Source organism: Ovis canadensis, chromosome 13 (genome assembly GCF_042477335.2).
Source record: "Ovis canadensis isolate MfBH-ARS-UI-01 breed Bighorn chromosome 13, ARS-UI_OviCan_v2, whole genome shotgun sequence".
NCBI lineage: Eukaryota > Metazoa > Chordata > Mammalia > Artiodactyla > Bovidae > Ovis > Ovis canadensis.
Window position 1 is genome coordinate 66,103,483 of NC_091257.1, and position 72,089 is coordinate 66,175,571.

The 72,089-nt window shown below is 42.0% G+C and overlaps 1 non-coding gene across 1 annotated transcript; it reads right to left on the minus strand.

Moving 5' to 3' along the window:
• Positions 1-31,832: 31,832 nt before the first annotated feature.
• TRNAS-GGA (transfer RNA serine (anticodon GGA)) lies at positions 31,833-31,904 on the minus strand. The gene has a single exon. It is a non-coding gene; the product is annotated as a tRNA-Ser (tRNA).
• Positions 31,905-72,089: the final 40,185 nt, after the last annotated feature.

Sequence of the window (72,089 nt, forward strand, 5' to 3'; positions counted from 1 at the left end):
GGATGGATTTAGAAAAGGCAGAGGAACCAGAGATCAAATTGCCAATATCTGTTGGATCATAGAATATGACCCACTTAGATAGCATATTGAAAAGTAAAGATATTACTTTACCAACAAAGGTCCGTCTAATCAAGGCTATGGATTTTCCAGTGGTCATGTATGGATGTGAGAGTTGGACTGTGAAGAAGGCTGAGTGCTGAAGAATTGATGCTTTTGAACTGTGGTGTTGGAGAAGACTCTTGAGAGTCCCTTGGACTGCAAGGAGAGCCAACCAGTCCATTCTAAAGGAGATCAGTCCTGGGTGTTCTTTGGAAAGAATGATGCTGAAGCTGAAACTCCAATACTTTGGCCAACTCATGCGAAGAGTTGACTCATTGGAAAAGACCCTGATGCAGGGAGGGATTGGGGGCAGGAGGAGAAGGGGATGACAGAGGATGAGATGGCTGGATGGCATCACTGACTCAATGGGCATGAGTCTGAGTGAACTCCGGGAGATGATGATGGACAGGGAGGCCTGGCATGCTGTGATTCATGGGGTCACAGTCAGACACAACTGAGCGACTGAACTGAACTGAACTGAGTACAGCACTTTCACAGCATCATCTTTTAGGATTTGAAATAAGTCAGCTGGAGTTCCATCACTTCCACTAGCTTCATTTACAGTAATGCTTCCTAAGGCCCACTTGACATCACCCACTCCAGGTGTCTGGCCCTATGTGACTCATCACACCATCGTGTTTATTCAGGTCATTAAGGCCATTTTTGTATAGTTCTTCTGTGTATTCTTGCCACCTCTTCTTAATATCTTCTGCTTCTGTTAGGTCCATACCATTTCTGTTCTTTATTGTGCCCATCTTTGCATGAGATGCTCCCTTGGTATCTCCAGTTTTCTTCAAGAGATCTCTAGTCTTTCCCAGCCTATTATTTCCTCTATTTCTTTGCATTGTTCACTTAAGAAGGCTTGCTTATCCCTCCTTGCTGTTCTTTGAAACTCTGCATTCAGATGGATATATCTTTCCTTTTCTCATTTGCCTTTTGCTTCTCTTCTTTCTCAACTATTTGTAAGGCCTCTTCAGACAACCATTTTCCTTTCTGAAATTCTTTTTCTTGGGAGTGGTTTTGATCACCACCTTCTGTACAACATTACAGACCTCCCTCAATAGTTCTTGGGGTACTCTGTCTATCAGATCTAATCCCTTGAATCTATTTGTCACTTCTACTGTATAATCACAAGGGATTTGATTTAGGGAATACCTGAACAGCCTCTGCCTTTTCTAAAACCAGCTTGAACATCAGGAAGTTCACGGTTCACGTATTGCTGAAGCCTGGCTTGGAGAATTTTGAGCATTACTTTACTAGCATGTGAGATGAGTGCAATTGTGCAGTAGTTTGAGCATTCTTTGGCATTGCCTTTCTTCGGAATTGGAATGAAAACTGACCTTTTCCAGTCCTGTGGCCACTGCTGAGTTTTCCAAATTTGCTGGCATATTGAGTGCAGCACTTTCAGTATTTGAAATAGCTCAACTGGAATTCCATCAACTCCACTAGCTTTGTTCATAGTGATGCTTTCTAAGGCCCACTTGACTTCACATTCCAGGATGTCTGGCTCTAGATGAGTGATCACACCATCGTGATTATCTGGGTTGTGAAGATCTTTTTTGTACAATTGCTCTGTGTTTTCTTGCCACCTCTTCTTAATATCTTCTGCTTCTGTTAGAAATACCATTTCTGTCCTTTATCGAGCCCATCTTTGCATGAAATGTTCCCTTGGTACCTCTAATTTTCTTGAAGAGATCTCTAGTCTTTCCCAATCTGTTGTTTTCCTCTATTTCTTTGCATTGATGGCTGAAGAAGGCTTTCTTAGCTCTTCTTGCTATCTCTTCATGAAAGTGAAAGTGGAGAGTGAAAAAGTTGGCTTAAAGCTCAACATTCAGAAAACGAAGATCATGGCATCCGGTCCCATCACTTCATGGGAAATAGATGGGGAAACAGTGGAAACAGTGTCAGACTTTATTTTTTTGGGCTCCAAAATCACTGCAGATGGTGATTGCCACCATGAAATTAAAAGACATTTACTCCTTGGAAGAAAAGTTATGACCAACCTAGATAGTATATTCAAAAGCAGAGACATTGGTCCGTCTAGTCAAGGCTATGGCTTTTCCAGTAGTCATGCATGGATGTGAGAATTGGACTGTGAAGAAGGCTGAGCACCGAAGGACTGATGCTTTTGAACTGTGGTGTTGGAGAAGACTCTTGAGAGTCCCTTGGACTGCAAGGAGATCCAACCAGTCCATTCGAAAGGAGATCAGTCCTGGGATTTCTTTGGGAAAAATGATGCTAAAGCTGAAACTCCAGTACTTTGTCCACCTCATGTGAAGAGTTGACTCACTGGAAAAGACTCTGATGCTGGGAGGGATTGAGGGCAGGAGGAAAAGGGGACAACAGAGGATGAGATGGCTGGATGGCATCACTGACTCGATGGACGTGAGTCTGAGTGAACTCTGGGTGTTGGTGAGGGACAGGGAGGCCTGGCGTGCTGTGATTCATGGGGTCGCAAAGAGTCAGACACGACTGAGTGGCTGAACTGAACTGATGCACTGGTCATAGCAAACACCTTTTTCCAACAGCACAAGAGATGACTCTAACCATGTACATCACCAGATGGTCAATACTGAAATCAGATTGATTATATTCCTTGCAGCCTAAGATGAAGAAGCTCTATACATTCAGCAAACCAATGGTAGCTCTGTGGCTCAGATCTTTTGGTTTGCAGCAGCTACACAAATCACAGCGATTTGCTATTTTGGTACATTAATTTCTTTAGTGCTTTTAAAATTGACAGTAAAGGGAGGAGGGAGGGGGGTTCAGGATAGGGAACACGTGTATACCTGTGGCAGATTCATGTTGATATATGGCAAAACCGATACAATATTGTAAAGTAATTAACATCCAATTAAAATAAATAAATTTATATATTTTTAAAAAAAGAATGGCAAAAAAAATAAAATTAAATTAACAGTACAGTTTTGAGGTATTTAAAGAATGTGCAATCTTTGTCATCATTCTCTATTTGCCTAAATTCATAGTTTCATTTTTCCCCCATTGAATCACATAACAGGAAATTAAACAGCTCTGTTCAAAGCAGAAAGTCCTTGGGAAACAGATTTTCAAAGCTTCAGCAATAAATACCACATGACACCTCAGTCATACCAGCTTCTCACTGTTTGGAAACCTCTTTGATTCAGTTTGAGGGGTTTGGGAATTTCTCCTGACTTTCATGGCATTGCTTGGTGAGTGACAAGCAAACTTTTTAGTTATAACAAAGCTTCATCTGCCTATGGATATCTTCATTTTATTTCATAAAATCCCTGGTTGCTGTTTTGAAAAAAAAGAATTATAATTGTTTCATTCAACATCATTTAGGTGCTTTTGCCCTGCTGCTCTCTTTTTGTACATAGAATGTACACAACTTTTTATTTCATTGCTGAGTTAATATAATATTGTTGGCAATGTAAAATGGTCATTAAATTCCACACATGATGTACCAACAGGCCCATTATTCAAATGAAATGATGGCAATAAGAATAACTATGCCCAAGTTGATCCATGCTCAGGCAATGACAACTTCATTATGACCTCCACCTGGCCAAAAGCAGTAACAAGGTACCTTCAGTTGTGAAATGTATCCCAATAACAAAAATGTTAAAATGTGGGGGGAAATGTGCATCTTAGAATTGATGAACTATGATAGGAAAAATTCCTTAGCATTATAAGAAGAAATTGATAAATCAATGATCTTAGAGTAAATTTTTAACAAATTTCTTTTAATAATTGAGAAAAATATATTAAACATTCTTAGAAATATACAGTAGTTGAGCCACGGTATTAGTAAGCTTGATATAAAAGGCATATGTAGAACCTAGCACCCAATAAGAGGTAAAAAAAAAAAAAGACACCATTCCTCTCAAGCACACCTATAAGTTTACAAAATGGAGCATTTCACAACCAACAGCAAAAAATGAGTATCATAAATATTCAATTAATATAAAACAGTTAATTTATAAATCGAACAAAGAGATAACTTTAAAAACTGCATTTATAAATTATTTCAACTCATTTATAAATCAGTTATAGATAAAATAAATTTAGTATAAAATCATATAGTAGTACAAATATGAAATAATAAAAATGCAACCTATATATTATTGGATGTAGTAGCTGCTATTTGTGCCCCTTCAACAGATCAGTGTGCCTGTCTCCAGCATCTGTGAGTGTTTCTCCTAGAAATTCATGTCTGCCCCTTATCCAGTGAATTAACCTCACTAAATTCATGGGGAGAAGTTCCCTGGTGGCTCAGACAGTAAAGTGTCTGCCTACAATGCAGGAGACCTGGGTTCGATCCCTGGGTCTGGAAGATCTCCTGGAGAGGGAAATGGCAACCCACTCCAGTACTCTTGCTTGGAAAATCCCATGGACAAAGGAGCCTGATAGGCTACAGTCTGTGGGGTCTCAAAGAGTCGGACACTACTGAGTCATGGGAGCCATCTCACCCAGGAGATTATGCCCCCCATCTATCACTCCCACCAGCAGTCTGTAACCAATCATTAACCCAAGTAGGAATGCAAATGTCCAACCTGCTTGCCTCCAGATAGGAACAATTCTATGACCAGTCATGTTCCAGAGCTCCCCATGCATCAGGCCCAGGCAGACTTTAACTGAGCCCATGCCCTTGATTAACTCATTCCTCTATTTTTTTCAGCTTCCCTCAGCTCCCTTATTCTGAGAGCCCTCTCTCAACAAACTATATTATACACAAGAGTTCTTATCTTAGACCCTTAGGCTCTACTTCTACGAAATATGGCATAAAATTGATATAAAATCATAAATAATAACTGTAGAAAAGAAGGAAGACTAAAAACTGGTTTTTTTAGTTGAAGTACAGTTGATGTACAATATTATATGTTATAGATGTACAGTTCAGTCAGTTCAGTTGCTCAGTCGTGTCTGACTCTTTGTGACCCCATGAATTGCAGCACACCAGGCCTCCATGTCCATCACCAACTCCCAGAGCTCACTCAAACTCACGTCCATCAAGTTGGTGATGCCATCCAGCCATCTCATCCTCTGTCGTCCCCTTCTCCTCTTGCCCCCAATCCCTCCCAGCATCAGAGTCTTTTCCAATGAGTCAACTCTTCACATGAGGTGGCCAAAGTACTGGAGTATCAGCTTCAGCATCATTCCTTCCAAAAAACACCCAGGACTGATCTCCTTTAGGATGGACTGGTTGGATCTCCTTGCAGTCCAAGGGACTCTCAAGAGTCTTCTCCAACACCACAGTTCAAAAGCATCAATTCTTCAGTGCTCAACTTTCTTCACAGTCCAACTCTCACATCCATACATGACCACTGGAAAAACCATAGCCTTGACTAGGTGTACAGTTCAGCGACTTACAATTTTAAATGTTATGCTCCATTCATGGTTAAAAGGTATAAAATATTGGCTATATTCTCTGTGTTGTACAATATATCCTTATATCTATTTATTGTACATAATAGTTTGTAACTTTTAATCCTCTCCCCCTCCTCCCTTTCTTCTCCCCACTAGTAACCAATTATTTGTTCTCTATATCTGTAAGTCTGTTTCTTCTTTGTTATATTCACTAGTTTGTTGTATTTTCTAGATTCTACACATAGAAAGGTGGAAAATTGTTGAGTTAATCAGTCAACATTAGACAGGAAGAAAAGAATAATAGAATAAGTCTGAAGAAAGCAGATGGAATAACATAACAAAAGTAAGAATAAATTACATTAAAAACAGAAATTTAAACCATAAATAACTACAAACTATGAAAAATTTTTGCTACCAGACACGAAAACTTAGATGAAATGGGTAGTGTACTCATTTTGTATCTATCCCAAACTGACTCAAGAAGAAATAGAAATGCTAAATAATTTGAAAAACATTTGAGAAATATAATCAAAACTTTAAAAAATCTACCCATTAATAGTCTCTGATGGTTTTATAGGCAGTTTCTTCAAAACATTCAAGGGCTTCCCTGGTGGCTCAGAGGTTAAAGCATCTGCCTCCAATGCAGTAGACCTGGGTTCGATTCCTGGGTTGGGAAGATCCCCTGGAGAAAGAAATGGCAACCCACTCCAGTACTCTTGCCCTGGGAATCCCATGGACGGAGGAGCCTGGTAAGCTACAATCCATGGAGTCACAAAGAGTAAGACACGACTGAGCAACTTCACTTTCACTTTCAAAACATTCAAGGAACAGATCATTCCAATCTCATGAAAACTGTTCCAGAAAATAAGAGAACACACCCCAATTTATTTGTGTCCTGAATGTCCAAATCAAACAAGAATAAAATCAGAAAGAAATATAACAGACCAATATCTCTCACAAACATAGATATGAGAATTCAATACAAAATTCTAAAAATATATATATCCAGCTAGGTAGTTAAAGCAACAATACATCATACTCTAGTTATATTTACTTCCAGAATTCAGAAATGTTTAAACATTAAATGTATAAAATATTCAGATTGGTTCAAGAGGGCAGAGTAGAAGGATATACATTCATCTCCTGCAAGACCACCAAAATCACAACTACTTTTTGAATAGCTGTTGACAGGAGGATGTTGGAACCCACCAAAAAAAGATAACCCACATCCAAGGACAAAGGAAAAGTCACAATAAGACAGTAGGAGGGGTGCAATCACAATAAGATCAAACCCCATACCTACCAGTGGCCAACCCACAAACTAGAGAATAATAATACCAAAGAAATTCTTGTGCTGTTGTAAAAGTTCAGGGCCCCACGTCAGACTTCCCAGCTTAGTGATTCAGCAAAGAGACTAGGAATACCCAGGAAATCTGACTTCAAAGGCTAGCAGGATTGGACTGTGGGATTTGCACAGGGCTGGGGAAAACAGACTTCACTCTTGGAGGGCACAAACAAAATTTTGTGTGCACCAGCATCCAGGGAAAAGGAGCAGTGACTCCACAGCAGACTGAGCAAGACCCACCTATGAGTGTTGTAAGGTCTCCTGCAGAGGCATGGGTCTACAGTGGGTCACTGCAGGGATGGGGGCACTGGCAGCAGCAGTCTTGAGGTGCCCTTTGATAAGTCATCTTGGAGGTCACCACTCACACTACCATTAGCTCTACCTAGAGCCTGTAGACTCCAGGGCTGAGTGGCCTCAGACTAAACAAATAACAAGGAGAGAACTCAGCCCCACCCATCAGCAGATAATAGGATTAAACTTTTACTGAGCAGAACCTGCCCACCACAGCAAGACCCAGATTTCCCCACAACCAGTCCCTCCTGTAGAAAAATCAGCCAATAACTTTATGGGAGTTCCCTTGTACGTTATTGGCCTTTTGTCTCTTGTTGTTTTTCATATTTTATCTTTGTCTTTGATAATCCCTCCTATGGCAACCCACTCCAGTACTCTTGCCTGGAAAATCCCATGGCCAGAGGAGCCTGGTAGGCTGCAGTCCATGGGATCGCTAAGAGTCAAACACGACTGAGCGTCTTCACTTTCACTTTTCACTTTCATGCATTGGAGAAGGAAATGGCAACCCACTCCAGTGTTCTTGCCTGGAGAATCCCAGGGACAGGGAGGCCTTGTGGGCTGCCGTCTACGGAGCTGCACAGAGTCAGATACAACTGAAGCGACTTGGCAGCAGAAGCAGGTTCAATCCCTGGGTTGGGAAGATCGCCTGGAGAAGGAAAAGGCTGCCCACTCCAGTATTCTGGCCTGGAGAATTCCATGGAATGTAAAGTCCATGGCGTCGCAAAGAGTCAGTCAGGACTGAGCAACTTTCACTTCACTTCACCTCACTTCACTTCACTGTACTTCCTATCAGGAAGCTTGGACAAGCCTCTTAGCCTCATCCACCAAAGGGCAGACAGAAGAAGTAAGAAGAACTACAATCCCACAGAACTCCAGTCCCACAATCACAGAAAGGCAATCAAAACGAAAAGGCATAAGTTTATGCCCCAGATGAAGAAACAAGATAAATTCCAAAAAAAAAAAAACTAAATGAAGTTGAGATAGGCAATCTTCCAGAAAAAGAATTCAGAATAACGATAGTAAAGATGATCCAGGATCTCAGAAAAAGAATGTAGGAGATACAAGAAAAGTTTACCAAAGACCTAGAACTAAAGAACAAACAAATAGAGATGAACATTACACTAGAAGGAATCAATAGTAGAATAACTGAGGCAGAAGAATGAATAAGTGACCTGGAAGACAGAATGGTGGAAATCACTGCTGCAAAACAGAAATGAAGACAGCCTAAGAGACCTCTGGGGCAACATTAAATGCATCAACATTTGCATTATAGGGGCCCCAGAAGAAGAAGAAGAGAGAGAGTGGGCCCAAGAAAATATTTGAAGAGATAATAGGTGCAAAAATTTCCCACTGTGGGAAAGCAGATAGTCAATCAAGTCCAGGAAGGACCAGGCAAAATAAACCTAAGGAGGAACACACTGAGATACAGAGTAATCAAACTGACAAAAATTAAAGACAAAGATAAAATATTAAAAGCAACAAGGAGGAAAAGACAAATAACATACAACGGAACTCCCATAAGGTTATCAGCTGATTTCTCAACAGAAACTCTACAAGCCAGAAGAAAATGACAGGATATATTCAAAGTGATGAAAGGGAAGAACCTATAACCAAGAATACGCTACCCAGCAAGACTCTCATACAGATTAAATGGAGAAGTCAAAAGCATTAAAGAAAAGCAAAAGTTAAGAGAATTCAGCACCACTAAACCACTTTACAACAAATGCAAAGGAACGTCTATAGACAGGAAACACAAGAGAAGGAAAAGACCTACCAAAAATAAACCCAAAACAATTAAGAAAATGGTAATAGGATCACATATGTTGATAATTACCTTAAATGTAAATGGATTCAATGCACCAACTAAAAGACACAGACTGCCCAGGTGGATACAAAAATAAGACCTGTATATATGCTGTCTATGAGGGACCCACCTCAGACCTCACACTTAGAGACTGAAAGTAAGGGGATGGGAGAAGGTATTCCATGTAAATGGTAAAAATAAATTGTAAGAAAGCTGGCATAGTAATAATCATACCAGACAAAATAGACCTTAAAACAAAGACTGTTATAAGAGACAAAGAAAGACACTACATGGTGATCAAGTGTTCAACCCAAGAAGAAGATATAACAATTACATATATATATATGCACCCAACATAGGAGCACCTCAATACATATGGAAAATACTTTTGCTAAGTCATGTCAGTTGTGTCCGACTCTGTGCGACTCCATAGATGGCAGCCAACCAGGCTCCCCCATCCCTGGGATTCTCCAGGCAAGAACACTGGAGTGGGTTGCCATTTCCTTCTCCAATTAATGAAAGTAAAAAGTGAAAGTGAAGTCACTCAGTCATGTCTGACTCTTCGCGACCCCATGGACTGTAGCCCGCCAGGCCCCTCTGTCCATGGGATTTCCCAGGCAAGAGTACTGGAGTGGATTGCCACTGCCTTCTCCAATTATCCTTTAATGGGTTCAATTAGCATAAACTATCTAATTCTGTGATACCTATGTTTAATCAAGTACAACATATAATCAACACTGTATCACCTAGAATTGTCAAGCTGTTTGTGAAAACTTAAAAAAAATCTTCAAAAGAATAAGCTATTTTGTTTATTTCACATGTAATAGCTGTCATAAAGCAAAGTTTAAGAATTTACTTTTCTGATACTCTAATATATTTCCAAAAGTCTTTTAGCCTGCAATTTTATAGACAGTTTTCCACCAGGGAGGCCAGATAATATATATAATTTATTTTTATAACTAATAAAAGATTCTAAGAGGGCACAGACTGTAAATTAGGTACAATTCAGTCATACAAAGACTTTATGAATAATTAGGAAAGAGATGTTTAACACTACTGTTTAGTCTTATAAAATGGTGAGTTTTAATCAAATTGATACCTTTTAATTCTTATTTACGATGTTTCCTATACTCTCAGATCATACTGCTTGGCAAGTATACAGGTACTGATGTAATTTTTAATCCAATTAGTTGTAAATGAATTTTGATTTGTTAATCAATGTTTGTATTTCCTTGCTACTACTTATGTACTACACTACCATGAGTTAATCCCCCTACAAAATGTTATTGTTGAGTGGAAAAGCAATGCAGAGCTTCATCTCTTCCTTAAAGATTTTCAAGTATCATAGGAACACAAATTCATGAAAAAGCTAATTAAAATTTGACATTTCCAATACATAAGGAAAATACTAACAACCATAAAAGGAGAAATTGATGATAACACATTACTAATATTATAATAATAACTTTAATACTCCACTTTCATGAATGGACAGATTATATGGACAGAAAATTAATGACACTTTAGACAAATTGGACTTAATTGATACATAGAACATTCCATCCAAAAGCAGTAGACTACACATTCTTCTCAAGTGCACAAAGAACATTTTCCAGGACTGACCACATGCTGGAAGACAAGGCACACCTTGATAAATTAAGAAAATTGAAATAGTATCAAGCATCTTTTCTAATCACAACACTTATGAGATTAGGAATAAACTACGATTTTTTAAAAATCTAAAAAACACAAACACATGATGGATAAACAATATGCTACTAAACAACCACGGAAGAAATCAAAGAGGAAATTTTTAAAAATACCTAGAGATGAATGAAAACGAAAGCGCAACAGTCAAAAACTTGTGGGATGCAACAAAAGCATCCCATAAGAGGGAAGGTTCAGTTCGGTTTGGTTCAGTTGCTCAGTCGTGTCCGACTCTTTGCGACCCCATGAATTGCAGCACACCAGGCCTCCCTGTCCGTCACCAACTCCCGGAGTTCACTCAGACTCACGTCCATTGAGTCGGTGATGCCATCCAGCCATCTCATCCTCTGTCATCGCCTTCTCCTCCTGCCCCTAATCCCTCCCATCATCAGAGTCTTTTCCAATGAGTCAACTCTTCGCATGAGGTGGCCAAAGTATTGGAGTTTCAGTTCCAGCGTCAGTCCTTCCAATGAATACCCAGGACTGATCTCCTTTAGGATGGACTGGTTGGATCTCCTTGCAGTCCAAGGGACTCTCAAGAGTCTTCTCCAACACCACAGTTCAAAAGCTGTGGAAGGTAGGAAGCAAAAGGTGGCTTCCCTGGTGACTCAGATGGTAAAGCATCTGCCTGCAATGTGGGAGACCTGGGTTTGATCCCTGGGTAGGGAAGATACCCTGGAGAAGGAAATGGCAACCCACTCCAGTACTCTTGCCTGGAAAACTCCATGGATGGAGCAGCCTGGTAGGTTACAGTCCATGGGGTCACAAAGAGTCAGACACAACTGAGCAACTTCACTTTCACCTATAGCAATATAATCTTTCCTCAAGAAACAAGAAAAATCTCAAATAAAAAATCTAACCTTACAATTAAACCAACTACAGAAAGAAGAACAAATAAAACCTAAAGTTAGTAAAAGGGAAAAAATCATAAAGATCGGAGCAGAAATAAATTAAATAAAAACAAAGAAAACAATTGAAAAATCAATGGAAGTAAAAGCTGGTTCTTTAAAAAAATAAACAAAATTGATAAACCTTTAGCCAAACTGATCAAGAAAAATGAAGAGGATTCAAACCAATAAAATTAGAAATGAAAAAGAAGTTACAGCTGACTCTACAGAAATACAAAGTCTTATAAGAGAATATGAGCAACCATATGCCAATAATTTGGACAACCTGGAAGAACTGAACAAATTCTTAGAAAGGCACAGTCTCCCTAGACTGAACCAGGAAAAAAAGAGAAAATATGAACAGACCAATCACAAGCACTCAGATTGAAACTGTGATGAAAAACTTCCCAACAAATACAAGTCCAGGACCTGATGGCTTCATGGGAGGATTTCATCAAGAATTCAGAAAACAGTTAACACTTACATATCTGAAACTGTTCCAAAAACTTGCAGAGGAAGGAAAACCTCCAAACTCATTCTATGAGGTCACCACCACCGAGGTACCAAAACCTGACAAAGATACCAGAGTAGAAGAAAATTACAAGCCAATATCACTGATAAACCTAGACATAAAAAAAGAAAAAATCCTCAACAAAATGCTAGCAATCCATATCCAACAATACATTAAAAAGATCATACACCATGATCAAATGGGATTCATCCCAAGGATGCAAGGATTTTTCAACATCCACAAATCATTCAATGTGATGCACCACATAAACAAATTGAAGAATAAAAACTATATGATCATCTCAATAGATGCAGACAAAGCTTTTTGTTAAAATTCAACATCCACTTATGATTGTTTTTTTAAAACTCTCCAAAAACTGAGCATAGAGGGTACATACTTCAACATCATAAAAGCTCTATATGACAAACCTACAGCTAACATCATACTCAGTGGTGAAAAGTTGAAAGAATTCCCTCAAAGATCAGGAACAAGACAAGGATGTCCACTCTCACCACTTTTATTCAATATAGTTTTGGAAGTCCTAGTTACAGCAATCAGAGAAAAAGAAGTAAAGTGAATGAAAATTGGAAAAGAAGTTAAACAGTCACTACTTGCAAATGACATGATACTATATATAGAAGATCCTAAAGATGTTACCAGAAAACTACTGGAACTCATCAATGAATTTGGTAAAGTTGCATGTTACAAAATTAATACACAGAAATCTGTTGCATTTCTATACTCTAAAACAAAAGATCAGAAAGAGAAATCAAGAAGCAATTCTATTAACCATCTCATCAAAAAGAATAAAATACCTAGGAATAAACTTACCTAAGGAATCAAAAGGCCTGTATTCCAAAAACTATAAGATGTTGATGAAAGAAATTGAAGAGGACAGAAACAAATGGAAAGATATACCATGTTCATGGATTGAAAGAATCAATATTGTCAAAATGGCTATACTATCCAAGGCAATCTACAGATTCAATGCCACCACTATTAAGTCACCAATGACATTTTTCACATAACTAGAACAAAAATCTCAAAATCTGTATGGAGACACAAAAGACTCCAAATAGTCAAAGCAATCTTGAGAAAGGAAAACTGAGCTGGAGGAAACAGGCTCCCTGACTTCAGACTACTAAAGTTGCAGTCATCAAAACAGTAAGGTACTGGCACAAAAATAGAAATATAGATTAATGAAACAGGATAGAAAACTAGAGATAAACCCATGCACCTATGGTCAATTAGTTTATGACAAAGGAGGCAAGACTATGCAATGTTGGAAACAGTCTCATCAACAAATGATGCTAAGAAAGCTGGACAGCTACATGTAAAAATTGAAATTAGATCATTCTTTAACTCCAGACACAAAAATAAGCTCAAAATGAATTAAAGACCTAAATATGAGACCAGACACTATAAAACCCCTAGAGGAAAACATAGGCAGAACACTCTCTGACATAAATTGCAGCAATATTTTTTTCATGTTTCCCAGAATAATGGAAATGAAAACAAAAATAAACAAATGGGGCCTACTTAAACTCAAAAGGTTTTGCACAACAAAGGAAACAATAAACAAAACAGACAACCCACAAACTGGGAGAAAATATTTGCAAATGATGTGGCCAATAAGGGGTTAGTTTCCAAAATTTGCAAACAGCTCATGATGGTTAATAGCATCAAGACAAACAACCCACTCAAAAAATGAGCAGTAGAGTTACATAGACATTTCTTCAAAGACTTACAGATGGCCAGTAGGCACATGAGAAGATGTTCAACATTGCTAATTGTTAGAGAAATCAAGTCAAAACTACAATCAGATATCACCTCACACCAGCTAGAATTGCTAGCATCAAAAAAAAAAAAATCCACAAAGAGTATATGCTGGAGAGGATGTGAAGTGAAGGGAACCCTCCTACACTGTTGGTAGGAATGCAAATTGGTACAGCCACTATGGAGAACAGTGTGGAGGTTCCTTCAAGAACTAAAAATAGAGCTACCATATGACCCTGTATTCCCTCTCTTGGGCATATATCTGGAGAAGAACATGCTCAGAAATGATACATGCACCCCAGTGTTCATTGCAGCATTGTTTACAATAGCCAAGACATGGAAGCAACCTAAATGTCCAACAGAGGAATGGATAAAGATGTGGTACATTTATACTATGTACTATTACTCAACCATTATAAAGAATGAAATAATGTCATTTGCAGCAACATGGATGGACCTAGAATGTCATACTGAGTGAAGTAAGTCAGACAGAGAAGGAGAAATATCATATGACATCCTTTATATGTGGAATCTAAAGGGAAATGATACAAATGAACTTACTTACAAAACAGAAAGAGAGTCACAGACTTAGAGAATAAATTTATGGTTGCCGGGGGAAGGGATAGTTAGGGAGTTTGGGACGGACATGTACACACTGCTATATTTTAAATGGATAACCAGTAAGACCTATTGTATAACACATAGAACTCTGCTCAATGTTATGTGGCAGGCTAGAGGGCAGAAAGGTTTTGGGGAGAATGGATCCATTCTCCCCAGTATATGGATGGCTGAGTCTCTTCACAGTTCACCTGAAATTATCATAGCATTGTTAATTGACTATACCCTAACACAAAATAAAAACTTCAAGATTTGTTAAAATTTTTAAAATTAAAAAACAAAACACTTGATTTTCACTTATTAACTGTAAACAATGCTCTGTTTCAATATGCAACTATATTCCAAAACTTTTCAAATAAATTTTTTTGTTTAAAAATTGTATATCTATTTTTTTCCTTCACAATTCTCTCAGTAATCCTCACAGGCATGCAATTGTTAAGTGAAGAAAGAACTGATATTTAAATACAATTGTTACCAAATTTGTATTGAAGTCTACACAGCACATCAATATAATTCATTTTCAACTTACCTTCAGGTAATTTAGCTCAAGATAATATAATCACTTTGCTAAATTCCTTTTTTGAATGTTGAAGATAGTCAAGAATGTTTGTTGTGCTAAAAAGAAATTTGAATTTACAGATATTATGGTTAATTTTATTCTGTTAAATCTTCTGTAAACTATTGAATAAATAAATGGTGTAGGCAAAGAATTCTTTCAAAATATAAAAAATGTATTAAATATTCACCTCATTATTTTTAAAATATACAAGATGATCTCAAATTTTTAAAATTTAATTCATACCCATTAAAATAAAAATTCTTAGTTATCTAAAAACAGAATGGAACTTCCTGAACCTGGACAAAGGTATTTATCTAAATCCTCTTTTAAAAACAATGCTTAAGGAGAAACATTACATTTTTACCCTTAAAAATCTAGAATAAGACAGAAAAATCCAGTCACTGCTTCTATTCACCTTGTACAGGAAGTCCTGGTCAACATCCTTCTAAAAGTTCAAGAAAACTAACTTCACATTCAAATAAGCAATAGAAAATCTGTTTTTGATGTTCAGTTGCTCAGTCGTGTCCATCTCTTTGTGACCTCATGGCTGCAGCACACCAGGCTTCCCTATTCTTCGCCATCTCCCAGACCTTGCTCAAACTCCAGTCCACTGAGTTAGTGATACCATCCAACAATCTCATCCTCTGTTGTCCCTTTCTTCTGCCTTCAATCTTTCCCAGCATCAGGGTCTTTTCCAGTGAGTCAGCTCTTCACATCAGGTGGCCAAAGTATTGGAGCTTCAGTTTCAGCATCAGTCCTTTCAGTGAACATTCAGGGTTGATTCCTTAGTTATCAAGGCCTAATCACAAACCATGTTATTACTTTAAAAGACACTGAGGAATCTAGGAAGTTGGGTCAGAGAGGAGCAATCTAGTGCCTATCATAAAGTTCTACTTCTACTACCATAGAATACAAGGAAAATAGAGAATATAGGGTACAATTTAGTAATCTAACAGTCCACCATTTTGGCCATGGAAACTCTTCTGCTCATATATAGAAAAACCTTTGCCTCTCCTCAAGGAAGATGACCCCAAAGTGCTGTCCAATGAATGATTCGATTCTAGCTCAATGTCCAGGTTTAGGGAAGGTGTGCTACTTTCCCCATCAGATCTGGAAGAAGTTATCTCCGTTCAGTGACCTATAAAATAAAAGACAAATTATCTGGCCTTACCACTCATGGCAATGTGTGAAATGCAGGAGTAGAAACAGGATAATTGCAAAGAATACTCTCATTTGAAAAATGGGAGAATGGGAAACTTTCCCAGCAGCCAGTGGTCTAAGCTGTGATCAAACAATTGGTGGGCAGGAATATCTCTGCCCTGAGTTCCCAGGTTGACTCACTTGCTTCTGTACTTTTCTTCTTTGGCCTTAGAATTGTCACTTGGAGATTAAGTATTTTCCATTTTAAAATGGGCTTTGGGACTTCCCTAGTGGTCTAATGGTTAGGACTCCATGCTTTCAAGGCAGGGGTTATTCATAGGAACCTGATTCCACAGGTTAAGGGCTCATTCCCACAACATGCCCCCCTCCCACTTCAGACACTAACTGCTGTAAGTCCAGGTTGTCACCTATGCTTCTGACTGACTGGCTATAGGTCAGAGGTTCCCACAACTCCTTCCTTGGGTTTGATCAAGTTCTGGCTCACAGAATGCACAAAAATATTTTATTTACTATATTACTTTTTTGTTATAATAAGATATAATTTCAGAACAGTCAGACAGAAGGATGCATACTGCAAGGTATGGGGAAAGGGTGAGGAGCTTCTGTGCTCTATCCAGGCACATCACTCTCCTCTTATATGCATGATTGAACAACTCATTAGCTATTAGTGATTAAATTCAGTCTCTAGCCCCTCTCCCCTCTCTGGATGTCAGAGGGGATGGGATTGAAAGCTGGTTGCCCTGGCAACCAGCTCCTCCATCCTTAGAGGCTTTCCAAAAGTCACCCCTTAACATAAACTCAGGTGAGGTTGAAGGGGGCTTGTTATTAATATCAAGACACCTTTATTGTTCTTATCACTTAGGAAATCCCAAGGGTTTTCAGAGTTTTATAACAGAAGTCAGGGGGTAAGACCAAATATATACTTTCCGTAATAAATCACAATGTCACAAATGTAAAAGAAACAGCTGCATTCTGATCTTTGCTGCTGGACAGATGCCTACTGTACAGCCAAGAACCTTTTCCATAAATGCTTGAGAAAGCCTTGGGGTCCCAGTATTAACACTTGCTTAGAATGTCTTTTCAAAGCCACCTCCTTTAAAAAACCACGTATCTGGGATGGTTTACCTCCAGGTTCCTTATGTTGGGATCACCCCCTTATGCCAGGTAGCCTTTGGGGAAGGTTCTAAGTAATCTTGCCTCTTGTATGTGGTACAAAAAGACTAGTTCCTTTGATCCATCACCTCACAGGCTGCAGTACTTCCCAAACATATTCAGTTTGAGACACAGTCTTTCACAAATCAAGTTTCTTTGGTGAATCAGATATGAGTCTGCTGTGTCCTGTAAGCTTCAGGGGCACATATTAAGCTTTCTGAGTGGTGCCTCTCATTTGACTCTAGATAAAGGCTGTATACTGTCATCCTGTGCCAGGGTCCAGCCCCGGTGGATCCAGGGTGATTCGAAGGTGGGGACAGAGTCGGCATCTTTGGAAATAACTTATTTAATTACAGATAGAGAGGGATTAGAAAATTAGCAGAGAAAAAGAGGCTGAATAACTTGGTTTACATGGAATACCAATCACCACCTACGTAGGCCGCAGGCGTCTTCCCATTCTCCTGAAGGAGAGGAGGAACTGAGGCACCCCCGGTCCGATCTTAGAAGCCCAGGCAAAATTAGCAGGCTTGGTGGGTACCCATGCACCAAATGGGAATTCAGCCAGAAAAACAGAGAGCAAGAAAGAAGCTACATGGGGGTATCAGTCTTTCTGGAAACTGATCCGATTTCTTTATTTTGGGGTTTGCTTATATACCTTTTGTTACACACAGGGATGAATACAGAGTCACGCGGAGGTCAGCAGTCCTGACCTTTATCAAAATCAGGTGCTTCACATAAATGTATAAAAAAAGGCTTAGGGGTTTTACATCATCTTCTGGCTATGAGACCTGCTGACATTTTATGATCCTTTCTTTCTGATAACCAAAACACTTATTTTTTCCAAGGGTGTTTTTTCTTAAACCAGGCACCACCCTCAAAATAAAATTGCATTCCTATTGGGTGAGAGTGTAGCGAGTTACAATCAAGAAAGGAATTTAGTTAACCCAAGGTTAACATGATTAATCTTAAAGGTTAATACTTATTTCTCCTATATGCTTAAAGGTTAATACTTAGTTCTCCTATATGTTAGTTATATTCATTATAAGGGCAGGAAATATGGAGATTTAGCAGCAAACATCAGCCGAACAAATGAAAATCCTTTCACCAATGTTCCCCTTAAGATCTATTTAGTCTTAAGATAGTGATAAAGTTACATTTTTACATAGCAAGGACACAGTGATTTATAACAAAGTACAGTGATCTATTACAAAAGAGAAAATTCATTAACTCAAAAAGTCTGGTATTGCTAACCTTAAAAACTACTATATTTCCTTTTCTATATTCCAAATACATTGATTAATATATTCCCAGGTACCTAAGGATATGGAGGCCTGGCGGCAATCATTGTCTCAACAATGAGAAAAGCCCTATGCTAATTAAGACTCTCAAAATACTCCAAAACTCTCTGTGCTATTTATGGTTGAGAAGTAGTAAACAATCATGTGCATAGTGGCAGGAGTATGGATAATCCTGTTACACAAGCTAGTCTGTCAGCAGAGAGGTTTGACCTGAGACATCCTTGTCACACCCAGGGCAAGGAATTAGCAGTAATTATTGGCACAACAAATGAAAAACCCTTCACCAATTTAATTCCTAACCAACCCACTATACTGACAATTTCCCGAAAGAATTTGCCTTTCAGTTCAGTTCAGTTCATTTCAGTCACTCAGTCGTGTCCAACTCTTTGCGACCCCATGAATCGCAGCACACCAGGCCTCCCTGTCCATCACCATCTCCCGGAGTTCACTCAGACTCACGTCCATCGAGTCCATGATGCCATCCAGCCATCTCATCCTCGGTCGTCCCCTTCTCCTCCTGCCCTCAATCCCTCCCAGCATCAAAGTCTTTTCCAATTAGTCAACTCTTCTCATGAGGTGGCCAAAGTACTGGAGTTTCAGCTTTAGCATCGTTCCCTCCAAAGAAATCCCAGGGTTGATCTCCTTCAGAATGGACTGGTTGGATCTCCTTGCAGTCCAAGGGACTCTCAAGAGTCTTCTCCAACACCACAGTTCAAAAGCATCAATTCTTTGGCGCTCAGCCTCCACAGTCCAACTCTCACATCCATACATGACCACAGGAAAAACCATAGCCTTGACTAGACGGACCTTAGTCGGCAAAATAATGTCTCTGCTTTTGAATATGCTATCTAGGTTGATCATAACTTTTCTTCCAAGGAGTAAGCGCCTTTTAATTTCATGGCTGCAGTCACCTTCTGCAAGAATTTGCCTTTAATAAATCTAAAACTTCTCATGCCTCTCAGGTTGGGAGGCTGTAAACAATCACATGTGGCCGGACGAACCTATACAGGCGGGCTAGATAACCTTCAGAGGAGTCCGTAGCTGAAACACTCTTGTCATGCCCAGGAATTTTTATTGACTTGGAGCTGCAAGTTAACTCCTTCTCTGAGAGAAATGGTGATGGGGGAGAGCCCCCCGTAAAGTCAGAGGTGTAGGTGAGAGCATAAAACAGTAAAGCAGATAGACTCTGGTTTTGGGGGTAGATGCTCGGAAATATGGGGTTTCCTGAGGCTTGATCACGCCTTTGCGTATGCCAAGCCTCCTTCCTCATGACCTTTGCCATGGGCAGAGTTCCTCACTCTGGCCCCCGGCAACTCTGCTTATTTAACTTATATGCAGATTACATCATGAGAAATGCTGGGCTGGAAGAAGCACAAGCTGGAATCAAGATTGCTGGGAGAAATATCAATAACCTCAGATATGCAGATGACACCACCCTTATGGCAGAAAGTGAAGAGGAACTAAAAAGCCTCTTGATGAAAGTGAAAGAGGAGAGTGAAAAAGTTGGCTTAAAGCTCAACATTCAGAAAATGAAGATCATGGCATCTGGTCCCATCACTTCACGACAAATGGGACGGGGAAACAGTGGAAACAGTGTCAGACTTTATTTTTTTTGGCTCCAAAATCACTGCAGATGGTGACTACAGCCATGACATTAAAGGACACTTACTCCTTGGAAGGAAAGTTATGACCAACCTAGATAGCATATTCAAAAGCAGAGACATTACTTTGCCAACAAAGGTCCATCTAGTCTAGGCTATGGTTTTTCCAGTGGTCATGTATGGATGTGAGAGCTGGACTGTGAAGAAAGCTGAGCGCCAAAGAATTGATGCTTTTGAACTGTGGTGCTGGAGAAGACTCTTGAGAGTCCCTTGGACTGCAAGGAGATCCAACCATTCAATTCTAAAGGAGATCAGTCCTGGGTGTTCTTTGGAAAGAATGATGCTAAAGCTGAAACTCCAGTACTTTGGCCACCTCATGCAAAGAGTTGACTCATTGGAAAAGACTCTGATGCCGGGAGGGATTGGGGGCAGGAGGAGAAGGGGATGACAGAGGATGAGATGGATGGATGGCATCACCGATTCGATGGACGTGAGTCTGAGTGAACTCCGGGAGTTGGTGATGGACAGGGAGGCCTGGCGTGCTGTGATTCATGGAGTCGCAAAGAGTCGGGCACGACTGAGCAACTGTACTGAACTGAAAGGAAAGCACCTCTTATCTCACCCCAATGGAGAAAGACCCATAGCACTCTTCCTCTGCCTTGCCAACCTCTTTTATGGGCCAGAGAGGGGAGGATCATCTAAGGTTCATAAAGCTGGCTTTAGAGATACTCTTTCCACATCTTGCATAGATAGTCTAACAGGATGGGTGGTTGGGATGGTGCTACTTATTCTCTCAGGACTGCTGCTGAAATCAAGACACAAAGAGTCCATTTCCAAATACATGGGATTTTTAAACTATCTTTGATATTAATTTCTCATTTAAATGCTTTCTTCTCTGAAATCATTCTCTAAGTTTTTTCAATCTTCAAATTTTATTGACACCTTCAATGGCTAAATCAAAGATGTGTCTTAGTAAATATTGCATTGCACTTGAAAACACATGGATTATTTTCAAGTATCTTTTGATATTGATCTCTAACATAATTCTACAGTGATAAGAGAATAGACTGTATGATTTCAACACCTTTAGACCATCAAAGTTTTGTACCTGGTCTTGTGTTCCTGGATATGTTCCAGTGTATCCTAGTTTATTGTCTATGATAATTTGAACATAATTTGTAGCCTACCATTGCATTAAAATTTGAATAAATCTTAATCATATTGAATTGATTCATAGTGATTTTCAGGCCTACTATATACTTATACTTCTCTGTATATTCATTATATTAATTTTTGAGTGTGATATTGAAACTCCAACCAAAATCTTAATTTATCTACCTTAAGAAATAATTGCAGTATATAGTAGGACTATATGTCACCTTCTTCTGTATTTTCCAATCTCCAGTAAATGTGTTATCGTATCTTCATGATTTAAAAACAAAAAGACACAAAAGAGTCCGATCTTGCCATCTGCATTAACATCCTGCCATATTCAAGAGTGACAAACAACCAGCAGAAGCCTCCAAACCTCAGGGATATTTTTCGACTGGAGCATAAGGCTAAATTAAGCACTTCCTCTGTGGGAAGGAATGTTTCAGGTTGGTTTTTTTTTTTGGAGTGGGGGAGGAGGAGCTGGTGACTTAATTCCAACTTTTTCATGAATGAATAAATAAATAAATAAAAAGCATTCACCAGGAACATCCTCACAGCTCGGAAATTCCACAGTAAACTTAGCTCCCAACACCGTTTCCTGCTACAGATGAAACATGGGTTCCGTCCCAGATATTCTTGGTCGAGCCTTGGCTGACTTCCCTGGGTGGTGTGTTTATTTGGTAATTACCACCATCCTCCTCCATTCCTAGGTCCCATCGTAGCTTTGCACCTCACTAGCTGGATACTGAGGAACAATGGAGAATAGGAGGCCCCATTTTCAAAGAACCTTCCCTTCCTGCATCCACCTATCCACAACTTCCAACTCCTTCCTTTTGCTCACAAAGCTGAGCCTCATTGGTATCTTGTTGCCCTGGATTCTATTATCACCTAAGTCCTTAGAATCTTGCTTTTGCCCTTATCACTCTATCGATATTGTCCTTCAATGATATCATCTTCACATCCTCATCTGACTTAAACTCTTGGGATCATCTGGCTCACTAACCATTTCATCCTTCTTTGGTAGTGTTCTTGGTTTCTCTGCCACCAAGAACCAGGTCCTGGCCTCCCTCTCACATCTTGAGCCACACCTTCTCAGTCTTCTTCTTGTGATTAACTCTCAAATGTGGCAGTTCCTCCAGGTTTGGGGCTCAGCTCACTTCCTTCAGGCCACACATTTCTTACGGGTCATTTGTCATATATGCTGTGAAGCCTCACAAGTCTGTATCTTGGGTCTAGATGAGTCTCCTTACCTTTCACATAAACTCCCAACTATCAGATGTTTCCAGTTGGATGAACCTCAAGCTATGCAAACAAAGCTCAGAAAAGGAAGCTCATTTCCCCCACTCAACCTTAAAATCTTATTTTTTACTTCAAATTACCTGATTTATCAAAGACCCCAGTGTCAATCCAGTGCCAGAAATTTGGTTGCTTTATATAGTTTTGACTTATCTCCCTGCTTATGCTCTCATATCTACTCAATAACCAAACTCTGTTGATTGTAACTCCTTAATAAACCTAATATCCATCTACTCAAGTTATACTGTGATTATCTTCTGGATGTCTGCCATAGCTCCCAAATTGTTCCTATTCTTTTCCATTCCATTCTCCATTCAGTAGTTCATTAACTCAAACAATATTTTTAGGGCAGAGAAATGTATGTGGACAGAGAAATTTTCCTAACATGAAAATCTAAGTGAGGTACCTTGCACCAATCTTAATTTGCCCCTGGTTCCACATCCTCCCAGGCCTCAAGTCAGAAACAATCTGCCTCTCTGAAACACCTTCTCGGACCACCCCCATCCTTAAGAAGGCATGCTTCTTTTCTACCTCTAATAACACCAAGTCCTGGGGCTTTCCACAGCCTGTCCACCTCCACCAACACCGCATAATTACCTGTTTCATGCCCCCAACACCTAGCCCACAGGCTCCCTGCGAGCAGGACTGAGTCTTGGTCCGAATCTTTCTTCTCAAAAAATGTCAAGGAAGTGGGGTTTGCAGTAGACCTTGAATCTACAGTTAGTCTGGGCAAGTGAAGCCATGTAGGGAAACATTCCATGGAGGGAAGTGGCCCAGGAGAGAGGGCTGACAGTGATTAAGCTGGATTGTAGAACATTCCACAAGAAACTGAACTGGATTCTCAGGAATCTTTACTCTTAGGAGATGTATTCAAAAATATTTAGAAGTGAATTATCTGAAATTTACTTACAAATTGTTTTAAAATGTTTTCCTTGTTTTCAGAATGTTTCAGGAAAAAAAGTATATGTCTTATTATATGTAAATAAATCAAATATGAAAAAATATTTCCAATTTTGAAGTTAGTGGTGGGGTATATTGAAAATTTATACAGGTGTTTGTCATACTGTTCTTTCCATTTTTTTCTGTATGCCAAGAAATTTTCATAATACCAAGTTGAGGAAATAAAGGCTTTTTTATGATGCGGGTGGAGAGGAAGCTGACACTCAAGGAACAGGTGTGGGAGTGTTTACAATTATTCTATGCTTTCATTTTAAATTATTATACACAGAATTCATGTCAATCATAGAAAGTTTCAGAAGTGCAAACACAAACATAAATGGAAATCACCCATAATCACAGCTCCCAAGGGGGAAAATGTAAACACCACAAATAGCAAACAACAGGAATCAGAACCCCAGATCCCTGAAGTGAACTTAGACAGGTCATCCCACTCTCCGGTCCAGGGCCACCTTCTGCTGGTCCCAATGGGCTCCAAGACGGTAGCAGATGAGAGCTGTCTCAGGTGTGAGGCCTGAGGCAGAAACTGGGACTGGGGGAGAGATGGACACCTTCTCAGGGGCTCATAGGGCCTCTGGCCCTGGTTACTGTTTCTCAGCACTGGAATTCAAGTCCAAGTCTAACAAGTGCAAGCACACCTCTACATACACAATATGCAAAACATATCCCTACACACACATACACTTATTCAAACACACACACACACACACACACACATACACACACACACTTGCCATCTGCTCTGAAACTTCCATAAACTAATTGGGGGAATTAATTCATGTCTTGTCTTTTTTTCTATAGAGGTAAAAAAGTAAACATTTTCCCTATCTCCACCCAGGAAAGAGAGTTTGGGAAGAAAAATCACTGACAGCATTTTTGTATTTCCTGGGGTCAACATGTCCCTGTGATGTCTGGACCAAAGGTAGTTAAGTTGATTCTTTAAGACCAAGAGGCAAATGGGGCCATCACAGTTGTGGCCACCAAGGCCTACGATTCAGGTCCCTCAACAACTCCCCAGACTACAGAAGATCCTCCTGGTTGACTGCAAACCTGCATTCAAAGAAAGACACCAAGCAGAGCCGCCTTGGCAGTGAGGGCTTTGGAGATCAGTTTATTTTTCTTTTTCCAAAGCAAGCCAAGTGACATTTTCTTTTTACATCATGGTCTTGTGTGTTAATTCATACGCATTGTACCAACAAGATATTGTACCCAATCCCTTTGGCATTTGGGATAAACAGCAACTTGGGAACAATTAAAGTCTAGCCTTGACCTAATTCACAGATGGGCTCCAAAGAGTAATTCACAGCAGAGTATCCCAACTTGAGATAAGAGAGCAGCCTGTCCATCAGTCACTGGCTGTGAGTATACCATACCCATGTATGGTGGGTGAGTACATAGTTTCTCAGGCATTTCTGGGCATAAAGATTTAGCACATGGCAATGCTCAGGAGAAGGGCCAGCTGAAAGCCTTAGCAGCCAACCTCATTCACAGGAGACGAGGAATCTAAGCATGTATCACGCCATATCCTCTGCATCTTTTGTGTGAGCAATAGCTCCAAGTGGGTTCTAGAACAGATTCAAGTAGTTCTCACACTTGGGAGGAGCATCCTCTGGAGGGATGCTCTTCAAATATATGGTTCTGGGCTGCACTTCAAGTACTTGATTCTATAGGTCTGGGATGAGGTGTAAGAACTTATATTCCTAATAAGTTCCCAGGTGTTGCTCTAGCTGCTGGTGTGGAGTCCAAACTTGGAGAACCACTGCCCTGGCATGTGAGATGGGTAATTCTCAATGACTAAAGGCTGAGTTGTGATAGCAGATGGGCTTTCCTGATAGAGTCATCCCTAACATTCTATGCTTAGCTCTCCTGGACACAGTGATTTAGGACAGGATTTGGAGAAAGAGTACAGACGGGGAGATCAGAAGCAGAGAACATGAGCTCAGCTGACACAACATGAGGCTCTCACCCTGGCTAGGAGCCCAAGCTTTCTCAATGAAGAATAAGGGCAGGAGGGACCTGGCTCCTCTCCCAGATGGAACAAGGCCTTATGCTCTGAAAGCCAAGTTTGAGTCAACCACTCCTGGCCTCTACACCCCACCAGCAGCTCCCAGGAAATGATACACTCAAGCCCATGCACTGGTAAGGCAGAGAAGGAAGATCTCACCCTTGATTACCTGTGAGAAGCCCAAGGCCCTGAGAATAGAAGGAATATGTCCATTGACCAAGCCCATTAAAAGCAGACCCAGGATTAAGCACAAACTTCCCAAGGGACTCCCACAAGCATGAAGAGGCTTTTTCTTATGTGTGTTGCTTTGCCCTGATCCCTCTCATGCTCAAAAGCAGGCCAGTGGAGGAGCAAATTCGCAGTGGCTCTAATCCCATCCAGGGTTCTTTCCTTGGCAAAGTCTGGGAAAACTTTCTCTACATTCTCACACAGAACACTTCAGACACCAGGGAATTCCCCTGTGGCCCTGTGGTTAGGACTCGGTGCTTTCACTGCAGTGGCTCAGGTTCAATCCTTGGTTGGGGAACTAAAATCCTACCCACCACTCTTGCCAAAAAAAAAATTACTTCAGACATCAGACGTATGGGTTTTTTTCCCACAACAAATCAATTCATTTCTCTGGTTGCCCTACAATTTAATTCTGCCATTATCTACCTAGAGATAGCATCAGACCCCACAGATTAAGACTGCCCCCTACTTCAGAATGTAAGTTGGTACATCCACTAAGGAAAATGGTATGGAGGCTCCTCAAAAAATTAAAAATGGAACTACCATGGGATCCTGCAATCTCACATCTGGATTATATATCCAAAAGAAATGAAAATTGGGTCTCAGCACACCTTTACTCTTTCCAGCATTACTTATAACAGGAGAGATATGGAACTAATCTTAATTGCCTGTCAATGAATTAACAGATAAAAAACGTATGGTTCATATACATATAATGGAATATTATTCAATTATGGGAAAGAAGGAAATCATTCTTATTGCCATTTGGCAATATATGGATATTTTTCAATAGTAAATACTATAGGACTACATAATATGCAGTTGATTGACTCCAAGGATGCAAAGAAACCTCAGAACAACTATATACTTAAATTAACTCCCTTGTTGTTCAAGGGTATATATTTCTTATCACACACAAGAGAATGACTACTCTGTATAAACTAGCTTTAAGCAAAAAGAGAGTGCATTCGTTCACATAACTGAAAGTTTCCAGAATAGCTAGCTTCAGGAATGGCTTAATCGGGGCCCAAACAACGACTGTCTCCCAGTCCTGCCCTCCTCTGGGTTGGCTCCCATCTTGGATATAAAAGGGTGGCCACAGCTTCAGATTTACTGCCTCTTAGCAGATGTAACAAGAAAGAAACTCTTTCTGGTTACTCAGGCTCCAGAGTCAGCTTCTGTCAGGCCTGATTGACTAATTGGCTTAGGTCTAGGTCCAAGGTAAGCTAGTGTGCTGAGAGAGAGTAAAGAGAGGTGCCCCAAGGGAAAATATCCTACAAGAAAAGGGAGAATTGGAAGTAGAACAGCAAAACCAGAAGATAGGCATCTCAGAGAATTCTGCCTACTTTTCTTCTTGCCTCATTGTCTGGTTATCTGATGGCCTTGTTTTTTAATTCTCTGCTTGTCGGTGGTTGCTTACTCAAAGGAGACCTCTCTGGGAGTGGGGTGCTCTGGTTACAGGGATCGTCTTGCCTCTATTAGACCCTGAAGCTGAAGAAAGAAGACATAACTTCTGGGGCCCTGGTTCCCAATTTGTTACAGATGGAAGGTATGGTGGACTTGTTTGGGGCAACATGAAGAGAGTCCCCACTTCTCCTTGGGTTCTCACTAAGGAACTGAGCTCCTGGGTACTCACCCTTTGATTTGGCTGTTTTTAGGGACTGAGGACTACAAAGATAGACTGGGGATACAACAGAGAACAGATATCCTTGTACTGTTACCAGACTGAACTTGGGTCCACTCACCTGCCACACAACAAACCCAATTTACTGACACCAGGGTTGTGGTTAGGAAAGTGTGGCATTTTTTGAATGTGCCAAGCAAGGAGTCCATACAGGCAGTTTAAGTTCAAAAGACCCAAAGTTCCCAAAGGCTGCAGGGTACATGACTTTCTTCTGATTGGTTGGTGGTGAGATAAAAAGGTAGTGTTCCAAGAATCTCAATCATCAACCTTCTGGTTCCAACCAGTCTGGGATCTTAGCATTTAGTATGTAGTTACCTTCTCCTCCCTAGAGGGTAGGGGCAGGGAAGAGGCCTTAGTTTCTACAGAGTAACTCAAACCAAGTATCAAATTGTTCTGTATATTCCTTGAGGAATAACTAGGACTCTGCTTTGCCTATCCCTTGAGGAGGAACTAGGAGGCTGCTTTGTTGCTGCTATTGTTTCTTGACTGCTTTTCCTTTGTTTCTGCATTCTCTCCCTCCACTAATTAGTAACTGTTTCAATCTGCACTTTAGAACTCACAGGTCTAGAAAGCTGAAGTTTTTTTTTCCTACAAACAAGAAACAGGGGTCATGGAACGGCTTTTGTACCTGGGAGGGCCCCACAGGGTCCTTCTTGGTTTTAATCTACCCTTTTCCTTCATGCTTCTCAATACTGAGGGGAACAGGTGTAGGACAAGAAAGGGAATAAGGTTTTGGATAGAGAGATCAACCATAAACTTGGCAGAGGAACTCAGTTTTAGGGGCATTCAGTTTTAGTACCAGTCAGAGTCACAAAAGGAATTAGATGCAAATTCAAATTAGAATAATTCTGGGATAGTTTAATAGATGGACTGTTTACAAAAGTTTAGGCAACATAAGGGAAAATCTCAAGGGAAAGAACAATAGTGACAGCTGGAGTCTAAGGCCACCCCAGGCCTGACAGGCCAAAGGAAGGGAGTTGTTAGGTAGGAGGATTAAAACCTGGAGCCAGAGAGGGCTGCCTGAGAGATGGCTGCCTGACATGAAGCAATGAGGGACATAGCCAGGGTCCTGTGGCTGTGTTCCAGGAGGTTCCACGAGGTCGGAGGTTCCACGAGGTCAGAGTTTCCAGGAGGGAGCTGGGGGAATAAAAGTTTCACCTCTCTTATTCCTCCCTTCTCTAGTTTCCTGCTACTGCTCCTATTGATCACACCCAACCAGAAGCAGGAATAAAAGCAGCCCACTAAAGTAGTCACACAGTTCAGTCCCCTAGGCCAGGAGAAGCTAGAGGAGTGGGCTTGGAGAGAGCCTAAAAGAGCCCTTGTAAAGAGAGTTTGTCTGGGGGTACTCTCCAGGGGCTGATAAGATCTAAACCCAGAGGTCTGGTGGCTGTCCAGGGAAGAGGAAAAAGCCCTCAAAGGATCAGAGCCACATCCCAGAGCAGACAAGACAAACACAAAGTAGAAACAAATGAGTAAGGACTCATCTAGGGATCAGCCAGGCCAGAGGCATAAAAGGTCGTATATGGTACCAGGACTCAAGGAGCCTAGGAGGCAGCCCAGAGAAAGGCTAGCTGGGCAGAGAACACTTGCTTCAAGTATCTCTGAGATAACAGGCTCTCTCCTGAGTTGACAAAGGGACACATTTTGATTTTATGTCCTTGCATTTTCTCTGAGTAGCTCCAGGGCTCCTCCTTGGTGCAAGCAAAGTTGCTAACAAGCTCCATCACACTAAGAAGTAAGGAATGCAGTCAGAAGTAGCTTTGTGAGTATGCAATCTGTACAGTCTCACAGAGGCTCACACTTGGCTTAATGCTCCACTGTCTTGAAATTCTTCATAATTTTTTAATAGGAACCCATGCATTTGCATTTTGCACAGAGTTCCACAAATCATATAGCTGGTTGAGTGCATTTTGCTAACTTTTTCAGAGTACCTGGAAGAGGACAATGCTTAACCCCAGAGCTTCATACAGAGTCAGACCGTAGGACAGCCCAGTAGAGGAGATATTTAGGTTGGGGGTGGAGGAGGATGATTTTGGAGGGCCCTGTGGGCCATGTAGATGCTTGTCTATTGTATCCAGGGTAGCTCCACCAAGACCATGAAGACCAAGGACAAAGCAACCCCCAAAGGAAGCAGCCGCAGAAAAGAGTGGCATCCTAATATCAGAGACTGTTGGACAAGGTCATGTGCCCTTGGCCTTGCAGGCTGTGAGGTGAGGGGCTGCATCACCCCCAAATATTCAGCCTGAGATGGTCTATGTTCTGTGAGTATACACAGCACCAACTGCCTTGCCATGGGTGCCAGGGTTATCTGGCAGCGCCCAGAGCCTGGGGTCCACTTACATCCAAATAACACAACGCCTTAGGTGTCTTTTGTAAAGGGATGGACAGAAGCCAATCTGGGTGACCCAAGGGCAGGAAGTCAGGAATGGTAGAGCAGAGAGCCACAAGCAAGCCAGGTCTCCCATCCCTCATTCACTGTCTGATATGCTTACATGGCCACTCCTATAGGCTCGGGAGTACAGAGACGGACAAGTGCAAGGGCTAGGTCTCCACAACAGCAAAGGTCTAGGAGGGCACTAACCAGGCCCTCCTAGCAGTGCCAAGAGGTAGGCACTAGTATTTTTTCCGTGATATGGAGTTTTATGGTCCTGGCACCACAGTGCAGGCCAGCCAGAGAAAGCCCCACGCAAAGAGATACAAATGCTGGCAGGTGGCAGTCATGACATTGGAAAGATGAGTGGGGCTCAGATAGCATCCAGTGCACCTAGCATGAAGCCCATGGATGCAGACAGTATCTTGTGCCTAGCAGTGCACAAGGGGAAGCGGAGATGCTGCATACTGAGCCTTGTTTGTGAGACTCTAGACCAGAATTCCTTTATAACTGTGTGCTGTGCTTAGTCACTCAGGCATGTCCGATTCTTTGCGACCCCATGGACTGTAGCCCACCAGGCTCCTCTGTCCATAGAGATTCTCCAGGCAAGAATCCTGGAGTGGATTGCCATGCCCTCCTCCAAGGGATCTTCCCAACCCAGGAATCAAACACAGATCTCCCACACTGCAGGCAGATTCTTTGCCATCTGAGCCATCAGGGAAGAATTCCTTTATAACTAGGCTCTCTCTAATAACAGCCCTATGAGAAAAGGCTTATTAATTGCCCTCATTTCACCAATGAAGGAACTGAGGCTCAGAATGATGTGACTTGCCCAAGCCATACACCCAGGTTGGTCTGACTCCAGGGCAGATACAAAAAGATGGGGATGAGCAAGATGAAGGAGACAGGAGATTCTACTGGGAAGTTAAAAAATCTTTCTTTAGTGCCAGAGGGAGCCCTGAAGAATTCTGAACCAGTGACACAATCAGGTTTGAGGTTTCTAGAGGTCTTGTTTCTCTGGTCTTGCAGGGAGAACTGAGGGAAACTTGGGGCAAGATCAGGGGCAAGAGGGGCAGGTGGAAGCTTCGGCAATAAAAGTGAAAGTTATTTTACAGTCGCTAAATCATGTCCAATGGACTCCAGCACCCCGGGCTTCCCTGGCCTTCACTATTTCCTGGAGTTTGCTCAAACTCATCTCCATTGAGTCAGTGATGTCATCCAACCATCTCATCTTCTCTTGCCCTCAATCTTTCAAAAGTGGGTTGCTTTTAATGAGCCTGTGCTTGCCTCATAGTCCTGTGCTGCCCCCAAGTGGTATTTCAGCAGATTTGATTTCTTCAAATAAGAGACATTTGTTCCATCGTTCTTACACTGGAGGGTTCTCATCTGGAGAGTTTATTAAAACACAGAGATTCTGAATCAGTAGGTCTGGGATTGGTCCAAGAATTTGCCTTTCTAGCAAGTTCTCATTCGCTGATGGTCTGGAGTCCACACTTTGAGAACCACAGGCTTGGTTGCCCTATTGTGGAGAAGGGGATTAAAGAGGATTTTGACCCTTGACAGCTACAATCTCAGAGACACCCAAAGCAAGTGGTGAATGCTTCTAAAGGTACACTGGGGCTCTGAGAACTGTTAGGACTCAAAGGAGCCACTTCCAGAGAGGCAGGAGCTTTGAGACGTCTGTGAAATGGCTGCCTCGTTTTCATGTCACTCCATATGTCATCTATAGCAGCGGAAAACATTTTTCATCACTGTTCTGAGCATTTTACATGCTCTAATTCAATAAATTCTCACAAGTCTGTGAAGTAAATTCTGTTATTATCTTCCTGTATAGTTTGAGTTGTGAGTGAGTGAGTGAAGTCGCTCAGTCATGTCCAACTCTTTGCAACCCCATGGACTGTAGCCTACCAGGCTTCTCTGTCCATAGGATTCTCCAGGCAAGAGTACTGGAGTGGGTTGCCATTTCCTTCTCCAGGGGATCTTCCCAACCCAGGGATCGAACCAGGGCCTCCAGCATTCCAGGCAGATGCTTTAACCTCTGAGCCACCAGGGAAGCCAAGTTGTATCTCCCCAAAATTCACATTTGAAGTCCTAACCTCCAATAACCTCAAACTGCAGCTGGGTTTGGAGACAGGGTCTTTAAAGAGGCAATTAAGTTAAAATGAGGTCATTAATGTGGACCTTAATCCAATATGACTGGTGTCCTTATAAAAATTAATTTGGACAGACACCTAAGGAGGGAGGACCATATGAAGAGAATGGAGAAGATGGCCATCTACAGGCCAGGGAAGGAGGCCTCAGAAGAAACCAAGCCTACTAACACCTTGAACTCAGACTTCTAGCCTTCAGAACTGTGAGAAAATAAACTGAAGTTGCTTAAGCCACCCAGTTTGTATGGCAGCTTTTGTAAATGAATACATCCCATTTACAAATGAGGAAACTGATGCATACGGAGGTTAAATAATGTGTCCAGTTGCTCCTTGAACCCAAGTAATCTGGCTCTAAGCTATGCTTTTTTTTTTTTTTTTTGAGGCACTATATTCCCAAAAATGAATGTCTTGCCTTCATTCCCTCCCCCGTACTGCTTTCCCTTCTCCTCCCACCACAGAGTGGGAGGTTCTTCACCTCTCCTGGGACTATTCAAATGGTTACCTAAAACTCATCTCATCTCACTTCTCCCACTTCCATCCCTTCATCCCCACTGCAGCAATTGCCTCCTTCCACTAGTGATTTTTCTCTGGCCCAAATCTGCCTGTCCCTCCTCTGCCTAAAGCCCTCAATGGCTCCCCATTGCCTTCAGGATGAACCTTTTCAAAGCCAGGTGCAGACATCATGACACATCCCTCCTCAATATTTCAACATGTGTTGTCAACCCAGGGAGTCAGGATGAACCCCAGCACAGCATAGCAAGCAGGGTGTCTACGTAATGACCAGTTCTACAGGAAGTCTCTCTTCTCTTTCTTTGGCTTATTAACTGGCTCTGCTGCTTGCTTGTTAGCTTGCACTTTGAGCTGTACTGTTCATGCTGCATTTTCTGGGCCCTAATGAGAAGGGAATGGCAACCCACTCCAGTATTCTTGCCTGGAAAGCCCCATGGACAGAGCAGCTTGGCAGGCTACAGTCCAAAGCGTCACAAAGAGTCAGACACGACTGATCGACTAAGCACAATAACACAATGAGCAACCCATGTTATAGATTTTACTAGACCATGTTAAGAAGTTTCAATTGTTGGCATTTAGGAATAGAGCTGTGAGACTGGGGTCCTACTTAAAATGGTCCTGCATTGTCCTATATCCTAGCCAAGGTACACAATACACACACACACACACACACACACACACACATATAATTGAATTGTATGTCTTATATAATCATTGAATTGCATGTCTTTGTATGTATGTACATAATTGAATGCAATTGTATGTAACATATTATCATTGAATTGTTATGTCTCAGTTGCAGCAAAAGCCACAGCTGACACTAGGCTCAGGGGACTGACTCTTACACTATAACTATGGTTGTGTGACCAATGCCCTGAGTGATGGTCAGACCCAATGATGCTCACTCGTGTGAAAGAGGACAGTCACTATGCAGCTTGCTGAGGACCACATTCCTAAAAGCAGATAGCTCACTAGGACCCTATGAGCTTCAAGTACGTCTGCTGCTGCTGTCAATGCAAAAGGTGATGGGAAAGACACCATGGCACCCCAAGGAACAGATTCTTGTGAAAAGTGCCTCGAATACTTTATCCTTGCCCCTCTTAAAGGGGCTAGAGGACACCATGACCCTATTGAACAACTGTAAAAGGGACCAAAAAGACTCTGGCATCAGTTGAGTGTGATATCTTATCAACACAACTCTGCTCCCTTCTTAGGCTGCGGTTCCTTAGCCAATAAGGTGACAGTTGCCATGGAGGAGGCCTCTAACCCTGATGATGCTGATTTGAGGCTCCATAGAGGCAGAAACTGATAAAAATGAGAAAGGTAGAGGAGGTCAGCCCCAAAGTATACTCAATAACCACCTCCATCCCCCCCCCCAAAATACCTGGATACAGGGGGAGAAATTGGAAATGATCTGATTGGAAATCCAAAATTTGTAAAAAGATATATACAGAAAGAATATAGACAGTGACAAGATATAAAGGTGCCAATTGGTTTTTGCACATCTGCAACATGGGTGCTGGATTAACATTCACATCTGCTGAAAAGCACCAATTGGCACACTTTCACTCTTTAAGACTAGAGTTCAAATTATACTTAGACCAGAGAATCCCACTAAATTTAAATGAGATATGCCCTATAATCTTAGGGGGGGGTGTGTCACTAAACATAAAATAGAGAAGAAACAGGTATGCTTCACCTTAGCCATGAGAACTATTGCCTTGACTATATTTTCCACAATCATAACACCCATTGTTCTAAAATATTCCACAGAGGGCATGCATGCTCTCACCCAATGAGTGATACAATTAAATTAAGTCATTGGCACTTAGAATCAGCTTGGGAAATGGAACCAATAGACCTCCCTCTCCCCTTCCATTTAAAATATTAACATGGCCCCAGTATAAATTAAACAGGACTTTCAAGGATCATACAAGACTTTTTTTAGAGAAGAGGTGGATTCTCCACACTGATTTTCCATTTAACAGTTGTACATGAACCCAGAAAGAATTAACCTAGAAAGAGTTATGGTACTCCCTCACAATGGAGTACCATAAACTTAATATTATGGTCTTGCCCAATAAGATCCCCACATCCAATATTTAAATGACTGATTAAATCCAACCAGCAGCTAGAACATATTTTGCTCTTAGAGATTTGGCTAATGTGTGCTGTTCAATATCTATCTCAACAGCTTCTTCCTCTTCAGAGAGAAACAATTCACCTTTACCTGGCTCCCCTGGGGGTACCTCTGCAGTTCTACCATCAAACACAGTTATAATCTAAGTTTGGAGATGATTTGTTACACAGCAAAAGCGAATGATACAAATGTATATAACCATTGCTACTTAGCCCACTGTCCTCTGGTCTTTCAAATATCCCTGGCTACCTGGACTTTGTGCTGTTCTCCTCTGCCCACAGTTTGAACTTTCCTGTCCCAAGATTGGCTTTAATACATTTCATCTTGTTCCTCGCTTTTAATGCTGCTTCTTTAGTGTCCCAACTACCCTTCAGGCCAGCCCCTAAGCTTCCTATGCCAGAGAAATCTGATTATATTCTAAAGTGTCTGGAGCTAGGTTCAGTCAGCATCTTTTCTGGCCTTTGGAATTTGCTTGGGTTGGGTCCTCCGACTAGGTGAGGGTTGGTCCCTCAATATGGGCAGGTCATTTTGGCTTCACAGTGGCACTACTGGTAAAGAACACACCTGCCATTGTAGGAGACATAAGTGATGTGGGTTCGATCCCTGGGTCAGGAAGATCCCCTGGAGAAGGGCCTGGCAACCCACTCCAATATCCTTGCCTGGAGAATCCTGTGGACAAAGGAGCCTGACGGGCTACAGCCCATTCGGTCACAAAGAGTCAGACACAACTGAAGCGATTTAGCATGAACGGCCCCTCAATGCTCCCTCTGCTGCTGCTGCTGCTGCTAAATCACATCAGTCATGTCCAGCTCTGTGCAACTCCATAGACTGCAGCCCACCAGGCTCCCCCATCCCTGGGATTCTCCAGGCAAGAATACTGGAGTGGGTTGCCATTTCCTTCTCCAATGCATGAAAGTGAAAAGTGAAAGTGAAGTTGTTCAGCTGTGTCCGACTCCTCACGACCCCATGGACTGCAGCCTACCAGGCTCCTCCATCCATGGGATTCTCCAGACAAAAGTATTGGAGTGGGTAGCCATTGCCTTCCCCGGATGCTCCCTCTGGCCTCCCTCAAAAACCCTTCTGAGCTTGGGTATCTTAGTCTCAGAAGTGATCTTAACCCTTAAAGCACCATTTATGAGATGCTAGACCCCAGCATCTGGGAGATCTCATGCTTCTTGCCCATTCTCATGGCCTTACCATGTGCCCTTCTGAAGCTTCTGTGACTCATTGATCCCACTACTTCTCTGACATGGTGCTGTTTGCTCGTCTCTACCCAAAACTCAATATTGTGCCCCTGAGAAGTTCGACAATTGATGCGTTTGAACTGTGGTGTTGGAGAAGACTCTTGAGAGTCCCTTGGACTGCAAGGAGATCCAACCAGTCCATTCTGAAGGAGATCAACCCTGGGATTTCTTTGGAAGGAATGATGCTAAAGCTGAAGCTCCAATACTTTGGCCACCTCATGTGAAGAGTTAACTCACTGGAAAAGACTCTGATGCTGGGAGGGATTGGGGGCAGGAGGAGAAAGGGACGACCAAGGATGAGATGGCTGGATGGCATCACCGACTCGATGGACATGAGTCTGAGTGAACTCCGGGAGATGGTGATGGACAGGGAGGCCTGGCGTGCTGCGATTCATGGGGTCACAAAGAGTGGTACACAACTGAGCGACTGAACTGAACTGAACTGAACTGAGAAGTTCAAGGCTCTATAATAAGACTCAGTCTGTGCAGATCCCCCTAGGACAGAAAACATTTCATCCCATCAAAACAAAGGCCCCTGGCAGTCAGCGTTGGGGGTAGAGGGCTGACTCAGAATCTCCATTTTGCCTCCTGTCCATAAAGATGCCCAAGAAGACAGTAAAAAAAAAAAAAAAAAAAGACAACGTTATGGTAAAACCCCATCAACAGACCAATAATCTTCATGTCTTCACTGTATTTCATTCTGTGGCAGGCACCTAGGTCTGATGGAGACAGATAGTTTTCCTTTCCTATTGTAAACTATTTCCATGGCCAAAACAGGGGTCAGAGGCTTTTTGAATCAGGTGCATGGGTCAAGGTGAAGACATGAGAGAGGGAAGGAAGGAGGGAGGGAAGAGAAAAAGAAGTGAAACTCTTTCCAAGATCTGGAGAGAACCTGCCCCATGTCTTCTTTCCTGAGAATTAGGAAAGGGCTACAAGCAAAGCAGATGGGTCTGATGCATGATGACCCCACCCTACCACCCGTGATGCAAAGAGCTGTCTCCCCACCCACACCCACCCCACCTCCTCCAGGTGCCCACACCATACAAGCAGCTCATCCTGGGCTATCTGTCAAACCATTTAAGAACATGTTGGGGGAATAAATCCCCATCATCAATTCAGAATATGGGAACCTTGTGCCCTTCTGATATATTAAAGCTGCCCAGAAATGTGGGTGGGCACCAGTTACAGTTGCTGAGAGATTGTATCCAAAGGGCAGCTCTGGAAAAGACTTAATAAGGAGTATGAGGCCTTGAAGAGAGAGGGAGACAGCAGTGGGGGAGCCCTAGAGCTCCCCCTATTCTGCAAATGCCTGGAACTGCAGACACAGACACTTGTGAGAGTCCTAATAGTACACACTTTGAATGGGCAGGGGGCTGGTGGTAATCCCCATGATAGAATCTACAGGCTGCAGGTAACATGTAGAGTGGATGAGACAAAGAGCGAAGTTTAGACCAGACCAAGGAGGCTTGAGGCAGGTTGTCCCACAACTTGATACTCTTGGAATCTGTTTACAACATACAAAAACAGCTTTGAAGAGCAGGGGAGCTGGGGTTCTGGCATGGATCTTCTCGGAAGCTGAAGGGCATCATACAGCCCAGCCCTCATTTAAAGCTTTCCTGATGAAGATGCAGCAGAAAAGAGGGCAAAGTGAGACAACTAGTGAGCCCTCATTCCTTTCCCTCACCATCTGGGACCTGGAAACCAGAGGGACATGATCATAAGATGTGCATCTGCTGCCTGACCAAGACTTGGAGAATGAGACATCAGGGGAGGGAAGCTGTGCCAGCCACCAAAAGGGCAGCTGTGGGCCCCACAGCCTAGACAACCTGCACAGCTCCTCCTCAGGGTAAAAAAAGCCAGGAGAAGAGGCCAAGGGGCAAAGTAGGAAGACGCTGAGCTCACCCCCTTCCCTGGACACACTGAAGTGACAACTATTTACACAGCACTATTGATGAGAATGACCTGGAGATTAGAAGAAAATATCTTCTACAACTGAAGACATAAAGAAGGTGCCACAGTGAGTCAAGTAGGAGGTATGGAGACAGTTTTCTCAAGACTCACATCTCCAGAAAGGCAGTCCACAAACGGAAGGATAATCACGGTTGCAGTGATTCTCCTTAAGGAGTGAGGGGTCCAAGGCCCACACTAGGCTCCCAAGCCTAGGGATCCTGCATCAGGAAGAAGAGCCTACAGAACATTTTGCTTTGAAGGTCAATGGGGCCAGAGAGCAATAGGAAACAGTGCTGTGCTTAGTTGCTTGATCATGTCTGACTCTTTGCGACCCTAGACCCTGACTGATTGCAACCACAGTCTTAGTAGTCAAAATTTAGACCAGAAAGTGCTCAAATTGACCCTGGTAACAAGGGCAGATTGGTCCCAGCAGGGATTGTCCCTCTGGGGAAGTGGGGAGGGGGGACCTCTTAGTTTAATCAACCCCAGGCTGTTGATTATAAGAGAAAGTCCTAGACAAAAGGGAACTTCGGTCCATTTTCTTATCCTATGTCAATAAAGAGCTAATTTTTTAGGCCATTTTTTCTTATCCTTGGATCATACCTATAGGCTGACCAGTCATTTAAAAATTTTTCCAAAGAATTTCCAGGTGGGGTATGGAAATTCAGAGGAAGCACTTCCCATGTTAGCTTGAGCAGTTTGAACCAGATACCTGTGTGCTCAAACCAACAAAACAAGACCAAACAAGAACCTCACCAGCCGGGAGTCACACTCCAAATAAAACAAAAGGCAAAGAGATGCCCAGAAATCAAAAGCCAAGTGGCAAGAGTGCCCCCAAAAGATGGCAAAGTGATGCCCAGAAATCAAAAGCCAAATAGCATAAATACCAAAAGTGACTTCCCAGCTCCACTAGACCTGGGAGCTGGCAGAGTTAGTATTAGCAGCCGTTTTCAGTCCTGATATTGCTTGAAACTATATCAGAAAAGGCTAAGAGAGTTCTGCCAAGAGAACACACTAGTCATAGCCAACACAGCGTTAGCAGCCTTTTTTAGTTCTGATATGGTTTCAAGCAATTTCTTATTGCTTAAAACCATATCAGAAAAGGCTAACAGAGTTTTGCCAAGAGGATGCACTGGTCATAGCAAACACCCTCTTCCAAAAACACAAGAGATGACTCTACACATGGACATCACCAGATGGTCAATGCCGAAATCAGATCTCTTACAATTATACAGTGCAAAGAAGTTATTCTAGCATTTCTTCTTTTAGAAGCTTCTAGATACCAATCAAAGAAAGCACAGCCAGCTTTTTCTACTTGTGTGGACAAAAATATAAATTTTGGAATATCAAAATAATCTAAATTTGGCCATTTTAAGTTAATATCTCCTTTAGTATATATTCCCCAATTAACTAGATACTTGCAAGTATGAGGTCTGTACGTATTGTACATGAATCTGACTGGAGTGTTAGTCAGAAGTTGGCTTTCTGACAACCCTTTTCTTCTATTTTTGAGATTCTGTTGCCCATTTTAAGTTGAACTTGTCAAGAATAAAATCATTAGTGAAATTGTGTAGTGGGCCCATATGCTGCTTGTGAGCATAACTCCTCCAGGAGTCACCGCAGAGGTGTTTCAGCCCATCTTACATGTCTCGGATTCTGCAATCTAAGACCACCATGGCTACTCAGGTTGCTGAATTGCCAGTTCTTATGAGCAACTTAAAAGGTGCACACAAAATTTTACATGCTATGAGACCCAGAGCAGAAGCAGTAATTTCAAAAGAAACTAGATCAGACCCACTTGCTGATCTGGGAGAGACTCTCAGAGAGGCAGGGAGGAAATGAAGCATACCCTAGGAACATAGATGCTGATGACAGCAATTTGGGGGAGCTCTTTCTACCTCAAAGACACTGGTATTGGCAAGCAGCATTTTGGAGTTATCCCTCCAGCTTATTAGGGCTGAGACCAGGCCTTGGCCATAAGCCAGTAAGCACCAGTCCTGGTACCCTCCAGGCCAAGCAGCTAGCTGTATGGGACACAGCCAAACTCATCAGCAGGCCATGCTAAGTCGTTTCAGTTGTATTTGACTCTTTGCAACTCTATGGACTATAGCCCACCAGGCTCCTCTGTCCGTGGGTTTCTCTAGGCAAGAATAGTAGAGTGGGTTGCCATGCGAGGATCTTCCTGACCCAGGGATTGAACCCACATCTCTCATGTCTCCTGCATTGGCAGGTGGGTTCTTTACCACTAGCGCCACCTGGGCCAGCTGCCATAAACACCCTTGTGCCCCACAGGAATCCTGGAACCTTGCCTGCCCACCAGAGACCCTAGGGTTTGACTCCACCACTGCAGATGGTGACTGCAGCCATGAAATTAAAAGACGCTTACTCCTTGGAAGAAAAGTTATGACCAACCTAGACAGCATATTCAAAAGCAGAGACATTACTTTGCCGACTAAGGTCCGTCTAGTCAAGGCTATGGTTTTTCCAGTAGTCATGCATGGATGTGAGAGTTGGACTGTGAAGAAGGCTGAGTGCTGAAGAATTGATGCTTTTGAACTGTGGTGTTGGAGAAGACTCTTGAAGGTCCCTTGGACTGCAAGGAGATCCAACCAGTCCATTCTGAAGATCAGCCCTGGGATTTCTTTGGAAGGAATGGTGCTAAAGCTGAAACTCCAGTACTTTGGCCACCTCATGTGAAGAGTTGACTCATTGGAAAAGACTTTGATGCTGGGAGGGATTGGGGGCAGGAGGAGAAGGGGACGACAGAGGATGAGATGGCTGGATGGCATCACTGACTCGATGGACGTGAGTCTGAGTGAACTCCAGGAGTTGGTGATGGACAGGGAGGCCTGGCATGCTGTGATTCACGGGATCACAAAGAGTCGGACATGACTGGGTGACTGAACTGAACTGAACTGAACTGGTAGGCTGAGACTAGCCCCAGGACCTCCTGCCCACCCACCACCACCACTACCACCACCCCCGCCCTCCACCCCCTGCAATCAGCCACCATGTGACTGGGCTCTGCCCATCAGCAGGTAAGGATTGGGATTCCCTGAATCATACAGCCAGTCACACAAGTACCCGGTCCCACCCATTAGCAGCTGGCAGCCTCTACACCAGGCAGGGTCTAGCAAATGACTGAGATGAGGGCCAGCCATACTTACTAGTATGCTCACAGTAGTTGGCCCCATCATAATACAGGGCCCACACAGCCCACATTGAGGGCAGTCATGGAGCCTATAGCTCTGGTAAGCAGAGGGGAGTGGGCTACTGGGGCCTCTAGGATGTCTCTTACACAAGGTAACTTCTCCAAAATCAGGAAACATAACCAACCTACTTAATGAATAGAAATAAAAACTGAAAATTAGGCAAAATGAGGTGAAATTAGGCAAAATGTGTTCCAAATGAAAGAAAAAGATAAAACACCAGAAGAATTAAGTGAGGTGGAAGTAGTGATCTATCCAATAAAGATTTCAGGGCAGCAACCATAAAGATATTTAAAGAACGCAATAGAAGAAAGGATGAACACAAAATAAGAAGTTTAACAAAGACTTAGAAAATATATTTAAAAAAACAGAGCTGAATAATACAATAATTGAAATGAGAAATACACTAGAAGAAATCAACAATATACTAGATAATACAGTGGAATAGATCAGTGAGCTGGAAGACAATACAGTGAAAATCACTCAAGCTAAACAGAAAAACAATAAAAATGAAAAAAGAAAAATTTTAATGAGGACTTTTAAAATAATTTTATTCATTTATTTTCCGCTGCGTTGGATCTTCGTTGCTGCGGGGGCTTCTCTCCAGTTGCGGTGAGTAGGGGCTACTCTCCAGTTGTGTGCAGGCTTCTCACTGCGATGGCCTTTCTTGTTGCAGAGCGCCGGCTCTCGGGTGGCACATGGGCTCAGCAGTTGTGGCTCCCAGACTCCAGAGCACAGGCTCAGGAGTTGTGGTGCACAGTCTTAGTTGCTCTGGGGCTTGTGGAGTCTTCCCAGACCAGGGATTGAACCTGTGTCTCTTGCATTGGCAGGTGGATGCTTTTCCACTGAGCCACCAGGGAAGCCCTAAAGTGAGGACATTTTAAGAGACCTCCAAGACAACATCCAGCATACTAACATTCTCATCATAGGAAAAGAGAAAGCAGCAGAGAAGATAAAATTTAAGGACATAATACCTGAAAATGTCACTAAACAGGGAAAGGAAACAGACATTCCCAGGAAACACACAATCTCAAACAGGATCAGCCCAAAGAGGACCACACCAAAACACATTGTAATTAAAATGGCAAAAATCAAAGTAAAGAGAAAATATTTAAAGCAGCAAGGGAAAGGAAACTAGTTACATACCAGAGAACTTCCATAAGGCTATCAACTGACTTTTCAGCACAAATTCTGCAGCCCAGAAGGTAGTGACACTATATATTTAAATTAATGAAAGAAAAACACCTACACTTAAGATTACTGTTAACAAGCAAGGCTATCATTCAGATTTGAACAAAAGAAAAAAGTTTTATGGATAAGCAAAAGCTAAAATAGTTTAGTATCATTAACCTGGCTTTACAAAAAATGATAAAGGGACTTTTCTAAGAGAAATAGAAAAGGCCGCAACAAGGAATATAAAAATTAGAATGTAAACATCACATTCAGTTCAGCTCAGTTCAGTCACTCAGTTGTGTCCGACTCTTTGCGACCCCATGAACTGCAGCACACCAGGCCTCCTTGTCCATCACCAATTCCCGGAGTTCACCCAAACTCATGTCCATCGAGTCGGTGATGCCATCCAGCCATCTCATCCTCTGTCGTCCCTTTCTCCTCCTGCCCCCAATCCCTCCCAGCATCAGAGTCTTTTCCAATGAGTCAACTCTTCGCATGAGGTGGCCAAAGTATTGGAGTTTCAGCTTTAGCATCAGTCCTTCCAAAGAACACCTAGGACTGATCTCCTTTACGATAGACTGGTTGGATCTCCTTGCAGTCCAAGGGACTCTCAAGAGTCTTCTCCAACACCACAGTTCAAAAGCATCAATTCTTCAGCACTCAGCTTTCTTCACAGTCCAACTCTCACAACCATACACGACCACTGGAAAAACCATAGCCTTGACTAGATGGACCTTTGTTGGCAAAGTAATGTCTCTGCTTTTGAATATGCTATCTAAGTTGGTCATAACTTTCCTTCCAAGGAGTAAGCATCTTTTAATTTCATGGCTGTAATCACCATCTGCAGTGATTTTGGAGCCCAGAAAAATAAAGTATGACACTGTTTCCACTGTTTCTGCATCTATTTCCCATGAAGTGATGGGACCAGATGCCATGATGTTAGTTTTCTGAATGTTGAGTTTTAAGCCAACTTTTTCACTCTCCTCTTTCACTTTCATCAAGAGGCTTTTGAGTTCCTCTTCAATTTCTGCCATAAGGGTGGTGTCATCTGCATATCTGAGGTTATTGATATTTCTCCCAGCAATCTTGACTCCAGCTTGTGCTTCTTCCAGCCCAGCATTTCTCATGATGTACTCTGCATATAAGTTAAATAAGCAGGGTGACAATATACACCCTTGACGTACTCCTTTTCCTATTTGGAACCAGTCTGTTGTTCCATGTCCAGTTCTAACTGTTGCTTCCTGACCTGAATATAGGTTTCTTTACTGTATATTTGCCTTTACCGATGTGAGAAACATCACATCGGTAAAGGCAAATATATAGTAAATGTAGTAGATCAACCACTTATAAAGCTAGTAAGAAGGTTAAAAGACAAAAGGGGTAAAATCACCTATAGCTATAATAAGTAGTTAAGAAATAAACAAAACAAAAAGATGTAAAATATGATGTCAAACATGATAAACATGGAAGGGGAGTAAAAATGCAGAGTTGTTAAAATGCATTTGAATTTAAGACATCAGCAACTTAAAATAATCACATACATGCATAGGTTGCTATATATAAACTTCATGGTAACCACAAACAAAAAATCACGCATATAAACTAAAAATCTATATGCGCACACACATACACAAAGGTCTTAGTTCCCTGACCAAGGACTGAGTTCACACCCTTGGCAGTAAGAGTTCAGAATCTTAACCACTGGACCATCAGGGAACTCCAAAAAAAACAACTGTAAAAATAACTCAAAAACAGTTAACAAAATGGTAGTAAGTACATACCAGATATAATTAATTTAAATGCAAATGAACTAAATGTCCAATCATAAGACATAGGCTAAATGGTTACAGAAACAATACCCATATATATGCTATGTGAGACTCACTCCAGATCAGAAGACACACAAAGATTGAAAATGAGAAGATTCCATGCAAAAAAAAGAATTCCATGTAAATGGAAATTTTTAAAACATTGGAGGATCAATACTTATATGAGACAAAATAGACACTGAAACAAAGACTGTTAACAAGAGACAAAGAAGGGCATTACATGATGATAAGCAGAGCAATCCCACGAGAAAATATAACAATTGCAAATATATGTGCACCCACCAAAGTACCACATAAATACAGAAAGCAAATCTTAACAGACATAACAGGGAGAAGTTGACAGTGACACAATAATAGTAGAGGCCCTTTACACCCCGCTTACATTAAGACAGAAAATCAATAAGGGCACACTGACTTCAGATGACACTTTAGAGTAGATGAGATTAATAGATATTAACAGAATCCTCTATCCAAAAGCAGCAGAATATACATTTTTTTCAAGTGCACATGGAATATTCTCTAGGACAGATCACATGCTAGCTCACAAAATAGCCTAAGTAAATTTAAGAAAGCTGAAAGTGAAGTCGCTCAGTCATGTCTGACTCTTTGCGACCCTGTGGACTGTAGCCCACCAGGCCCCTCCATCCATGGGATTCTCCAGGCAAGAGTACTGGAGTGGGGTGCCATTGCCTTCTCCAGGGGATCTTCCCAACCCAGGGATTGAACCCAGGTCTCCAGCATTGCAGGCAGACGCTTTAACCTCTGAGCCACCAGGGTTAAAGAAAGCTGAAATCATATCAAACATCTTTTCTGACCACAATGCTATAAGACTAGAAATAAACTACAAGGGAAAAAACCTGTAAAAATAAATCAAAGATGGAATTTAAAAATTGCCTGGAAGCAAAAACTAAAATCACACCCTAAAATCTACGGGATTCAGGAAAGGCAGTTCTAAGAGGGACATTTATGGTTACACAAGCTTACCTCAGGAAACAAGAAACACTCAAATAAACAAACTAACATTACACTTGGAAGAAATAGAAAAAAAGAATATATATAACCCAAAATTTGTGTGTGTGTGTGTGTGTGTGTGTGTGTGTGTGTGTGTGAAGTCACTTCAGTCATGTCCAACTCTTTGCAACCCTATGGACTTTAGCCTGCCAGGCTCCTTTGTCCATGGGATCCTCCAGTAAGAATACTGGAGTGGACTACCATGCCCTCCTGCAAGGGATCTTCCAGACCCAGGGATAGAACCCATGTCTCTTATGTCTCCTGCATTGGCAGGCAGGTTCTTTACCACTAGCACCACCTGGGAAGCCCCCAAAATTAGTACAAGGAAAGAAATAAAAAAAGATCAGAGCAGAAATAAAGGACCATAAAGAAGGCTGAGAACCAAAGAACTGATGCTTTTTTTTTTTTTTTAGGGTTTGCTTTCTTTTTCTTTTTTCTTTTTTTAAATTAGAGGCTAATTACTTTTCAATACTGTAGTGGGTTTTGCCATACACTGACATGAATCAGCTATGGACGTACGTGTCCCCCATCCTGAACCCCCTTCTCCCCTCCCTCCCCATCCCATCACTCAGAGTTTTCCCAGAGCACCGGCTTTTAGTGCCCTGTTCCATGCATCGAACATGTACTGGTGATCTATTTCACATATGGTAATATACATGTTTCAATGCTATTCTCTAAAATCATCCCACCCCCACCTTTTCCCACAGAGTCCAAAAGTCTGTTTTTTATATCTGTGTCTCTTTTGCTGTCTCTCATATAGGGCCATTGTTACCATCTTTCTAAATTCCATATATATGCATTAATATACTGCATTGGTATTTTTCTTTCTGACTTACTTCTCTCTGTGTAATAGGCTCCAGTTTCATCCACCTCATTAGAACTGATTCAAATGCATTCTTTTTAATAAGTTATTAACTGAAGTTGTTCAGTCGTGTCCGACTCTTTGCGACCCCATGGACTGTACACTATGAGGCTCCTTCATCCATGGGATTTTCAAGGCAAGAGTACTGCAATGAGTTGCCATTTCCTTCTCCAAGGGATATTCCCAACCCAGGGATTAAACCCTGGTCTCCCACATTGCAGGCAGATGCTTTACTGTCTGAGCTACCAAGGAAGCCTAACTTATACGCTTATGATTTATAACTTTTTCACTTATTCATCCACCTCATTAGAACTAATTCAAATGCATTCTTTTTAATAGCTGAATAATATTCCACTATGTATATGTACAACAGCTTTCTTATCCATTCGATGGATAAGATGCTTGCTGATGGACATCTAGGTTGCTTCCATGCCCTAGCTATTGTAAGCAGTGCTGCGATGAACATTGGCATACACGTCTCTTTCAATTCTGGTTTCCTCGGTGTGTATGTCCAAGAACTGATGTTTTTGAACTATGGTGCTAGAGAAGACTCTTGAGAGTCCCTTGGACAGCATGGAGACCAAACCACTCAATTCTAAAGGAAATCAGTCCTGAATATTCATTGGAGGACTGATGTTGAAACTGAAGCTCCAATATTTTGGATACCTGATGCAAAGAGCTGGCTTATTGGAAAAGAGTCAATTGGGAAAGATTGAGGACAGGAGGAGAAGAGGGTGGCAGAAGATGAGAGGGTTGGATGGCATCACCAAGTCAATGGACATGAGTTTGAGCAAACTTCGGGAGATAGTGAAGGACAGGGAAGCCTGGCATGCTGCAGTTCATGGGGTTGCAAAGAGTTGTACATGACTTAGTGATTGAATAACAATTTCTAGCCCATAGCTAACATTATATTCAATGATAAAAAGCTGAAAGTATTTCCTCTTAGATCAGAAACAAACAAGAATGCCCACACCATTTTATTCAACATAATATTAGAAGTTGCGGTCACAGCCATCAGACAGGAAAAGAAATGAAAGAAATCCATATTGGAAAGGAAGAAGTAAAACTGTCACTGTTGACAGATGACGTGATACCATACATAGAAAATCCTAAAGACACCACTAAAAATCTATAAGAACTCATCAGTGAACTTTGGCAAAGTTGCTGCATATAAAATTAATATACAAAAATTCATTGCATTTCTAAACACCAACAACTACCAGAAAGAGAAATTAAGATGGCAATCACATTTGTGATTAAATCAAAAGAATAAAATACTTAGGAATGAGTTCAACTAAGGAGGTAAAAACTTGTACTTGTAAAACTATAAGACACTGAAGAAGTCTTATAAAGAAGCTCTAAGACACTGAAGATGTCTTATAAAGAAACTTATAAAGAAACTGAAGATAACAGATAAATGGAAAGATATACCTTGCTCATGAATTGAAAGAATTAATATTAAAATGAAAGAATTAAAGTTAAAATGGAAACACTACCCAAGGTAACCTACATATTCATTTCAATCCCTATCAGAATACCAGTATGTTTGTCACAGGACTAGATAAATGATTCTAAAATTTGCGTGAAAACACAAAAGACTCTCTAAGCTAAAAATATTCTGAGAAAGAATACAGCCAGAGTTATTACACTCATACTTTCAAGCTATACTTTAAGTTACAGTAATCAAAACAATATCATACTGGCACAAAATGGGCACATAGATCAATAGAACAGGACAAAGATCCCAGAAACAATGCTTATGAAACCACATTTATATGGTCAGTTAATCTATGACAAAGGAGGCAAGAATAAACAGTGGGGAAAAGATAGCTTCTTTAACAAATGGTATACTGAAAACTGGACAGCTACATGCAGAAGAATAAAACTGGACTACTTTCTCACACCATATAAAAGAATAAACTCAAAGTGGATTAAATACTTAAATTTAAGGCCTGAAATTTTAAAAATTCTAGAAGAAAACATAACAGTACGCTCTCTGACATCAGTCTAAACATTATGTTCTAGCATACACCTCCTTAAGCAAAAGAAACATGATCAATAAAAACTGAGACTACAGCACACTAAAAACCTTTTGCATAGCAAAGGAAACTACCAACAAAATGAAAAAGGTTGCCTGATTGGGGGAAGTATTTGCAAATCATATACCTGATAAGGGGTTAATATCCAAAATATACAAAGAACTCATATAATTCAACATCAAAAATAACAAACAATCCAATTAAAAAGTGGACAGAGCACCTGAATAGACATTTTTCTAAAGAATACATACAGATAGCCAACAAGCACATCAAAAGCTGCTCAATATCATTAACCACTGGGAAAATACAAATCAAAAGCACACTGAAAAACCACCATAGGACCCAGCAATCCCACTAGCAGGCATATACCCTGAGAAAACCAAAATTGAAAAACACACATTGCAGTGCTTTTTACAATAGCCAGGACATGAAAGCAACATAGATGTTCATCGACAGATAAATGGATAAAGAAGCTGTGGTACATACAGATATAATGGAACATTATTTGCCCATAAAAAGGAATGCATTTGAGTCATTTCTAATGAGGTGGGTGAACTAGAGCCTATTACACAGAGTGAAGCAAGTCAGAAAGAGAAATACAAATATTGTATATTAACGCATATATATGGAATCTAGAAAGACGGTAATGATGAACCTATTTGCAGGGTAGCAATAGAGATACAGACTTATAGAACAAACGTATGGATGTGGGTGGGGCAGAGAAGAAGGAGAAGGTGAGAAGTAAGGAGAGATTAACATGGAAACATATACATTATCATATGCAAAATAGACAGCCAATGGAAATCGACTAGTTTGATCTCCTTGCTGTCAAAGGGGTTCTCAAGAGTATTCTCCAGCACCACAATTTGAAAGCATTAATTCTTCAGTGCTCAACCTTATTTATGGTCCAACTCTCACATCTGTACATGACTACTGGAAAAACTATAGCTTTGACTATACTGACTTTGTCAGCAAAGTAATGTCTCTGCTTTTTAGGTTTTCCATGGCTTTTCTTCCAAGGAGCAAGTGTCTTTTAATATTATGGCTGCAGTCACTGTCCGCAGTGATTTTGGAACCCAAGAAAATATAATCTGTCATTGTTTTCACTTTTCCCCATCTATTTGCCATGAAGAAAAAGGGACCAGATGACATGATCTTATTTTTTAATATTGAGCTTTAAGCCAGCTTTTTCACTCTCCTCTTTCACCCTCAACAAGAGACTCTTTAGTTCCCCCTCTCTTTCTGCCTCTAGAGTGGTATCATCTGCATATCAGAGGTTGTTGATATTTCTCTCCAAGGTCTTTCCATTCATCCAGTCTGGCATTTTGCATGATGTACTCTACATGTCAGTTAAATAAGCAGGGTGACAATATACAGCCTTGACATACTCAATTCAAGTGTAATTTGTCTCAAACAACTCAATATTTCCTTGTTCACATTGTCTTACAGTCTTCCCCAATTGTCTGTAAATGGCGCCATCAAACACTTTCTCAGTTAAGAAATTTTTTGGTCATCTTTAAACATGCAAATTAAATCCTATCCCTCCCTGGCTAAAATCCCATGAAATGTAAGCAAGATAAAATCCAATACATTCTCACAGCTTGTTAAGACTTCTTGCTTTATGTCATCAGTTCTCACTTAATGATCTACAGACACCTGTAGCTCCCTGGACCTGAGAACCAAAATTAGTTTTATAATGCTACTAAAATGCCATTTTCCCTTTTCATTCTAACATTTTCATGGATGTTGCAAAGGCAACATTAAGTAAAACTTTTGCCACCTATTTACAATAGTTCCGACATGGAAGCAATCTAGATTTCTATCAACAGATGAATGGATAAAGAAACTGTAGTACATTTATTTGTTGTTGTTCAGTTGCTCAGTCGTGTCCGACTCCTTGTGACCTCACTGGCTGCAGCATGCCGGGCTTCCCTGTCCTTCACCATCTCCTGAAGTTTGCTCAAACTCATGTCCTTTGAGTTGGTGATGTCATCCAACCATCTCATCTTCTGTCATCCCCTTCTCCTCCTGCCTTCAATCTTTCCCAGCATCAGGGTCCTTTCTAATGAGTTGTTTCTTCACATCAGGTGTCCAAAGTATTGGAGCTTCCAGTGAATATTCAGGAGTGATTTCCTTTAGGATTGACTGGTTTGATCTCCTTGCAGTCCAAGGGACTCTCAGGAGTCTTCTCCAGCACCACAGCTTGAAAGCATCGATTTTTCGGTGCTCAGTCTTTTTATGGTCCAACTCTCACAACCGTACGTGACTACTGGAAAAACCATAGTTTTGACTCTTCAGACTTTTATTAGCAAAATGATATTTCTCCTTTTTAATAAGCTGTCCAGGTTTGTCATAGTGTTTCTTCCAAGGAGCAATTGTTTCCTAATTTCATGGCTGCAGTCACTCACTACCTCCACTTTTTCCCCTTCTATTTGCCGTGAAGTGATGGGATGCCATCATCTTAGTTTTCTGAATGTTGATTTTTAAGCCAATTTTTTCACTCTCCTCTTTCACCCTCATCAAGAGGCTCTTGGCACCCCACTCCAGTACTCTTGCCTGGAAAACCCTATGGACGGAGGAGCCTGGTAGGCTGCAGTCCATGGGGTCGCTAAGGGTTGGACACGACTGAGTGACTTCACTTTCGCTTTACATTTTCATGCATTGGAGAAGGAAATGGCAACCCACTCCAGTGTTCTTGCCTGGAGAATCCCGGGGATGGGGGAGCCTGGTGGGCTGCCATCTATGGGGTCGCACAGAGTTGGACACAACTGAAGCGACTTAGCAGCAGCAGCAGCACTCTGCCATTAAAGTGGTATCGTCTGCATATCTGAGGTTGTTGATATTTTTCCCTGCAATCTTGATTCCAGCTTGGAATACTTCCAGGCTGGCATTTCACATGATATACTCTGCATTTAAGTTAATAAACAGAGTGACAATATATGGCCTTCTCTTACTCCTTTCCCAATTTTGACCTAGCCACTTGTTCCATGTAAAGTTGAAACTTTTGCTTCTTGACCTGCATACAGATTTCTCATGAGACAGGTAAGGTGGTCTGGTATTCTCATCTCTTTAACAATTTTACACAGTTTGTTGTTATCCACACAGTCAAAGGCTTTAGCATAGTCAATGAAGCGGAAGGAGATGATTTTCTGGAATTCTCTTGCTTTTCCTGTGATCCAGTGGATGCTGGCAATTTGATCTCTGTTTATTCCACCTTTTCTAAATCCAGTTTCTACATCTGGAAGTTCTCAGTTCATGTACTGCTGAAGCCTAGCTTGAAGGATTTTGAGCATAAACTTACTAGCATGCAAAATGAATACAATTGTTCCTGTAGTTTGAACATCCTTTGGCATTGCCCTTCTTCGGGATTGGAATAAAAGCTGAACTTTTTCAGTTCTGTGGCCACTGCTAGGTTTTCCAAATTTGCTGACATATTGAGTGCAGCACTTTCACAGCATCATCTTTTAGGATTTGAGATAACTCAGCTGGAATTCCATCACCTCCACTAGCTTTGCTTGCAGTAATGCTTCCTAAAGCCCACTGATTTCACACACCAGGATGTCTGGCTCTAGGTGAATGACCACATTGTCATGATTATCCGGGCGATTAAGACCTTTTTTGTATAGTTCTTCTGTGTATTCTTGCCATCTCTTTTCAATCTCTTCTGCTTCTGGTAGGTCCTTACCATTTCTGTCCTTTATCATGCCCATCCTTGCATGAAATATTCCCTTGACCTCTCCAGTTTTCTTGAATATATCTCTAGTCTTTCCCAGTCTATTGTTTCACTCTGTTTCTCTGCATTGTTCATTTTAGAAGGCCTTCTTATCTCTCTTTGCTATACTCTGGAACTCTGCATTCAGTTTGGTATATCTTTCCCTTTTCCCTTGCTTTTTGCTTTTCTTCTTTCCTTAGCTATTTATAAAGCCTCCTCCAACCATTTTGCCTCTTGCATTTCTTTTTCTTTGGGATGGTTTTGGTCACTGCCTCCTGTACAGTGTTATGAATCTCTGTCCATAGTTCCTCAGACACTTTGTCTACCAGATCTAATCCTTTGTATCTATTCATCACCTCCATTGTATAATCATAAGGGATATGATTTAGGGCATACCTGAACTGCATAGTGGTTTTCCCCACTTTCTTCAACTTAAACCCGCATTTTGCAATAAGGAGCTCCTGCTCTTGAGCCATAGTGAGCTCTAGGTCTTGTTTTTGCTGACTGTATAGAGCTTTCCCATCTTTGGCTACAAAAAAACATAGTCAAATCTGTTTTTGATACTGACCATCTGGTGATATCCACGCATAGAGTCGTCTCTGGTGTTGTTGGAAAAGGGTGTTGGCTATGACCAGTGTGTTCTCTTGGAAAAAATTCTGTTAGCCTTTGCCCTGATTCATTTTGTACTTCAAGGCCAAAGTGAAAGTGACCTGCCTATTCTTTCAGGTATCTCTTGACTTCCTATTTTTGCATTCCAATCTCTTATGATGAAAAGAACATCTTTTTTGGAGATTAGTTCTAGAAAGTCTTGTAGGTCTTCATAGAACCAGTCAACTTCAGCTTCTTTGCCATCAGTGGTTGGGACATAGATTTGGATTACTATGATGTTGAATCGCTTGCCTTAGAAACAAACCAAGATCATTCTGTCATTTTTGAGACTGCACCCAATCACTGCATTTTGGACTCTTTTGTTAACTATGAGAGCTACTCCATTTCTTCTAAGGGATTCTTGCCCACAGCAGTAGAAATAATGTTCATCAGAATTAAATTCACCCATTCTTGTCCATTTTATGAATAATTCACTAAGATGTCAATGTTCAATCTAGCCACCTCCTGCTTGACCACTTCCAATTTACCTTGATTCATGGACATAATTTTGCAGATTTCTAGCAATATTGTTCTTTACAGCATTGGACTTTATTTTCACCACAAGACACATCCACAACTGAGCATCATTTCTGCTTTGGCCCAGCCACTTAATTCTTTCTGAAGCTATTAGTAATCACCCTCTGTTCTTCTCCAGTAGCATACTGGACACTTTCCAACCAGTGGGGCTCATCTTCTGGTGTCACACCTTTTTGTTTTTTTATACTGTTCATGGAGTTCTAGCACAAGAATGCTGGAGTGGTTTGCCATTCCCTCCTCCAGTGGATCAAGTTTTGTCAGAACTCTTCACTATGACCCTTCCATCTTGGGTGGCCCTGCACAGCATGGCTCATAGTTTCATTGAGTCACACAAGCCTCTTTGCCACAAGTCTGTGATCCATGAATGGGGATATTATTCACCCATAAAAATGAAGGAAATCCTACCATTTACAACAGCATTAATGAATCTAGAGGACTTTATACTAGTTTTCCCTGTAGCTCAAACAGTAAAGAATCTGCCTGCAATGTAGGAGACCCAGGTTCGATCCCTGGGTCAGGAAGATCCTCTGGAGAAGGCAATGGCAATCCACTACAGTATTCTTGCCTGGAGAATCCCGTGGACAGAGGAGTCTGGTGGGCTACAGTCCATGGGATCACAAAGAGTTGGACACGACTGAGCAGCTAACACGACTACTTATACTAAGTGAAATAAGCCAGACAGAGAAAGACAAATACTGTTCTATCTCACTTACAGGTAGAATTTTATAAAGTCACTCACAGAACCAGAGAGTAGAATGGTATTTGTCAGGGCTAGGGTGGTAGGGATAGGCAATTTGGGTAGATGTTGGTCAAAGGATACAAACTTTCAGTAATAAGTTTAACCAGTTCTGGGGATCTAATTTAGAGCATGGTGATTATAGTTAATAATACTGTATCATATACTTGAAATCTGCTGGGGGAATATTCTAAATGTTCCCCCCATCACATACAAAGAAAACAGTAACTACATGAGGTGATGGATGTATTCATTAAGTTGATTGTGGTAATTATGTTACAATGTAAATATATATATAATTTAAAAATATATGTGTGTGTGTGTATATATATATATATATATATACAATTAAAATATCATATTGTCCACTCTACGCATCTGTGTCTCTTTTGCTATCTTGCATACAGGGTCATCATTACCATCTTTCTAAATACCATATATATGGACTTTAGGACTCTGAGGGAGAGGGAGAGTGTGGGATGATCTGGGAGAATGGCATTGAAACATGTACACTATCATGTAAGAAACGAATCGCCAGTCTATGTTTGATGCAGGATGCAGGATGCTTGGGGCTGGTGCACGGGGATGATCCAGTGGGATGATGTGGGGTGGGAGGTGGGAGGGGGGTTCATGTTTGGGAGCTCATGTACACCTGTGGCGGATTCATGTCAATGTATGCCAAAACCAATACAGTATTGCAAAGTAAAATAAAGTAAAAATAAAAATTAAAAAAAATAAAATAAAATATTGACTGATTGATTGATAAAAAATAAATAAATATCATATTGTACTCCTTTAAAAAAATGTTATACAACCTAAATACATACCATTTTTATTTGTCAATAGACTTTAGTAAAGCTGAAAAAATACAATATCATCTATAGCTGCTTAAAATAAATGAGATATTATACATAAATTTTTAAAAGACATGTACAACACTTGTATTCTAGAAACTACAAAACATTGATTAAAGTGGAAATCAAGAAAATCTAAACAGAGATAATATGTCCATGGATTGGAAAACTCACTATAGTAAAGAAGTCTATTCTTCTCAAATTAATGTACAAGATTAATATAATTCCTGTCAAAATCCCAGGAAGATATATTTTATGTAGACAAGATTATCCTTAAAATAATCTTGAAAAAGAATAATAAAGTAAGAAGAATCAGTTCTCAATATTAAGGCCTACTGTATAGCTACAGTAATTAAGACAGCATCTTATTAGTAGAGAGATAGACAGACACATAGATCAATGTAACAGAATAGAGAAGCCAAAAAGAAGCACCTCCAGGGGATCTTTGACAAAGATTCAGAAGGTATTCAGTGGAGTCTTTTCAACAAATGGTGATAGAGCAATGGGATATCCATGGGTAAAAGTATGAACCTAGACCTGAACCTCACACTCTATACAAAAGAGTAACTCAAAATGGATCACAGATTTAAATGTAGAACTATAAAACTTTTAGAGAAGAAAATCATCAGGACCTAGGGAGGATAACCAAAGAGTTCTTAGACATGCCACCAAAACCACAATCCATAAAATCAACAAACTAGACTTCATCAAGATTAACAACTTTTTCTCTGCATAGGATATTACTAAGGATACACATCAGAATTTATTTTAAAATGCCCAAAACTCAACACTTAACAATGATACACATCAGAATTTGTTTCAAAATGCCAAAATTCAATGCTTAACAATAACAAACATATTCTAAACCAATTATGCTCCAAGTAATAAAAATAAAAATAACAAACAATCCAATTAGAAAATAGCAAAATACATGAAAGACATTTCACCAAAGAGGATATACATTACAGCAAACAAGCACATGGCAAGATTGTTAGCATCATTAGCCTGTAGAGAACTGAAAACTAAGACCATGGTGAGCTAGCATTACACACTTACCAGAACAGCTAAAATAAAAATTAGTTACAACCCCAAATACTCAGGAGGACATGGAGAATCTGGATCTCTTATATACTGCTAGTGGGCATATAAAGTAGAGCTACTCCAAAAAACAGTTTTTGGCAGTTTCATAAAAAATGAAGTACACTTAGCACCTCCAGTATTCTTGTCTGGAGAAGCCCCATGGACAGAGAAGTCTGGTGGGCTACAGTCCATGAGGTCACAAAAAGTCGTACATGACTGAGCAACTAGGCACAGCACAGTACATACAGTTACCATCAGTTCAGTTCAGTCGCTCAGTCATGTCCGACTCTTTGCGACCCCATGAATCGCAGCACGCCAGGCCTCCCTGTCCATCACCATCTCCCGGAGTTCACTCAGACTCACATCCATTGAGTCCGTGATGCCATCCAGCCATCTCATCCTGGGTCGTCCCCTTCTCCTCCTGCCCCCAATCCCTCCCAGCATCAGAGTCTTTTCCAATGAGTCAACTCTTCGCATGAGATGGCCAAAGTACTGGAGCTTCAGCTTCAGCATCATTCCTTCCAAAGAAATCCCAGGGCTGATCTCCTTCAGAATGGACTGGTTGGATCTCCTTGCAGTCCAAGGGACTCTCAAGAGTCTTCTCCAACACCACAGTTCAAAAACATCAATTCCTCGGTGCTCAGCCAAAGTCCAACTCTCACATCCATACATGACCACTGGAAAAACCATAGCCTTGACTAGACGGACCTTAGTTGGCAAAGTACAACAGAGCAATTGCATTCCTAGGCATTTACCTCAGAGAAATAGTTTTGCTCACCCAAAAACTTGTCAACAATCATTCATTGCAGTCTTATTTATAATAGCAAAAACTGGAAACAATCAAAATGTCCTACAATAAGTGAATGGCTGAACAGACTGTGGTAATCCAAACTTGGATTACTACTCAAAAAATTAAACTATTGGTATATGCAACAGCCTAGATGGATCTCAAGGGCATGATTCTGTGAGGAAAAATTGCAAAAAATTACATACTATATGCTTCCATTTATATAACATTCTCAAGATGATAAAAATATGGAGGTAAAGGACACATTATTAGTTGCAAAGGGATAAGGATGGTAGGGAGAGGAATGAGTGTGACTACAAAGGAGCAGCAGACAAAGGATTTTTGTAGTCATGGAATAGTTCCGTATCTTGATAAGGGTGGTGATCACAACAAATCTACACAAGTGATAAGATAACATAGAATTACACATACGTTGTTGCTGTTGTTCAGTTGTGTCCAACTCCTTCAGACCCCATGGACTGCAGCACTCCAGGCTTCCCTGTCCTTCACTATACCCCAGAATTTGTTGAGACTCATGTCTATTGAGTCGATGGTATCATCCAATCATCTCATCCCCCCTTCTCCTCCTACCCTAAATCTTTCCCAGCATCAGGGTCTTTTCTAATGAGTCAGTTGATTTCCTTTAGGAATGGCTAGTTTGATCTCCTTACTGTCCAAGGGACTCTCAAGAGTCTTCTCCAACACCAGTTTGAAAGCATCAGTTCTTTGGACCTCAGCCTTCTTTATGCTCCAACTCTCACATCTCCCGGGGCTTGCTCAAACTCATGTTTGTTGAGTCGGTGATGCTATCCAACCATCTTGTCCTCTGTTGTCCCCTTCTCCTGCCTTCAATCTTTCCCAGCATCAAGGTCTTTTCCAATGAGTCGGCTCTTTGCCTCAGGTGGCCAAAGTATTGGAGCTTTAGCTTCAGTATCAGACCTTCCAATGAATATTTAGGGTTGATTTCCTTTAGGATTGACTAGCTTGATCTCATTGCAAGGGACTCCCAAAAGTCTTCTCCAACACCACAATACAAAAGCACCAATTTTTTGGTGCCCAACCTTCTTTATGGTCCAACTCTCACATCCATACATGACTACTGGAAAAACCATAGCTTTGACTGTACAGACCTTTGTCAGCAAAGTGATGTCTCTGCTTTTTAATATGCTGTCTAGGTTGGTCATAGCTTTTCTTCCAAGGAGCAAGCATCTTTTAATTGCACGGATGCAGTTACTGTCTGCAGTGATTTTGAAGCCCAAGGAAATAAAGTCTGTCACTGTTTCCACTGTTACCCATCTATTTGCCATGAAGTGATGGGACCGGATGCCATGACCTTAGTTTTTTGAATGTTGAGTTTTAAGCCAGCTTTTTCACTCTCTTTCACCTTCATCAAGAGGCTCTTTAGTTCCTCTTCACTTTCTGCCACTGGGGTGGTGTCCTCTGCATATCTGAGGTTATTGGTATTTCTCCCTGTAATCTTGATTTCAGCTTGTGCTTCATCTAGAATGGCATTTCACATGATGTACTCTGCATATAAGTTGAATAAGCAGGGTAATAATATACAGCCTTGACGTACTCTTTTCCTAATTTGGAACCAGTCCGTTGTTCCATGTCTGGTTCTAACTGTTGCTTCTTGACCTACGTACAGGTTTCTCAGAAGGCAGGTAAGGTGGTCTGGTATTCCCATCTCTAAGAATTTTCCACAGTTTGTTGTGGTCCACAGAGTCAGAGGTTTTAGAGTAGTCAATGAAGCAAAAGTAGACGTTTTTCTGGAATTATCTTGCTTTTCCTAAAATCCAACAGATGTTGGAAATTTGCTCATACATTGTGTCAACATCAATTTCCCAGTTTTGATACTGCAATATAGTTAGTTAATATGCAACCATTGGGGGAAAAGTGATGAGGAGTACTATATTTGCAACTCTCTGTGAAATGATAATTTCTAAATACAAAATTTTTAAATACTTAGTATAAAATTTCACAGTGGTGAGAACCTGGTTTAGACTGCATTGGGTTTGAGGTCTGGAATGGGAAAGGAGCAACCACATATTTTTGGTATGTGAGGAGAGAGAAAGAGTGATTAGAACAGACATATGAATTTCAGAAGTAGCTTACAATACTTCTTCCCTCTTGGTGGCAGGAAGTGACTCAGTTCAGTTCAGTTCAGTTCAGTCACTCAGGAAGTGACTGGCAGGCTGCAAAAATCTTAAAAAGCCTTACATTCCAAGTATTGCTTACACTGTACTTGGACCTTCGGGTGTCCCCCACTTCACTACTCTCTATCCAGAATGCAGCCAATTTTTCAGTGCCATGACACCCTAGAATTAATCTGTGCTGATCCTTGGCAAGTGTCTAGACCAACTTCCCCTTTGACCAATAGAGAGCTAAGGCTCAGAAAGCAGCAGCAACTTTCCCAGTGGGGGTGGGGGATGCAGATAACCCTGACATCTGCATACAAATTGCTATTGGCAGTGGAATGGTGGGAGGATAGCAAGACTGGGTGCAGGGAGACCAGCTAAGGAGCATTGAAATAATCAAAGTGTTGAACAAGAGGACTCAGAACTTAGAGACAGATTGATTCAAGGGGCATGAGAGTAAAGGAGGTGTACAAACTGATTTCAACCTTTATGCACTAGTTGGGGTCACCATTTTACTGTGACATGAGGTTGGGGCAGGGATTACTCAAAAGAACTGGATTTTGGATGACTATAGATTTCATTTCAGATATGCTAAGTTTGAGGTCCCTGGGAGATATCCAGGGGGTGTTTATAAGACCCTAGCCTACTTAACTCTGGAGTTCCAGGAAGAGGTTTGCATTGGTCACTGGATTAACAGAACCGGGCAAATACATGAAAAGATGTCAAATTCCATCATGCATAATGAGGACAGCTAAATCTAGTTAGTGAAAGAACACAAAAAGAGGAATTGTTTTTGAAATTCCAAAATAAATGATCAGGGTAGACAAAGGTAGCCAAAGAATTAGGTAGGAGAGTTATTAAAGCAACAGTGATTGCTGCTGTCACATTAATAGAATATAGAAAACTGAGAGGGAAAGCCACCCTCTAGTAAACATACAATCAATACAAAGTGTGTAGTTCTCAGATCAGTTCAATGATTCTTCACAGTCTCCCATTTTTCCAGCCAGATTGTGCTGCCTACCCCAGTGCCTCCTTTATAGAAATTCTGGAGCTGTACAACCTCTTCTCACATCCAGCAGGGAACCAAGATTCAGGGCTGGGCAAACTGGCACATGAACACTTTGGTTCATCCAAGTCCACTGCCCCTAGGTCCCAAGTCTGCTTTTATAGATCCATTTGCATGCTAATTTACATTGTTCTGCAAACCCTGGCTTCTCCTTTAAAAGCCTAGCACCTCTTTCTCTCTATAATTCTCCTCTCTTCACTCATACCCTTAAGCAATGCAGACTTTTATGATGAAAAAGGGGGTCCTCTTGTCTGTGAGGTCCCTAAGCCTCCGTGTTTATTCAAAATTCATTTACTGAGGTCCAGAGTTAATTATAGAAGCACAGGCTGCCCTTAAGGACTGGAGGTTACATCTTGCTTTCCTGCCACCATCCCCTTACACAGCCCATAGAGATGGGGAGGGAGGCACAACCTCACTTCCACAAGGCTTCCAGCCTAGAAGCTGAGCTGGTGGGGTAGGGGGAGAAGGATTGGGGTCTGAGAACTTATATATTCAGCCTAGGACCCAACTTTCTAGGGAGGAACCCAGCAATCAGAACTCTCTACAACTCTACTGGACTTACCTGTTTATTAAAGCACATAGCTGGATAATAGAGGTCCATAACTCGGAGAAGGCAATGGCACCCCACTCCAGTACTTTTGCCTGGAAAATCCCATGGATGGAGGAGCCTGGTAGGCTGTAGTCCATGGGATCGCTAAGAGTCGGACACGACTGAGCGACTTCACTTTCACTTTTCACTTTCATGCATTGGAGAAGGAAATGGCAACCTACTCCAGTGTTCTTGCCTGGAGAATCCCAGGGATGGGGGAGCCCGGTGGGCTGCCGTCTATGGGGTCGCACAGAGTTAGACACAACTGAAGCGACCTAGCAGCAGCAGCAGCAACTGGTAGAGGATGAGTCCTGCTCCCCAACCTGGAAGGCAGGAGAAGCCTCATGGGACAATGATTTGGGGACTAACACTACCCTGGCTTTGTGGGCTAATGCTACCCTGGCTTTGTGGCACAGAGAGAAACCCTTCACACATTTCTGCCCTGCTGGGAAGACTCCAGGGTAAGGATAATGAGTATGGAGGTGCCTCTTCATCAAAGTGTTCTATATTCACTCTTTGCCTAAACCTGACACACCAGCTGAGAGACTACCTTGAGGGTCCTGAACTCTTGTTTCAATGCATATTAAAAAACGAAGACCAGATAATCCCTCTGTTTCCTTCCTTAAGGTCTAATTAACCTGCACGAAGCCTCACTGCACTCTAGGACTGCCTCCTGAAACAAGGTCATGTTCACTCAGAGACTCATACACTCCTCTCCAGCCTCTCTGTACAGCCTCTTACTGAATGCTGCTGCTGCTGCTACTGCTTTTGTTGCTGATATGGCTCCACTAAAACTGAGGTCCCCCTACATACCCACCGCAGGGATACACAAGGCTCATGTTAATAGACTTCCAAAGTGCCAAAGGTATATGTGCTGCTTTGCACAGCACAGACGCAGCACTGCTATGCTAATGCCTGTGGTCACCAGCCTTCAAGATGGCCTACAGTGATGGTCCCCTCCTGATATTCAAGACCTTGTGTCATCCCTCCAGCACTGGATAGAGCTGCCCAAGTAGTCCGACAGTTGTTACAGAAGGGTCAGTGTGTCTTCCAAGGCTAAGTCATAAAGGACATAGCAGTTTCCGCCTTGCTCTTTTGGATCACTTGTTCTGGGGAAAGCTAGCTGCCATGTGATAAGGACACTCAAGCAGCCATAGAAGAGGTCCATGTGGAAAATAACTGAAGCTTCTTACCAACATTCAGCAATAATGTGTCAAGTGTGTGAGTGAGCCATCTTGGGAACAAATCTTCCAGCTCCACCAAACCTTCCCATCTGCATGCCACAATTCCTGACTGCAACTTGATGAAAGATCTCCAACCAAAACCATTCAGCAAAACTGCTCTCAGATTCCTGATCCATAGAAACTGTGAAGATAATACCCGTTTATTGTCCTTTTAAGCTGCTAAGTTTTGGCATAAGTTAGTACACAAGAGTGGATAACTAGCACAATATATTTTCACTTCTCTTGGGTAAATAGCTAGCAGTATTTGCTAAGTCATATGAAAAGTGTATGTTAACTTCATAAGAAGCTACCAAACCATTTTCCAAAGTGGTTGTCCCATTTTACCTCTTACCTACACTATATGCCAGTTCTAGTTGCTTTATCCTAAGACCCATCTCACCAAAGATAAAAACCATTGTTTATGACCCCAATTGCACCAAGTTGTTATACCCTTCTGCCAATCTCCCCTTCTTCATGACCCAATTCATGGGCTGCTGGCAGGATTGAGATGAATCTCTGGTCTTCCCACAGGGCAGGGAACTATCTCCCAACTGATCATGTTCATAGACTTGGGAATCATCCAGTACTTTAGAGTTGATCAATCTCTTTTCCATATGTGATCAGGGTTCCTCCAAGCCTCACCAGCCCAGGGACACAAGTGAGGTTGCATTAATAGGCAAAACATACATTTCATGGGCTTTTGCCCTCACCTGCAGACCATGGGTGATCCAGCTCCCCTCAACTTGCCCCAGTTATTTCTGAAATTCCCAGACTGTCCCACATGAACATAGCACTAGAAAGCCAAATCCTTAGAAACCACGTAGTGAAAGAACATGTCCACTGCCCCTGTCAGAGTTCCCTAAGGATCATAACTGTTTTTCCTCCTACATTCCACCTATTTATCTCCTTCACTCCCCAAGTTACCCACCTCATACCATAGTAGGTTTGAGTATCCTGCAGAAATTTTTAGAGAACTTTGGTAGTAGATTCTGTTGGTGCCCTTCCCAGATCCCCTTTCCCAGGTGAAAACTCTTGAGAGTCCCTTGGAATTCAAGGAGATCAAACCAATCAATCCTAAAAGAAATCAACCCTGAATACTCATTGGAAGGACTGATGCAGAAACTGAAGCTCTAATACTTTGGCCACCTAATGTGAAAAGCCATCTCATTGGAAAAGACCCTATTGCTGGGAATGGTTGACAAAAAGAGGAGAAGGGGGCAACAGAGGATGAAATGGATAGAGAGCATCACTGACTCAATGGACATGAATTCAAGCAAACTCCAGGAGATAGTGCAGAACAGGGAAACCTGGCGTGCTATAGTTCACGGGACTGCAAAGAGTCAGACATGACTGAGCGAATGAACAACAACAAGTGCTGCAAAGGCTGCTCCCTTCTATGAATTGCCCTTGAATGATGGATAACCCAGTGTGGGGATGGGGACGGGGGTGGGGGGACAGTTATACTCTTCATCCTCCTCCCAACGATGAATTGGCATGGGTGGGGCTGCAGGGTGGGGTGGAGGGTAGCCTGCCCTCTTCCCTCAGAGTTTGTCAACTCTCTGGCCATTCACCGCCGCAGTGTTCTCTGTGGAATCAGAATGAGGTTACACACCAGCAGAGACTCTCTCATTGAGCATCTTCCCCTGTCATATCTTGATTCCCTCTCTCCCCCTTATTCTTCTCTGAAAGCATGCCTTCAATAACTCATTTGCTCAAGAATCCCCATTTCAGCCTCTTACTCTAGAAAAAAACACATGCTTGGTTTTTGATGGGTTGTTGTTTTTTGTTTGTTTTTTTTTTTTTCTGAATACATGCCTGTTCAGAACCCTGTCCCAACTTTACTTAGGCCCCAGAAGCTCACAAAGACTGTCATGAAATCAGCTTCTGCATCTGCCTGTAGACCCTCTCTGTAGACCTCCTTACACCTCAGGGGCAGTCCACAGGCCAGGTGAGACTAGATACCACACTCTCCTTCCCCCTCTATTCCTTCTCATGCTGCTCCATCTTTCTCCCAGAAGCCCACCAACCAGCCACTACAGAAAACCTTTCCTCCTTGTGAATCATTTCTTGCAAAGCTGCCTTCCTGCTAGATTCCACCCATCAGGATACCCATTATGCATGGTGTACTCATTTGCCCTCCCAAACAATCCTTTTCAATTGCTAGCATTAACTTTCCTATTCCACCAGTGAGGAAGCCAGAAGCAATTCATTGCAAAGCTAACAAAGCTTAAGCTCACTTGCCTGAGCCATTCCAAACTCCTGCAATTTTGTAATCAGTTTAGTATTCTTCTGCTTACAAAGGGTTCCCAACTAGTAAGTGCTCCAGGCTCCACAAAACCTAACTCGACTCTTAGAAAAGCTGAGGCTCTGAATGGAGACACAACTTGCCCCAGGACACAGAAGCAGAATTTGACCCAAGTTTGTTTCTTCCCAAGTTCTATTTCTGTGCTGCATCCTACAATGAATCCCTGAAGCTCCCCCAGGTCCACAGAGGTGGTCTCCAACCCTTGTTCTTCTCCCTCCATTTCATCCTCTTCTGTTCTGACACATTATTGTGGGAGCCTGCCGGGCTAGAATGTGCTTGCGCAGACATGCACTTAAATATCAGGGTTGGAGAATATCCACACTTTCTATTAATGATAGAGACACCTACAGGGCCCTACAAAACCTGAAATATGCCCTCTGTCTACTTGTGTCTTCTTCATCAGCCAAGATGACAGGTTGATAGAATACCTGAGGTGGAGGGGTGTGGGGGCACTGCAGAAATTGGACTGTGTATCAGCTAGCTTTTCCTGCGTACAAACCACTCCAAAAAACTTTGTAGCCTAAAACAATATTTATTTAGCTCACAGTTCTATGGGTTAGCAATTTGGGCTGGGCTCTGCTGGGCAATTTGTTCTTGGCTCAGTTCCCAAGTACATATGCAGTCAGTTGCTAGGTTGGGTGGGGCCTGGCATCAGCTGGCACAAATCATCTTTGTTCTGCATGGTCTCTCATCCTTTAGTAGCTAGCCCAAGATTGTTCCCTAGTAGCTGGGTATAATTCAAGAAAGTGAGTGCAATTGAGCAAAACCTCTTGAGGCCTAGGCTCACGACTGACACACCACCACTTTAACTACATTCTATGGCCCGAAACAAGTGGCAGACCAGCTATGATGGTTAATTTTTGTGTCAACTTGGTTGAGTCACAGTGCCCAGGTCAAAGGTTATCCTGGATGTTTCTGTGAAGGTATTTTTTGGATGAGATTAACATTTAAGTCAGTGGGCCTTGAGTAAAGTAGATTGCCCTCAATAATGGGGGCAAATCTCATCCAATCAGTTGAAAGTTAACCCCCCACCCTACCCTGCTATCCTTCCTTACTTCCCCCCACACCCCCACCCCACAAGCAAAAAGGAATTCTGTCAGCAGACTGCCTTGGGCCTCAAATGCAACTCTTCCCTGAGTCTCCAGCTTGCAGGCCACCTGGCAGATTTTTGGACTAACCAAGTCTCCACAAAAGTGTGGGTCAATTATTTAAAATCTCTCTCTCAATCTCTCTCTATAGATGAGTAGATAGATAGATAGTTCCTCTATCTATCCATGTTTCTCTGCTGCTGCTGCTGCTGCTGCTGCTGCTGCTGCTAAGTCACTTCAGTCATGTCTGACTCTGTGAGACTCCATAGATGGCTCCTCTGTCCCTGGGATTCTCCAGGCAAGAATACTGGAGTGGGTTGCTATTTCCTTCTCCGTGTTTCTCTAGAGAACTCTAACTAATGCACAAGCCCAGATTCAATGTATGAGGAATAGATCCCTTGTGGGAGAAGCTGTAAAGCCATATTGCAAAAGGAGGGAAATGTTACAGTCATTAGAGGCTGGGTTTAGGAATGGGATAGATTTCAAGGGGATTCTGCTGGACCAGTTAGGTAGAGCTTCCAGTGACCCCCACTTCCTAATTTAGTATCAAAGACTTCAGAAACAAAACTATTTTCTAAGCATCCCTGAACAGGGAGTGGCTCTACAACCCGGATTTTGGAGTATGTCTCCCTGCTCAGACTAGGGGCTCCCTCAGAGCTATGCTGTCTTCCACCACCCAATTCAGGATTCAGTGTAGAATCGGCGAGTTCAGGGTGAAGAAAACTATCCTACTCCCACTGCAGGATGCAACAGGTTCTGAAAGTAGCCAATAGCCTGATTCCTCCTAAAGTTCCCCAAGGTGGGTGGCACAAACCTAGGATATAGGGGGCCTCACAAGTGATCCTCAAGTGGATGAACAGCTGAATGATTAGATGATGCTCTATTCTGAACCAGGCAGACTTCAGTGCTGAGGCCTGAAACATCTGCTCCCAGTTATGCAAAGGGGCCCAGGTCTCAGGTAACCAGGACAAGGCACAGGGGACTCAAACCTGCCCAGCCCACTTTGCAGTCCCCTTGGGCGCCCTCCACATCGACTCTATCCTGTCCGGTGTCTATCTCTGCTCAGCACACCCTGCCCCTACAGCTTGATCAGTGGGCTACCTCCCAACTCTTGACCCCCCTCTGTTTCCCACATACCCTTCTGCTCGGGCTCTACAAGCTCCATTTAGGCCCTTGGTGCATGCGTGCTAAGTCGCTTCAGTCATGTTTGACTCTTTGCAACCCCATGGACTGTAGTCCTCCAGTCTCCTCTGCCCATGGGATTCACAAGGCAAGAATATTGGAATGGGTTGCCATGCCCTCCTCCAGGAGGTCTTCCCAACTCAGGGATCGAAACTACATCTCCTGCATTGCAGGGAGATTCTTTACTGCTGAGCCACTGGGGGAGCCCTTAGGGAAGGAAGCCAAATATTGGCATATTTGCATGTCCTGCATGCTCTCTCTTCCTCTAAATATGGCTCTGAGTTCTGGGTAGACTTGGAAAGTGGGGAGTATACAGGAGACTGAATGTAGCAGGTGGGTAGATGGAGCAACTGGAATCAACCTATGAGACACAGAGGCAGGGCCTCTCCTGCCCAGAAGCTCCATGACAGCAGGGACTGGCTAAAAACTAGTGGAAGACACTGGACCCACAGGCTCTGAGTTCTAACCTCACATCTGTTACAAACCTGCTGTATGATTTGGAGGTTTCACTTTGCTTCTCAGTTTCTCTATGTGTCAACTGGAGATGATAACCATCTTTAGTGGGTTCTGTAGGTACCCTGCTCACCTCTTTGGGATCTTAGCACTTCAAGAAGCTCCAGCTGCCTCCCAACTTCAAGTGTGCTTATCTGCACCTGAGAGCTTTCATTCCTGAGCTTCAAAAAGCCAGGTAGCCAGCTGCAAGTGCCAGAGATCCCTTGGAGGAGCCCTCCATCTGTGACTTTCAGGAATTAGTGGATGAATTCCCCAGTTCCCTTTCCCAGACAGCATAACTCTGTGGCACTTTTTCCACCCTGAAGGCCAGGACTCCCCATCAGGTTAAGTTCCCATTGCCCACAGTTGTAACTGGCTCCATAATACATTTTGTATGGGCTGCTTCTCTCCCCTGTCTCTCTTCCCTACTCCCTCCCAATGCAATGAACTCTTGCCACTCAAATCCTTGCCTCTTATTTTAGGAGATCCAAACTAAGACCACATCCCAGCCTTGCCTGTGCTGCAATCAGCCTATGATCAAGATGATAGCAGGGGCTACTAGCAAGTGTCTGGACTTCCCAGTTCTCATTTCTGATCTGGACCAAATGCCACAGGGAGTATCACAGAATGTTGGTGGGATGTCCCCTGTCACTCTTGAATGACAACCAAGGCCTAAAACTGAAGACAGGAGATGCCTTAGTACCCATATTCTAACAACAGACTGGTTCCAAATAGGAAAAGGAGTACGTCAAGGGTGTATATTGTCACCCTGCTTATTTAACTTATATGCAGAGTACATCATGAGAAATGCTGGACTGAAAGAAACACAAGCTGGAATCAAGATTGCTGGGAGAAATATCAATCACCTCAGATATGCAGATGACACCATCCTTAGGGCAGAAAGTGAAGAGGAACTAAAAAGCCTCTTGATGAAAGTGAAAGAGGAGAGTGAAAAAGTTGGCTTAAAGCTCAACATTCAGAAAACGAAGATCATGGCATCTAGTCCCATCACTTCACGGGAAATAGATGGGGAAACAGTGGAAACAGTGTCAGACTTTATTTTTCTGGGCTCCAAAATCACTGCAGATTGTGACTGCAGCCATGAAATTAAAAGACACTTACTCCTTGGAAGGAAAGTTATGACCAACCTAGATAGCATATTCAAAAGCAGAGACATTATTTTGCCAACTAAGGTCCCTCTAGTCAAGGCTATGGTTTTTCCTGTGGTCATGTATGAATGTGAGAGTTGGACTGTGAAGAAGGCTGAGCACCGAAGAATTGATGCTTTTGAACTGTGGTGTTGGAGAAGACTTTTGAGAGTCCCTTGGACTGCAAGGAGATCCAACCAGTTCATTCTGAAGGAGATCAGCCCTGGGATTTCTTTGGAAGGAATGATGCTAAAGCTGAAACTCCAGTACTTTGGCCACCTCATGTGAAGAGTTGACTCATTGGAAAAGACTCTGATGCTGGGAGGGATTGGGGGCAGGAGGTGAAGGGGACAACTGAGGATGAGATGGCTGGATGGCATCACAGACTCGATGGACGTGAGTCTGAGTGAACTCTGGGAGTTGGTGATGGACAGGGAGGCCTGGCGTGCTATGATTCATGGGGTCGCAAAGAGTCGGACATGACTGAGCGACTGAACTGAACTGAACTGAAGCAACCAGTGAGTCACCAACAGCTGAGCAACCGACTCCCGGCTTACTAAGAGGCAGCACAACCTGCTCTTCCACTTTCCTACCTAGAGCGAGTGGGTGGGGCGGGGGTGGGAAGCACACTGCCAGCAGGACAGGATTTCTTATCACTCCCTAAGGGTTTAGCTTGGAAGGGGTTCCAAGGTAATCAAAAGAATATTCAATGTGTCAGTTTGCAAATCCCTCCAGACCCAGCCCAGTCCTTCTGTTTAGACCAGCCACTCTGCATTCTGTCCATTTTACATGTCTAACTCATATCTTCTCTTCACCACTATGATTGCCTCTGGGGCTCCCGCCATTTCTTTCCCGGCATCTTCAGCAGCCTCCTTTCCAGCCTCTGTCTCATCTCTCAGTTTCACCTCCACCTGACCCATCCTTCTAAAGTGGATCTTTCCGGACCAGGCCATCAAACTACTATGGGCCACAGGCTGCCTGAGGCCTATTCTTGTGCAGCATTTGAGCAAAAAATGGTTTCTACGTGTTTGTGTGCTGCGCTTAGACACTCAGTCATGTCCAACTCTTTGTGACCCCATGGACTATAGCCTGCCAGGCTCCTCTGTTCACGGGGATTCTCCAGACAAGGATACTGGAGTGAGTTGCCATGCCCTTCTCCAGGGGATCTTCCCAACCTAGGGATCGAATCCAGGTCTCCTGCATTGTAGGCAGATTCTTTAACGTGTTTACATGTTCTTTAAACGAAAGGATAAAACTATGTGACAAAGATATTTGCCCATCTCTGTTCTAAAGCATAAATCTCATCCCACTTAAAGGAGTGGCTTGCCTGCTGGCCTCATCCAATGCACCTACCCCTACACACCCTATGCCTGCTTTCTGTGCCTGAAACATCCACCTTTCCTCTCCCAATTTTCTGGTCAGCTACCAGCACTTCAAGTCTCATTCTAAATGTCCATTTGACTGGGCCTTGACCTGTTGGCCTCAGACCATGCTTGACTTCTCCTGCTTTATTTCATATGACAGGGGTTGGCCCCTACAGCTTCCAGTATAGATTGCATCACAGATGAGTTTGGCCAATGGATGGAAGATAGGAAGGCAAGAATAAGGAAGTTTCCAGTGATATTTCTTCCCAGGCTCTCCGACCCTGGCTCTGTCTTCACCACAGCTCCAGCTCCCATTGGGTGACCTCAGCCCCAGCAATACCATCTCCTCCCTTCTCTTCCCTGGGGTGGTAACAGCTTCCTGCTATTGCTATTCTCTCAGTGCCCCTGGTAGACATCTCAGCTCCTCCATTAACTATGTAAAATTTTAATTACCTTGGTTTAAAACCTGGTGTTTGTTTTCCTGGTAGGACTCTGACTAATACACCATTCCTCCAGGCACCACGGATCACAGGGACTCAGGTGCCTGCTGCTACTCAAATAGTACACTTCAGTCGTTGCTTCCAAAACAGCTATTGGATGCCTGTGTTATTTTAGACTGGGATCAGCAATTCACGGTCTGCTGGTCAAATGCAGCCACTGCCTATTTCGTAAATAAACTTTTGTTGAAACAGTCTTGTCAATTCATTCACATATTGTCTATGGCTGCTTTCAAAGACAAAGTAAATAGCTACAACAGAGATTATGTGTCCCACAAAACCAAAAGTATTCACTATCTGGTTTTTTACAGAAATAGCTTCATAGGCCCTGCTGCTGCTGCTAAGTCACTTCAGTTGTGTCCAACTCTGTGCAACGCCATAGACGGCAGCCCACCAGGCTCCCCCATCCCTGGGATTCTCCAGGCAAGAACACTGGAGTGGGTTGCCATTTCCATCTCCAATGCATGAAAGTGAAAAGTGAAAGTGAAGTTGCTCAGTCGTGTCCGACCCTTAGCGATCCCATGGACTACAGCCTACCAGGCTCCTCTAGCTACTCAAAATACAGTCCTAGGACCAGCAGCCTCAGCTTCACCTGGAAGCTTGTTAGAACTGCAGCATCTCAGACCCCACCCTAGACCTGTGGAGTCAGATTCTGTATCACAGCAAGATCCTCCTGAGCACGTTGAGGTTTGAGTAGCACTGTCTTAAGAAGTCGTCCCCCCTTCCCCCACCCTTATCATAGCACTCTTCCTGCCTATCAGGAATTATTGACAAATTAATTGTCTTTCCTACTAAAGAAAAGCATAAGGATTATTTATGTGTGTTTTCCTTTGGATTCCCAGCACCTGATAAGATGCCTGGCCTAGAGAAGATGAATTCAATGATTATAAGGCAAATGTAGTTGAAGAGAACCATGGAAACTGAAGAAAGAGAGAACGTCATAAAGAAAAGTTTTGGGGACTTCCCTGGGGGCCCAATGGTTAGGACCACTGGTGCTTTCACTGCCATTAGTTCCTGTAAGCTGCCTGGAGCAGCCAAACACAAATGAACAAAAAAAAAGGGTAGTTATTTCCTACACATCAAATTGGCAAATATCAGAGTTTAACATGTGGCATTGTGAGAGTAAGGGAAATAGACCCTCTGTTATGCTGTTAACACAACTCCTCTGTGGAGATCAGTTTGACAATATTCATCAAAATTACAAATGCATGTATCCTTTGATCCTGCATTTCCACTTGCAGACATTTATCTTCCAAATAGACTCACATCTGGAAGAAGTGATAGGATACTAAGATATTTATTGTGCCACTAGTAGCAAGAGCAAAAAATTGGTATCAAGTATCCATCAAAAGGGATTTTCCCAGTAAGTTATGGTATATAATGAAACTGTGTGACTTTAAAAAGAGAAAAAAGGAACTAGAGTGAAATTCAAGATATGCTAAGTCAAAAAAGCAAACTGTAAAACAGTATATATCAGAAAAGATTACGCATGTTCAGGATGGTACTGCCCTAGATCAAAACAGTATGCATCATGTAATATACAAGGGCAAGGAGAGAGAAGGGAAAATATATACTTGCTTGAATGTTCATAAAATATATCTGGATGGATATACACAAAAACCAACAACACCGGTTGGCCGTGGGAAGGTATCATTGGGTTGCTGGGGACAAGAGTAGACTTTCTTCACTGTCTATGCTCCAGTACTTTGGGAACTTAAAAAACAAACAAACAAACAAACAAAAAATCAGGAAAACCCACAGGAAAAAAGTGTCAAAGTTTAAACATGTTTTAGTTTTATATATACATTATCATGTGCCAAGTAGTTAGTGGGAAGTCGCTATATAACACAGAGAGCCCAGCCTGGTGCTCTGGGATGATCTATATATATATTAGAATTGGTCATAATTTATATATGTATATATGTTGTTGCCCACTATCTGATTCATGTTGTTGTATAGCAGAAACCAACACAACATTGTAAAGCAATTTTCTACCAATTTAAAAAAATTTTTTAAGAATTGAAAAAAGAAGTTTAGACATGTTTCAGATGTCTAGTCTAGACTTTTGCTACTCAAAATATGGTCTACATGCTGGCAGCTTCAGAATCACCTAAGAGCTAGTTAGAAATGCAGAATCCAAGGCCTCATCCTACATGGACTGAATCAGAATCTGCATTTGAACAAGAGCTTTACGGAATTCAAGCACATGGTACACTCTAATACATACTTGTCCAGCAACCAGAGAACTCACTTCTAACAGAACCACCTGGGTTGGTAGCATGGTCTGCTATTAATAAAAGAGCTGCTTTTCCCACCCTAACTGGGGCTCCATCCTGGTGAGACACCAGGGCCTAAGCTGTTCCCATTAAGAGGGAAGATTTCAGGAGCTCCTCCCAGACCCTGGCTGGCCCTGAGCCCAGTGCCCTGGCAGCTTCCCAACCAAAGAAACAGCTCACTTCCTTCTCCGAGAACCTCTGGGAGTGGTCAGAATGGAAACATTTGAAAGTTTTCCACTCCCCCAGTTACAAGCTCTTTCCAACATGAATAAAAATGCATCTGTCTGGCTCAGGTTTATTCATAACCAGTATTTATTTATCCATCCACAAGGCATCTGGTACCCTGACCTAGTGAAGGAAGGGAAGCAGAGGAGGGAGAGCATTGGACAGGCCCCACTG